This window comes from Pinus tabuliformis, chromosome 1_2 (assembly GCF_031772625.1).
Source record: "Pinus tabuliformis cultivar Carrire ecotype Pingquan chromosome 1_2, CPIR1, whole genome shotgun sequence".
NCBI lineage: Eukaryota > Viridiplantae > Streptophyta > Pinopsida > Pinales > Pinaceae > Pinus > Pinus tabuliformis.
In genome coordinates, this window is record NC_142298.1 from 1,342,260,322 (window position 1) to 1,342,332,410 (window position 72,089).

The 72,089-nt window shown below is 38.7% G+C and overlaps 1 protein-coding gene and 1 pseudogene across 7 annotated transcripts; one reads left to right on the forward strand and one right to left on the reverse strand.

The window, feature by feature from the left end:
* Nucleotides 1–19,496: 19,496 nt before the first annotated feature.
* Nucleotides 19,497–22,531, forward strand: LOC149211181 (putative LRR receptor-like serine/threonine-protein kinase At5g48740). 7 transcript variants are annotated; one of them, XM_089396951.1, is made up of 10 exons: nt 19,497–19,805; nt 19,917–20,038; nt 20,140–20,317; nt 20,548–20,648; nt 20,846–21,024; nt 21,125–21,254; nt 21,345–21,413; nt 21,545–21,731; nt 21,829–21,961; nt 22,050–22,530. In XM_089396951.1, the coding sequence occupies exons 3-10, from the start codon at nt 20,208–20,210 to the stop codon at nt 22,299–22,301; spliced, it is 1,161 nt and encodes a 386-aa protein (XP_089253077.1). In that variant the 5' UTR covers nt 19,497–19,805; nt 19,917–20,038; nt 20,140–20,207; the 3' UTR covers nt 22,302–22,530. The 7 variants fall into 7 exon arrangements, with proteins under 7 accessions (XP_089253077.1, XP_089253078.1, XP_089253079.1 ...); XM_089396952.1 differs by having other exon boundaries at nt 19,917–20,004; XM_089396953.1 differs by lacking the exon at nt 19,917–20,038 and having other exon boundaries at nt 20,185–20,317; nt 22,050–22,531.
* A 16,035-nt stretch (nt 22,532–38,566) lies between these two features.
* On the reverse strand, nt 38,567–46,909 carry LOC149211182 (putative disease resistance protein At1g59780; annotated as a pseudogene).
* Between the last annotated feature and the right edge of the window lie 25,180 nt (nt 46,910–72,089).

Below are 72,089 nucleotides of genomic sequence, written 5' to 3' on the forward strand. Positions count from 1 at the left end.
TGTGTGGTCATGGGAATGAGATTCATCTTCTTCTTTATCTTGCTTAGAGCCTAATGAATCTTCACCCTTATGCTTTCTAAAGTCCCTATACATTTCTTCCACCATGGACTTTATAGCTAAGAAACTTTCTAGGAATTGAGAGTCTAGCCCTACAGAACCTTCTTCTGACATTGTCTTTCAAGAATAGACTCTCCCAATTTCAGGATTAGTTTCCACCAATTCTCCTTCTCCTAATTTGAGCTTTGATCTAGTGAGCATTCACAGCTAAATCAACACAAGCTTGTCTAACCTTACAGCCTAAAGCTCTAATACCACTTGATCTTATAATCACCCTATGAGTGACCTCAGTGAAGATTTATTAAACAAAAGGTATTACAGACCCATGTGCTGGTGTGTGTGTTCTGTGTTATTGAAGCAACGGATCAATCAGATTGCCAATACACAGAAAATAAAGGGAAAGACAGCAGAGAAATACAGTAAGCAACACAAAGACACAAGCACGTTTTAATAAGGAGTTCACCCTATTCTCCAGGGCTACGTCTCTGGTCTAGCTTCAATGGTGACCTTGTTTATTATGTCTTTCAGCAAAGAAATTACAATGAAGGGACTCAATATGAGTTCTCCTGAAGCAGATTTTGCTTGGCAGGGTCGTTCTTGGATTCCCGAAGCCACTTGGAGTACACAGAGTCTTGTTCTTCCTACCAGCTCTGTGACCCTTGGTCTACAGTGGAAGAGCCAACTGTGATGCTCAATCTGAATAGATTCCTCTATGGGAAGGCTTGATTCTTCAAGCTCTCTGGTGCTCGATGCTGCTTATGGTCAGCTCAACCCTCTATCTCCTCTGCCTGGCTTTACTACTCTCTATGCTCAGTCCTCCTCTCAGGGTTCACTGTTCACTGTCTCTCTTGGTCCCTTGGACTCTTCAATCTGAATCTCTCTTCCGATCCCGTTCACTGTCTTTGTTCATGGCTTTAGCCATTCGACCTCCATGCCTGTTCGTTTCCTCTCCCGCCTGCGTTGATTCGCCTGTCGCCTGCGTGTTTGGTATTCCTTGTTCAGTGTTAGCATGAACGCTCGAGAAGTAGCCATGCGTCCCCATCAAAACAGTGCCAGCCTATTTGTCGATTTGTTTCTTCCTCCATCGTGGCGGTCAACGGATCTCAAATCCCCTTAGATCGCGGCTTAATTCCCTGTCAATTCCGCTCTGTCTATCGGACGCAATCTCAGCCGTCTGATTTGGGCTCCTCCAGATCCAACGTCATTCGCACGTCGAGTGCGGTTGACTTGCTCGACTGATAACGCGTGATCGCGGCGGTTTTTCTCTCACCTCTGCTGCCACGCGTCGATCGCTGAGGGTGCTCGCTCCGTTTTCTCCAAAACCGCTTACCATTCAAGGGTGCCCAGGTAAACCCTCCAGTTTCTCGGTTGTGGGTCACCTTCATATGATGGCGCTTTACCTTTTTCCGCCCACGGTCCTCTGGCTCCCAATTTGACCGAGTGCTTAAGCTCTACCATTTCAGCCCTGTTTGCCCAGCGATGCATGTTAGCGCTAAGCGCTAATGCGCATCGAAAATCAGCTCCTTTTCCCATTCCGGGGCTCCCAGGGGCTATTTTGACCTCCTGCGCAGTCTCCATGGGCCTCGGTCAGCACGCTTTGACTGAGGTCCTCGTCGTTCCACACCGGCTGCCATGGCCACTGGTTCAGGGTGTTTTTGATTGCTGTTTTGGATTTCAAGGATTTGTTCATCCCGATTCGGTCATGGTTCTTTAACAGTCGTTTATGGATCCGATTCGGATCACACTTGAATTCACAATATTTTGTAAGCAACTTGAAGAGTGGAGATGCTATTTTAGTGAAGTCTTCTATAAATCTTCTATAGTATCCTGTAAATCCTAGAAAGCTTCTAACATCCCTTTGGCAACTTGGAATTGATAACTTAGAGATGACTTCAACTTTAGATTTGTCAACTTTAATCCCATCTCCTGAAATGTGATGTCCTAAAACAATACCTTCTGTAAACATCATAAAGCATTTTTCATGGCTTAGTGAAAGATTTGTTTCTTTACATCTTTTAAGGACATTTTCCAAATTTTCCAAAGCTTCTTCAAATGTGTTACCATAGACTGTAAAATCATCCATATACACCTCTACACAATCATGTATTAAATCAGAAAAAATTCCTAGTACTTCTCTTTGGAATGTTGCAGGTGCATTACATAACCCAAAAGGAAGTACTCAGTAGGCAAAAGTTTCCCCATGGACAAGAAAATGTGGTTTTATTCTGATCCTCAAGTGCTACCTGAATTTGATTATAACCATTAAAACCATCCAAGAATGAGAAATACTTCTTACCTACTAATGTATCTAATACCTAATCTATACAGGGAAAAGGAAAGTGATCTTTCAAGGTTTCTTTATTCAATTCTCAGTAATCAATGCACACCCTCCATTTACCATTCTTTTTAGGCACAATTACCAAAGGAGAAACCCATTGGCTATCTGAAATTGGGTAAATGAAGTTTACATTGAGTAATTTTTGGAGCTCTTCTTTCACAAATTCCCTAAGATTTGGATTCATTCTTCTCTGAGGTTGTTTGATTGGTCTACTGTTTTCTTCAATATAGATATGATGAATACAAGTCTTAGGATCAATACCTTTCATGTTGGTGTACTCCCATGCAAATGTAGTAGAATGTTTTTGTAATGTTTTGGTTAGCTCTTCTTGTTATAGTTTCTCCAAGTTTTTGTTTATCTTCAATGTCCTACCTGGAAAAATTTTAATTGTAAAGCTACCAAACTCTTCCATAGAATAAAGAGACATCTGCCTAGATGACAAGTATTCAACATTAGATTTTTCTTGGAATTGTGCATGATCATATTTTGAAGATGTTTCAAAATTTTCCAATGTGTTCAAAATTTGACTATCTTCACTAATTTCTGACATAGTAAAGAGAGGTTGAATATCATCTTCATTATCAATCCATTCCTTGTCATGTATTTCTGTGATTGATTTTGCTGAAGGATACAAAGTAAATTTCTTTGTTGAATTACCATCAGAAATATACATGTCACCGGATCTACAACTAATAAAAGCATCAGCTATGGCCAGCCAAGGTCTTCCTAATATGAGTGGGTGTCCTCCTGGATTATTCTTGGGAGTTAAAATCATGAAATCAACAGGATATTCCCAAGAATCTAATGATACTGAAATGTCTTCTAGCAAACCATCTGGTTTGATTACTGATCTATCTGCAAGTTCTAGCAAGGTAGGTGTGTAAAGAAGATTAGGAAGTTTAAGTTGTTCCATAGTTTGTCTACTATAATGCTTACTGCTGCCCCTAATTCAATCAATGTGTTTGGAATTTCAATTCCATTTATATGTGTTTTGACAATTGTACTTCCTTGATCCACATATTTCTGCATGGAAATCTTTCCCATCATGATGTCTACTGTCTTTCCTACCTGGTGAATTCTTTTTGTTTCTCTCTGGTTTCCTTCCTGGTCTTTTAATGCTCAACTCCTTTATTGTCTTGGCTAGAATAGGAATTTCTCTAATGGCTTGTAACAAAGGAATTTTGATACATACATTCTTCAATTCATCTATAAAGTCATAATTGGGCAACAAGATCTATTTCTCTACCCCTCTATCAATTTGTAATCTCTCAGGAAAAGGAGGTGTAGAAGTAAATATTGGTTGCTCAATGATAGGAGTTGTGTTTATTGATTCTTTTTGTTTTTCTTTTTCAATGTTTTGGTTTTGGAGGGATGTTCCGTCAAAACTTTTATTGACTTTTAGAGAGTCTTTCTCAGATATATCTTGTTCTTGAATGAATATAGAAGGTTTTTCCTTTTCTAATATCCTACCAGATCTAAGTTGAACATCATTAAGATCTAGAGGAGTAATCATGTAAGTTGGAAATTGTTGTCCTTCTACCATGTAAGCATTCTGAGGGTTTTTATTATTGGGGTTTGGCAATGGTTGGGCAAGTAGCTAATTTGGTTTTTGTTGAAATGGAAGCAAGAGTTGAATATTTTGACTTTGTTGTGGAGGTTGTTGTGGAAAGGGTAATGAAAGTTGACGGTTCTGATTTTGAAGTTGTGGTTGCTGATTTTGCTGTTGATTTTGTGGGGGAGGATAACTTTGATAGGATGGAGGATATTGATAATATTGAGCAAATCTTCCATAAGGATTTTGTATCCCTTGCACCCATGGTTGAGATTGATACAGAGATTGAGGTTGAGGCCAAGGTTGCTGCCAAGAATTCCAATTTGGTGGGGGTTGAAGATACATTGGATTGTTAAATCCTTGATTTTTTGGCCCCTGCCAAGGTCTTCTTGTAACAAAACAAAGAGGTTCTGCAGAATTTGGGATTGTTTCCTCTTGAAAGATAGCCTTAAGACATGGGATTGAGGGACAACCCTTGGTCTCATGATTTTCTGAACAAATCATACAAGTTTCTACAATTTTTGCATCTAAAGGGCATTCCCTTAGAGCATGTTTCTTTCTACATTTTGGACAAAAGATGGCTAAAGCATCAGGCTCTATTTTCTTCTTGTTTTGAATTTTAAGGGTGTCTAGCTGCTCACTAAGGCTCCCTAAAATGTCAGTTTTGAACTCATCAAGCATATAGCCAATTTCTGCCCTACTTACAGATCCAGTTGCAGATTTGTTTGCTTTAACAAGAGAAGGATCTCTCGGCCCTTTCCCGGTTTTAGATTTCCCTCTTGAGAGATGAACACATAGTTCTACAATGTCGCTCAATGGAAGTTGAGAGATATCTCCCTTCCCCATCATGTTAAGGATATCTATCCACTCATCTCTAATGGCCTTTAACAAAAGAGCTTTCAAATTTTCTTAATCTAAATTGTTCATTTTTGCTCTTTTCAAATTATAGTTGAATCTCTCAAGCAAATCCTCTTTTTTCATCATTTTGAACACCTCATATTTATGATTGGTAGGCATACAATAATCCAAGTATCTATCCAAAAATGCCTTTTTCATGTCATTCCATGTTCTAATGGATTGAGTGACTAACCCCATGAACCATTTCAAAGCAGCCCCTTTTAGTGTTGAAGGGAAGAATTTGAGTTTTTGAGAGTCTTCTAAATAGTCATAAGTTCTGCACAAGACTTCAAACTCAAACAAAAATGTTTCAGGATCCTCACATCTCAACCCATAAAAGTTTGGGAGGACAGATGGTAAGATGTTTTTCATTGTGGTATGTGTTTCCTCATCCACTATAGGGAATCCAAAAGAGTTATCTACTTCCCTATTTCCTCTGCCTCCTCCATTATTACCTCTACCTCCTCCATTATTTCCTCTACCTCTCCCTCTACCCCCTCCTCTAAACAGTGAGAATTCTCCATCGTGTTCTTCTTCTTCCATTGTAGTTTCTTCAGAGTCAATATAGGGCTCAACCTGCAAGGTTATTCTCTCTTCCTCTGGTTCTTCTATTAATGGACTATGAGAGGGAGTTTCTACTTTTTCTTCCTCACTAGGTATTCCTAGTTCTTCAACTACAATAGGCTCTCCTATGGAGGTGAAAAAGGTTATCCCTGCTGTTGGAGTTTCAAAATTTTTCTCTTAGGACTGTTTTGGTAGATGATGTAGGAGAATCTTCTGATTGAGTTTCTGCCCCTTGAATTCCAGGAATCCTATGGCTGGGAGTATGAGTCTGTGATGGAGGTGTGTCCTTTCTAACTCTCGGTGGAGTAGGTGAAGTTGTAGGAATCGAACTTCTGCCCCTAGCTATAAATCTACCCCTAGAATCTCTTTCTCTATGCATGTCATTGTTTTCTTTTGTTGTTTTTGTTTTTTTCTTTTTATGAATGTAAGAGATAAGGCTACCTAGTTACACTTCCGCGACAACGGTACCAAAATGTTTGCTCAATTTAGTGTCCTAAATTGCTCTACATAAATTATCAATCCAGGTATTGCAAACTGATGAAGTGTAGTGCACTATATGTGCTAGATGGCCCTTCTTACTTCAGTGTTTTTGAGTTTTAAGTTGTTTTGGGGTTTTTAATCCTTTAATCCCTAATGATGTACAATGTATTTAACAAAAACCTTAAATCTCCTTCTGCTAAAGAAATGAAATGAGGACTAAGAGTGCTTAAAGTCAGATTAGGAAGTAAAGTTTAGTTAAGAAAGAAAATTTTAAGAACCACCCTAAATTTATATGTATAATAAATAGGCTAATCCCCACGATACATAGGAAAAATGGGAGGGGATTTTATCAATAATATAATATGTATATATATATTTTTTTGGTGAATCTCTCACCAGATTATATTATCTTGTACAGTGATGGAGAATCTTTCACTGAATTATAAAATGTTGTAAGATCTTGGCAAATCTTTTACTGAATAATAAAATATTGTGAAGTCTTGGCGAATGTTTTGTTAAAGTATGAAACCATATATGATAATAAGAAAACATATTCATTAAACTGTAATATACTAACATACATGTTTGGAAAAAAGAAACATAATTTTCTCTTCCTACAAACAATGTTCCAAGTTTCAGTGGCCATGTTTGTCAAGGTTCTTACAATACACTCTTTCATATCCTTCTATTAGTTTTGATAATATTCCACAACAAAGTTCTTGTAGGTGTTGATATTGACAACGAGTTCTGTCAAGGTAGGAGAAATTAATCTTTTCTCTACAACTTTTGTCAAGCTACCACTTTTTTCAAGTTATCAAATTTCTTTCTTATTCCATAGACTCCAACTGCGAGATAAAAAAAACACATCAAGTTTGTTTACCCCAACACGCCAACAAATAGCAAGCCCCAACTATATTATATAAGAAAGTATTAGGTATCCCAAAGGCTTGAAGGGGATCTAATTGAAAGAAGTGACCATTGTGAGAATCCTTCCAATCAATATATGAATATATAAATGTAGATTTATTATTATTTTAATTGGAAATCTTCAATTAAATAATAAAATTTAATTACGTCTCTCCCAATCTAAATTGATTATTAGCATAATTCACTACCCTCATAGGTCTCGCATTTTTTAACAGCGTTGTAACATGTAGATTAATTTCCTTTTTGGTGAACAATCTCCACCTTTTAGGAAAATATGGTGCAGTGGCTCCAAACCCTACAGATCATTAGGACAAACTAAGAATACCACAAAAGATGAAAGGTTATACAAACCAAATTATTTTTCAAACAACTAATCCAACATCAGTACCTAAACTTTTTCATGAAGATATCATATTGAGAATGTTTGAAAAATGGTAAAAAATCTTCTGCGAGGGTGATGCGGAAAGAGTGATAAGGTTTCATTGTTTTGAATTTTTTTTGTTAAATTAGAAAAAGTTAAGAATCAATATTAATGAAGATATTGGTATTTTTTACTAAATTTTGTGAAGTGACTAAATGTAGCTTTAACCATTCACCTTAAGATATTTTTACAATATAATTTCCTAAGTTTATTTAATATCTTCATTATCATAAAAACCAACCTATATCCATCTTAACTCCACATCTACCACTCTAGGGGGATGAAATCTATTTATCCCTCTCAGCACTTGGTAGACCCAGAATTAAGATGGATCTAAGATGATAGAATTTTCCCTTTAAATAGTCTATGCTCACATGAATACCATGGTATTACCATGGGTCAATACCATGGGTTATCATAAACCTGGAGCTTAAAAATTACTATTAGTAATTTATAAAAATTAATAAAATTAATAATTGATTTTTATTTTATTTTCCATTTTAACCAAGTTAAAATGTTTAACATACATTAAATTACAACATCCATTTTTACTCTTGATCCACCAAAGAGGGATCAAATATTTTTTCACTCTATGCTAGTTTGCATATCACGATATTTGATCCCTCTTAGGGCTTAGTAGATCCAGAGTAAAGATGGATCTATGCTGGTTTAATTCCCCCATTTAAATAGGCTACATTCCACGTGAATACCATGGGTCAATACCATGTGCCATTTTTATTTGTATTAATACTAATATTAGGGTTAATAATGTTTTTTTGCGTGGTATTAATAATAATCTAGCCCATGGTATTTGGCCCATATTATTTTGCCCATAGGTTTCCCCTAAATATAATTCATTTTTTGAGTGTTCGTAAATATAAGGTGACTTATGGAGTAAATATAAAAAAATGTTTTATTTGTTTACCATATTTTTATTAATTTACCACACCTCTTACAAATATGGTATTTGGCTCATAGGATTCACTTAAATAAAACCTCTTTTTTGAGCCTTCATAAATAGAAAGAGGGTTATAGATTAAATATAAAAAGAGGTTTTATTTATTTACCATACGTCTAATTTATTTATATTTTTATTTATTTACTATACCTTTTGAGTAGGTATAAAAAGAGGTTTTATTTATTTACCATACATCCACCTTATTTATATTTTTATTTGTTTACACCCTTGCATGTATATAAGGTGACTTATGGAGTAAATATAAAAAATGTTTTATTTATTTACCATACCTCTCATTTATTTATATTTTTATTAATTTACCATACCTCTTTTATAAATATGGTATTTGGCCCATAGGATTCACTTAAATAAAACCTATTCTTGAAAATTAGGGTGAATGGAAGGTTGTAACTCCTAATTTCAAGGGCTAAATTTACCCTTTTTACACTTTCCCTTAAAATAAGGTGGGCTAGTTGAGGCGACTTGTAAAAATGTACTATGATACAAAATATTTGCCCACTAAAAATTTAAAACCCCTTAATTTCGCCAAAGGGCGAAAATTCGCCCCTAAAATTTTCTATGAGGAAAACAGAATTCCTATTTATGCTCTTATTATTGTTTCCAAAACATGAACTAAAGGAACTTAAGAGTGAAGTTGCAACTACTGTCTAATCAGCTTAATGAAATATTAAAAGTGAAATTGCAGCTATCTATGATGAAAACAAAACTAAAATGAAATACTGAAAATGAGATTACAACTACTGTTTAGTCTATTGCAGAATCAAAACTTAATGAAAAACTAAAAATGAAATTGCAACAAAACTAAATGAAAAACTAAGATTGAAAATGAAATTGCAACTACTCTACTATAAAAACTAAATGAAGTGCTTTGTAACTCTGCTACACAATTTTGGGAGAACAACCTCCTTGTGATAACATTTTGAGGAATTCCATACTTCATTGTTCTAAGAGAAAATAAATACAAAAATGCAGAAAAAGACTCATTACATAAGTGAAATATTCCACCACTTAGTTTAAGATGAACCATCAACTAGAAGAGCTTTTAGAAACATTCACCTACAACATGAGTCACTAAACTAATAATAAAATGACATTGATCAGTTTAATTAAAAATCTAAAGACTAATGAACAACAAATTAAATAAATTACTCTACACTACTGAACTCAACTTTAAGCTACTGATAAGAAACTGAAAAGAAATTAAACCAAAAGACTATTCTGTATTGAAATAAGTTGTTCTGCGTTAGTAAGAAAATAGTAAAAATTGTATTATGAACAAGGTTAGCAAATGGCTATAAACATCATGGAAAAATAGAGTGAATTTACAACTCAATTATAAAAGACAAAACAAAATAAATTGTAACCTTAAGCAGCGCAGGGGCCCTCTGCAACTGCTCAGGTTATATGCACTTAGTCAACACTCCAACAAATGCTTTCACGTATCCATGAAACACAAAGTCTGTATATTGAAAACAGAGAATGAGTTCTCAAAACTACAGAGCGGTACTATGAACTTAACACATGAGCAAATTTGAACTGGTTCTGCGTTCTTCACATAGGTATTTATAGACAAATTATACAACTGTTTTATGGAGAAAAATGAGCTATAGCAGAACACGTAGGCAGACAGGCCCACGGAATTCTCTTCCTTGTTGGAGACATAATTCTAAGGTAATGGCTATTGGATTCAGTTTTCACAAGTGGCTGATGAAGTCTGTGGCCTCAAGAAACTACTTCGGATCCCATCACTGAGAAACATGTACAAAATAGAGTCTTGTTTGCCTTAGGTTTCTATGTTTGACTTCCCTTTGACCGAAGTCTTCCTTGTCGACCTGGGCCAGGTGAATAGGACACGATCCATGCCCTGATGTTTTCCAAGCTTCCCATGTAGTCATTTTCCCCTCTTGACACCTGGAACCTGCAAAAGCGTGGAGGTAGCTGCGGAACAGCCGATTAGCTGCAGAATGTGGCTGCGTTTCGTAGCTAAAAGACAAAAACTTATTCAAACAGCAAACATAAAAGTATAACATGTAAATCACTAAAATATTCTCCTTGAGGCAATGTATAATGGTAATTGATGATGAGGATGCATTTTTCAAAGAAGAATGGATGAGAAAAGTTGCTAAGGAAAGGGCAATTTGGAGCTCAACAATGTGTGTCGAAGAGTTGGGAAACTTTTACATCGTGATGAATTACCACTACAACCAATATGTACAATGTAGATCTTTGAAAAGTGGGAATTTGATTTCATTGGGTCGATCTACCCACCAACATGTCATTATCATGCACGATATATCATCACAGCTGCCGAATATCTCATGCGATGGGCAGAGGTGGCACCGATTAAATATTGTACAACAGACACAATGACAAGGTTTATCTTTGAAAATATCATATCCAGGTTTGGATGCCCAAAAATCCTAACAAGTGAACAAGGGACTCATTTTATAAATGAAATAGTTGCATCCCTCCTGCAGAATTTCCTAGTCCAACATCATAAGAGCAACCCATACCACCCTTAGGCTAATGGGATGGTTGAAGCATTCAAAAAGATACTGGAGAAGGGACTAACGAAGATATGTTCGACAAGTCGAGACAATTGGGATGAGCATGTACCAGCTACGTTATGGGTGTAGCGAATGACAATCAAGCGATCACACAAGCAAACACCGTTCCAATTGGTATATGGACGAGAAGCCACGGTACCTGCTGAATTTGCAACACTGAGCATATTCATTGCTTAAGATACAAAGATGAAAGATGATGCATCGCTACAGAAGTGGTTGGAGGAATTGATGGAATTAGATGAAGCCAAATTTCTAGCTGAATTCCACCAGTCTATTGAGAAAACAAGGCTAAAAGCATGGCACGACAGGCACAATAAGAGAAAATTGTTCACAGTTGGAGGAAAATTTTTATTATAAGACATCAAGTTTCAGAAGTTCCCAGGTAAGTTGCAAATGCATTGTCTTGGTCCATTCATAGTCGAGGAAATCAGGGAGTCTGGAGCATTGAAACTTGCGCAATTGGATGGAATATTGATACCAGGATGGGCGAATAGCGCATGCTTGAAGCCTTTCCATTAGTACAACACCCAATATTCTAATTGATAAGATCTCTGAAAAGGGCCTATAGGTAGGTTTAGAGTTAGTAGGAATAAGACAATCAAGCAGTCAGTCCGTTTAAGTTTTATTTTATTTTATTTTCCATATAATAATTCTTGCGTGTTAGCTCAGTTGCGACACCTATGCCACCTCACCACAACTGACAGTCATCATGGAGGTTAGTCACACATTTCACAAGTCTTATCCATCGTATTCAGAGTGTTTTCCGTAATAATTAGGTAATAATACCCTTGTCCGGTAAATTTCCATAGAATCTTTTCCTGTTATGGAAAGAGTTAACCAATAAATTCGCCATTACGGTCACATTATTACCCATCTACTCCACTTTGTACTTTTCCCATCATGCATCATCCAAGTTAGGTACAACTCAGCTAGCGACCAGTTAACATGATCAAGTATGCATAGGTAAAGTTGTCGTAGTAATTAGTTAGCGAGTCTAGTCAAAAATGTAGTGTCGAATTTGGTCTGCTTAATTTGCATGGTTATATAGGAATTTTCAGAAGTTCCAATTTAGGTGACAAAATTCTTCGAGTCTCGGCTCGAAACTCAAAAAAGTTACTCAAGCACTCGCTATCAGCCCCCTGTAACTGTCATATATCAGCAATGCAGAAGTATGATGAAGATAATCTCAGTTCCTGAAGACAAGCTAGATGACAGAATACTGTTATAGAATCATTGTATGGGAAATATAATAAAGCAACATTGGTAGACAAAGATCTTTCAAATTATTTCTAGTTTCTAGTGCTCAAGTGAGAGTTATATACAGAAGAAGTTTCGAAGGGTGATGATACAATGGCAACGAATATCAAAGGAACATCTCAGTCACTTCAGCGTTCGACTTTGATAAATTTGAGGAGTTTGTCGATTTTCGGAATGTCTTTCACTGCAATGAAATGCATTAACATTTTGGTGAGCAAGATGCATTGTGGCTCACTCTGGTTAGACAAATAATGTCCAATTCAAGTGGAGGAAATTCAATGCCTCACTAGGCTCTCACCAACAGGAGATGAAATCTCGACCGCGTTCAAGACCAGGTCGAAGCGAGCCAAGAAGGAGGGGGACAATGATTATTACAGTCAGTATAACACCAAGCGTAGTGGCAAGGGCACTAAAATAGATTTGATCAATAAGGACCACATCAGATTCACTTGCTACATCATTGCAGGGAAAGTAATGAGACATTTCTCTAGAAATGAGTGCACATTGGACACCATATCAGTTGCCGAGCACTGTTGCGAAGGAATTTCGCTCAACCGATCAACATTTCTACTGAATGAGTTATTTGAAGCTTGCGAGGATCCATACAGATGAACCAAAAATTTCATTTTCGGGTATTTGATTATGACTTTGGTGATGTGGAAATGGTGCGTGCCAGCAGGGAGGAACCTAGTGGAAATCATAGATGAGCAACCACTGACGCTCATATACACACCATGGAGGACGTCCAAGGACCTTAGCAGCAAAGAGATCAATGAAGTATGATTTAAGGACTGGTACCAGAAGATTGTTGCCACAATAAGGGTGACGCAAAGAATCCCCAAGGGATTGCTCGATAACTACTCGCACTAAATCTGGTTTGGGGTAACACATGGCCATACTTATATCAAGCCATAATGCGTCCATCCAGAGACTTTTCAAATGAGGCCCTAGTGGTTCACATTGACAGAAGGGGAATTCCACACGGAGGTCGGATCGTGGCCAGGGGTCGTCTGCGGAGGAGGAATTACAGTCGATGGTTTGTCAAATGGAGCAACAGATGAGCTCCATTTAGTAGACAATTTCCATCTTCCACGATTCAACATGTATGACTCCCCAGTCCAGTGCTTTTCAAGGGTTTACTTTGTTCAATCTGATCATAACTACTCCCCTCGCTATGGCTATCCCCCATCATAGCCCTTACTCTCAGACAAAGCCAACCATCCCCAAACCCAGGCAGCCCAAAGGTACTAAGGTACCAGCGGCCAAAAAGCAAAAGACAATGCTTGTTGTGACTATTGTGCACCTCACCGGAGATGGACTCTAGTCAGCATCGACCTCCCCAATTGTTGAAGAAAACCCACAATCTACCTCTACTGTCTCACCTAGGTTGCGGGATCCATCCCCCCATACAACTTCCACCTTCATGACCCTATCTAACATAGTCCCTCCAGGTGAATGCCATACTGTTGTTCAAACATCCCTAGTATCCTTACTGCTAGGAATGGGCCAACTCCCAGGTGAACAACCAATCACATCAAAACCACACTCCATTGTGATCGAACTGATTGAAGCCTCATTTCCTATAAATCTCCCGGTGGTTCCAGAGTGAGTAATTATCCCTCCTGCTTCCGAATTTCTTGAAACCACACAGCTTGCAACTTCCCCACAAGGCCACTCAGAAAAATCCATTGCTAGCGGCCAACCCCTGTAAAGAAACTTCCTGGACCGATCAACAATGAAACCTAAGAACCTTCAGCATTGGTCATCTACATAACTGTTCCGATTTATCCAACGGGAAGCTCAGAGGGATAAACAGAGAAACAATGACATGGTTGCCGAGCATGAACAGGAGAAGAAAAAAATTGTCACTATCACAATTGAGCGAGATCATCTCTGACATAACAATCAACAACACAATCGCAAGTCAAGCAGGTGACATCAAAGCTAAGAGCACTTTGGCCAATTGTGGTTGATTTAATAATTGAAGAACCTGATGATTTTTTAGCGATCATTTTGGCCAACTATTGTGACCATATTCAGACATCATGCACAGAACTTGTGGCCACCAACAAGGAGCTGAAGAAGAGTTTAGATATGGCCAGAGCAGCATTTCCCAATCCAACTACAAGCTACATCATGGAGATCAAGCATAAACTCAACACTTCTACTGCACTAAAAGCTTGCTAACTGATGCCCTGACAGATGGTTATGTGCTATTGGAGCAAGTTAATGATTGGTCAGGCAGCTTGTCCATGAAAAACCAGCCAATCTATCCACTTTGCCAACAACTCCAACAATGCATCGCTGATCGAAAGACCTATAGGGACAAAGGCCAGCTGTAGCAAATCGATGATGAGATTGTCTCTCTCGAGGACAAGGTACAACAAATTAAGATGGAATTGGCCGAAACAAAAGATAAAATTCGTGATCTGAGGTCACTGGTCCGTAAACATGTAAGAGCACCGTGGGAGGTATGTGATGATGTTGAAGAAAAAATGGAGCACCTTGCAAAATGCCCGGCTCGAGCAACCAAAGTACACATCAGTGGCCAAATCTCTCCAATAGACATAAACCCTCACAAGCGTCTGGCATACGACATTGGAAGATTATAACTGCTTCCACCAAGAAACGATTTTTGCAGTAACTGAGTTGGGGCCTTCGTTTGGGAAAGAAGGGCCAAAATGTAGCAGAAGCAGCCCCACACGAAGCAGGACCAACACACCCAAGGGAAGAAGAAACAGTGCCGCAAGAGGAGGAACCAACACAACAACAAATAATAACGACAGACCCTGCCAGGAGCAACAATAGAGCTAACAACATTGAAGATAGATTAGCTTGGGGATGATTCAAAGAACTGTAGTCAGCGCCTGTTAGGGCCTTTGTTTTGGATTTTGGTGGGAAGAAAGGTCAAGAACATGGGGGGGAACAACTTTTTGGGTTGCAGAGCTGACAACCAAAGGAAAGGGATGGGAACTGGGAGTGAACGGGAAGTTGTGACAATGTGGCAGAAGAGTACAGAAGCAGCTGAGCAAGGAAATAGAAGGCAGATGAGGGCAGCTTCAACCGAATGAAATTGGCAGTGGGAATGTAGAACAAAGGATAAAAAGCAAAAGAGATCATGAGGAAGGGGTTGGTGATGAAGTGGGTGAGCAAGGGTAGGATCTTGAGAGTTGGATTGGTTACGGAAGAGCTAGGACTGTCTTCGACTCTACTTATGTCCATTCTTGTCAGTTGTGTTCTATGAAAAGTACTCTTTCAGTATTTGATGAACGGGCCTTGACCCTTTTATATTCTGTCATGTACTCTCTTATATTCCAGTTAATGAAAGAAGCATTTTGGGTTCCATATTGTATTATTGTGTTCTTGATGGGCTATTTAAAATTTTAAATGAATGATCAATAACTAGGTAGTTTATTGCGATGGCGTGAGCAGAATGACAACCTTAGATAGTACAACAAATTGAGTGTGATGAGCTATTGTTGTATGTTATTTACATTTCCTCGATACCCCTCCTGCTCCATCTAACTTCAGTCGTGGCATGCCTCGGCTGAGACTCCTTGCCCTCCGGGTAAGGTGAAAATGTCGGCGTTGTGCTAGACTACAACAGAGCCTTGTTTTCCCCTTGAGCCTGAACCCCAAGGTCTCTTCCCTATTGTCATTTTTGTGCCAACAACCCACTTGTCCACTCCTCATTCAGTTCCCCCTTTTCCCCCATTGATCCTTCTTCTATTTTGGCTTTTTTTGGGATGATCTAAGAGTTTCTTTAAGCATGCGATAGAATCCTAAGATGTTCTTCTCTTCTCTTTGGACATTTGCCTCATTTATATATAAGCAGATGAACAATAGAACATGATTTAAAATGGCTAAAACCTTCTCCAAATTTCCTACAAATTGACATGCTAATGCTTTATCTGGGGATGTCCCTTAAAAATGGTATTTCGAGTTTGAGGTGAATTTTTTTTATATGAAATATGCAATCTAGATTGTGTAGACACGTCGTTGTTGATTTCTTTTGTTAACCAGATTTCAAAGATAATCAATTTAAAGATTTTCCTTGCTTTACCAAGTTGCAGAAAATTTCCTTTCTTATCTTTTTTCAATATAATATTTTAACCAATGGTGTGGACAAAGAGGAACTAGAGAAAGAGATCAACAATGGAAACACACTAAATAGAAACCATTCAATAGTTGTGGCAAGATTTTAACAGCTTGTGCTAATTCTAGTTACTGTTTTTTTGTATTACTAGATTAATTTGTTTGTAATTATTGTTGTGCGGGTCATGCCACATGGGTGTGATGTTGATCTAACTCTATTGAATTATTTTTTATTAAGTTAGAAATAGGGGTTGTGCGATTATAGATTTTATAAATATTATGTCATTATGTATCAAGCATTTTTTTAAAATCAATGCCTATATCATCACATAATTCTTTAAAGGGTGTTAGTTCAATGGCAGAACACTTGCCTTATAAGAAGGAGGTTCGTGGTTCGATTCTACTGTGCCCTAACATGAATTAATCAATGATATTGTAGTTTATTTTTAATTAAACTTTTTTATATTGATTTATTTCAATGGTGTGATATTTTTGTGCATTCATTTTCTTATATTGTCTTTAAAGAAGCAAAAGTGATATTATATTGTCTTCAAATATAATTCTTTATTGTCTCTATAAAGACAATAATTTAAGATGCTCGCTTAAAGATAACATTTAAGACAATATATAAGTTTTTATTTTTGTGTCAAATTAAGACAATTTATCCAAAAATTGTCTCAAATATTGTCGTAAAATACCCTATGTGTTGTAGCAATGTTGGACGACTCATACTCGTATAAGACTCGTCACGTCATTGACTCATAAACTTGTATAAGACTCAGGAATGACCCTTATAAGACTCGTCAAAATACAAAAAAAACGTTAAAATATGGTAAATTTTAAGCACAAAAGGGACTAGATATTACATTCACAGTGATGAAACTAGGTCGAAGGGACTAGAGATTACATTCTTCAAAATAAGCACATACAAGGGGGCCTATAGAAGCAAAAATAAGATGAGGGGCTGCCACCAAAACCACCACAACAGGAAATGAATAAAGTTCATAAACTGTCAAACTTCACCAAGCAGGAGAAAGATAAAGCGGTGATGAAGTTTAGAGAGAAGATGTTGATACTAGATAGGGGACGTTAAACATAGTTCAAAGGAGGAAGGTTAGATTGACACTTTTCTACAAAATTTAGGAGGGACTTTGAGAAAAATGTATGCAAGCTGTACAAAAATTGAAATTTGATTAAAATCCACAAATGACCAAAATAAGTTAACATGCATCAAAAACTATAAAAGGAATGCAGGAATGCATAATGCATCTACCAACAAAGAGCACAATAAAAGAAAACTCTACTCTAAATTTAAATCAAACTCATGTGTAAAAGTTTGCTAGCAAAGAGGACATGTGACCCCAATAATGCAAGCTTAAAGGTCATTCAATTGAGTGACGGGTATGGTCAAAATTGCACCATAATAGAAAAGCATGTACACCCACCTCTGAAACTAATTTGAGTCAAAGGATCATTCTTGATCCGTCACTTTATTTTGGAGCATAACTGACATTTAGCAAGCATGTAACTTTCTTCCAAAGAGGTAATTTCCTTTCTAGGAAGGTGGTGGTGCAAAGAAATAAAGCCCATTGGCTGGTAGATACAAGTGCATTACTATACAAATATTAAAAGAATTATAACAAAAAGAAATTGAAAATCTTTGGTTAGAATTCAGGAGGGTTTCAAGCACTATGGACATGGATGGTACACACAAAGTGAATAACTATATGCTTTTAAGTTTTAGAACAAATGCACAGTAAAGTCATCTAGTCAATAAGCCATGGAGACCTTGATTCACAAGGGTAGAGTTGCAAAGAAGCCATTGGTAGTGGCGGGATGTTTACCTCAAGGAAGTAGGTATTTGAAAGAGCTAGATGGTATAAGTCTAATTGGAATGCCACATATACATCACCTCATTTCCAAAAAAAGAAAAAATAAAAAAACAAAAACAAAAATAAAAGAATTGAACATTTTGTGCCTGTTGAGGCTTGACAGGTTCTATTCAGGTCCTATAGAATAGAATACCCATGGGTCTTATACGAGTAAATGAGTTCTATAAAATACCCGCAAAATTTGAATCTTAAATGCGGGTTCTAAGAGAGTGACCTGGCTCGATATAGAACTCACCAAGACCCGCTAGTACTTGCGGGTTTAACACGGGTCATACTTCATTATGTTCTAGTGCCCATACCTCCTTGGTGACATGTAATAAGTCTACTAAGTCTCTTAATAACATTTAATAAAAGTGAAATACTTAAAGTCTATCGTCGTACAAATCAGCAACAAAATAATTCAATTAAAATAATTGAACAACACTATATTAATCCATATTTCAGGATAAAAGCGAGCTCACGAGCATGCAGTGATCGATTTCATAGGCAAATGCTCAAGTCACATCAAAGTGAACGGTTTCTTCATCGAAATCATAAAGTCCGAGACAAACTTTTGGTTTACAGGAAGAACAAGGAACGATGGCCCCATGTTTGTGGGATTTTTTTTTAATGATCCGTAATATTATATTTCATCGGTTGAATGTTAGTTGGCACGATGGGAAAAGAACAAGGAACGATGGCCCCATATTTGTTGGATTTTTTTTAATGATCCGTTGAATGTTAGTTGGCACAAAGGAATAAAATTTGACGGGAAATAGTCGGTGATTTCATTACTGAATTTTTAATTTTTAATTTTTTCAAATGATTTGTTTTTGTTAATTAATCGTCGGTGATTTGATTATTGATTTTTTAATTTTTATTTTTTCTAAATGATTTGTTTTCGTTAAGTGAGAAAATAAATTATAAATTTAATAAGGTTGTATAGTTAGTGTTTTTTGCGGTCCAGTTTAATTTAGGCAGATATGGCAAAATTTCAACTTTAGCAAAATTTCAACTTTGATGATAGACTGACAGAGTTACACACCATACTGGGCTGTATTGGGCTGTAAAATGAGCCTCTCCGCTCAATTAATTACCCATCTGCAATTCATATATATAATAAATATTTCAAACTTATAAATATAATAAATAATTATAAATAGTAATTGTGAATAACAATTAAATGTGAATTGTGCAATTATTTGAATGCTAATTAACATAAATATGTTGTGCATTTCAAATTTGTAAATATGATTCATAATTGTCCCTCAATATTATAAATATTAAATATAGTAATAAGCTATATTATTTTGAAATTATTATCTATATATATATATATATATATATATATATATATATATATATATAAAAAAGTAGATATTCTAATTTATAAATATAATTATAAATTATAAAAAATATTCCAAATTTATCAATAATTATGAATAACAATTATAAGGAATACTTAAGCATGTGAGGTACAATAATATAATGAATGTAGTTTTTCTCTAAGACATAAAATTAGTCGATTTGCTTCAGCGATTAGTGAATAGTGATACAGGGTTTGCATCGATTAGTGGCAACTAGTCGGTCAGATCGGACCTTTGCCGGATTTCTTCCGGAGATAAGCTCTATCTTTGCAAGTGTTTCTTCTTTAGATAAATTCTGGAGATAAGCGTTTCTTCTGGAGATAAGCTCTCTCTTTGCAAGTGTTTCTTCTTTACATAAATTCTGTCTTGATAGTCATTTTCAAAGAAAACTGCTGCGGATCGGTTCGCTTGTTGTGCTAATTTTCCAGACTGGGTATTGATCTCAGAAACCCTAAAGAGTTCCATGTTTATATCCTATTTATATTCTCTGAAGGGAATTTTAATCACTAAACATAATATTACAATCTCTTTACTATTATCGCAGGTTTATATGGAACAATTGTTTCACCTGTATAATTCGTGCATACGTTTTCGACAAGCTTTCATTGAATTGAGCAATATAACATTTATTCGTATTCACAACAATTTCCATTATCAAATGTTCAAGTTATGCTTTTTATTTAATATTTTTGTTACCAGCAAAGCAAGGAATGCCCGGTACAACAGTAATACCTAAACGGTTGAAAGTTTATGAAATCTTACTGCAGGAGGTTCACGATTACAGTGAAAATCCCTCATTTGGTGTGTTGCAGATACTCTGGAAATCCTTATCTGTATGTATAAGGGCGGGGATTATATTCAAGAAACCAGAAATAATTTAGGGAAGAACAAAGTGGGTGTTATTTTGGGAATTGTTAGAAATTGTAATGACTCCAGCATGTTAAAGTAAGTATAAATATTCCTCGCCAAATTCATGGTTAGAATCAAGTTTTGGTTGATCAAGCTCATATTATTTGTGTGTGTCAATTTTTGTGTTTTCCTTTATGTCTTTTCAACCCATTGGTATCAGAACTATAGGAAAGTAAATAGAAGATCGTGAGCAAAACCTGAGAGGCCTAAGAATTAAAGAATCCACTGTTTGGGTTGTTAAGGGTTTAACTTAAGTAGTTTTTCAGGACTTTAGTGATGATGGCCGGTATTACCGTATATTGGAAGAAATTCAGGGCAAAGCAGCGTACCCGGGAAAAATTCAGCGAAAAGCTGCTTCTCAATAAAGGTTAGAATTTAAATTCAGATGTTCAATGTTCCATGTGGGGAAAAACACGAGGAGAAGAAAATAATAAAAACGGGGAAAAACTATACAATGAAGGTCAAGAACTTATTTTTTTATGAACATTCTAATATGAAATATAGTGGGAATTCCCCATATGAAGCTAAGTAAGACGGTGCTTTCATACTTTGCCAATTTTACAGACGACTCGATGGTTTTTACCCTACACCAGATTGTGGAAGCCACACAAAACTTTAGTCACCAGATTGGGTCTGGTGTCTTTGGAATGCTGTTCCTTGGCAAACTGCCGGACGGAAAAGAGATAGCAATAAAAATGTTTTCACTGAATACAAGAGACAGCTTTCAGGAGTTCTTGACTGAGGTAATTCCAATTTCCGAATCATTTCGCTTCTCTCGCAATTAAGAAGAAAATATATGTGAACATAGTAAAATTGATGTATACAGATTCACTTTGTTAACAGGTGGATCTGCTTTCTAGAGTCCATCATAAGAACTTGGTGTCTCTACTGGGTTACTGTTTTGCTAAACCCGAACAGCCTATGCTTATCTACGAGTACACGTCTCAAGGGCCTTTAAAGGACCGTCTTTATGGTAAATACGTCTTTAAAGGAGGGATATTGTTTGGTTGGTTTGATATTGCAACAAAAACAGTATACATTTAATTATAAATTTGTCTTTCAGGTCAGACCGCAGGACTTTTCAAACTAAATTGGAGAAACAGGCTCAAAATAGCAATCGATGTGGCTGAGGGTAATTTAAATAAATAACGTTTTTCACACTACATTTTTGTAGTGTAAACGCTGTTTAATTTTATGTATTTGAATACAACTAAATAAGAGAAATCGTGATTAACCATATTCCTCGTCTGTTTCTGATTGAAGCACTGCAATACCTGCACGTATGTTGTATTCCAATGATAATTCACAGGGATGTGAAAACTTCAAACATCCTCCTCGACAGCGATTTGAATGGAAAATTAAGCAATTTCAGTTTGTCGATGATGACAATGGATCGGAAGGCTCCTATCGAGGATACAGTGAAAGGAACTTTGGGATACCTGGATCCAGAGTAAATGACACATATATATTATTTTTGATGCTCCAGGAATTCGATTAATTATTAAGAGAAACGGCAATTTCATTTTTATTGTTGGATATTCTTACAGGTATTTTATGACTGAGCACTTCACTCAAAAGAGCGATGTATACAGTTTTGGTGTGGTTTTATTAGAAATTATATGCGGGAGAAATCCCATCGATGTGACTCTACCTGAGGAAGAAAGGGATCTCTTGACATGGGTAAGGAAATTATTTGTAATTAAGCATCCATACATAGGCTTTCATTTTAAGTGCGTGTACGAATAATTATATTTGCACGTCGTCACAGCTGAAAGAGTACGTGGAGATCGATGAAACCCCTGAAAAAATGGTGAAAATCATAGACAAGGAGATGGATGGAAAATATGAAATGAAATCAATCACTATTGTTGCCAAAATAGCGCTAAGATGTGTTGAGCATACATCATCTGGGAGGCCCAGCATGAGTGAGGTAGTAGGAGAGCTGAAGGAGGCTTTCATGTATGAGAAAGTAAAGCTAAAGGAGGTTGTCGTTGCCAAACATGTAAAGATTCAAGAGTAACTTTAAAGCATTGAATTTACAAAGTTTTAACTTATAATTCAGATGACATATGTTTCTTGTTTCCCTTTGTTAACATGACACATTTTTTTTAATAATATCACATGATGTGATCTTGATTTCATGAAAGAGGGAAGTAATTGTAATCTACCCAAGCAAATTTGAATAGTCATTCATGTATTATAACTCAAGTGAGGCCAAATGTGTCAAAGTGGAATGAGTGGCAAATCAAAACCATACATGGAATTTGAATCAAATCGAAGACAAGTATGCAACAAGAAGGTATACCTGCCAAGTGACGCTGCACTACTATATTTTATTTATTTTTGTCTGATGGAACTTCCACTCAACTTCAACAATTAATTGAAGATTTTGTAATTTGGAGTGAAATATTTGGTTTCCAAGAGTAAAATTCCAAGAAAAGTGTATGTTGAATGGGAAATGAAAGGCTTCCAAGATAAAAATCAGATTTGAATTAAAAAGGAGTTATAGCTCACAGTGCACCTGGAGACTGCACTCATACAAAAGAGAACACTCTCTGTACGCTCTACTATTCATCAAATGAATGATTACATTATTAATTACATCACTAGTACATCACTAGAAATCAGGTAGTTGCAAACAAACTCCTAAACTCTAGGAACAAATCCTAAACTAAGGAGATACGTTACAACTTATGTAACCATTTCTCCATTAATACAAAATAATATTAATTATTTTCAACTCCCCCCCTTAATGGAGAAAGGATTATCCTATACTCCTAGCATCCCTCTAAACAATTCAAAATTTACACGCACAAGAGCCTTAGTAAAAATATCAGCCATGTTATCACAAGTTTTACAATATTCAACACATCTCTCTTTTGACTGTTGCTTCTCTCGAACAAAATGAAAATGAGTTTCGATATGCTTGGTATTTTTATGAAAGACTGGATTATATGCAAGTTTGATGGTACTTTGGTTGTGAGTGTTGATACTAGTTGATTCTTTATGTTCTTATCCTGCATCGTTGAGAAGTCTTCTCAACCAGATAGCTTCACATGTGGCTGCACACAATGCTTGGTACTCAACTTCACATGAAGATAGAGCTACAGTGCTCTGCTTTTTGCTCCTCCATGCTATGACCCCAGATCCAATGTTGAATGTGTAACCTGTGATAGATCTTCAATCATCCAAGTTACCTGCCCAATTGGAATCTAAAAAACCTGCTAGAATAACATCAGAAGTGTCGTACAAAATGCCATAATTACTAGTACCACCAAGATACCTCAACACACTTTTTGTTGCAACCCAGTGACTTTCGAGTGGTTTTGACATGAACTGGCTCAACATAATAACAGAATATGCCAAGTCTGGTTTAGTTGTAGTCAGATATATCAAACTGCCAACTAGCTGTCTGTACATGGTAGCATCCACCTGTTTAGTACCATCGTCACTGCTCAACTTTAAGTTTTGCTGTAATGGTGTTGCTGCTAATCTGCACTGCTCCATTCTGAACCTCTCCAACAAGCTTCTAACATACTTCCCTTTAAACTGTCTCCTTTTTGCCATCAGAGCAAGGTCATTGCTCTGTGATTTCAAATTTTGTCGTCGCTCTTCTTCCTGTATCAGAATCCCTGTCAGTTCTTCAAATGAAGGGGCTTTCTCTCTTGTTGATAGCCCTGTGATGAATGTATGATAATCATGAGTCATTCCGTTCAACGTGATCGTGACCAGATCTGAATCGGAAACTTTCTCTCCGATATCTCCCAATCTGTCCTTCAGGTCTTTGACTCTTGCAATGAATCCAACAGCGGATTCATTCTCCTCCATCTTCAATGCAAACAGCTCGCCTTTAAGTGATAGAACAGGATTTGAGTTCTGCGTCTCGTATAGGTTTTTAATGGTCGTCCAAATGTCAGCGCCCGATTTACAGTCTCTAATATGTGGGATAACATTGTCCTTAACGAACATCTTCAATATAACTTTTGCTTTTGTCTCCCTTTATCCCAATCTTGTTCTTGTGTGGCTCATCCTGATATCTGCTCATTTCCTGTCACGATCTACCACGCATTTGCACTTTCAAGTAAAGTCTGCAACTTGAATTTCCAGTTGTTGAAATTTGATCCATTGAGTTTGCCAGACTTGTGGAGATACGATTCTAAACTGTTATTCATATTGAATTATGCCAGATCCAAACCTCTGTTTTGCTGAAAAAAAATTGTACCTTCAATGCGCCACCACTGGACAAGTCCGATCTGCTGCCACCGAACAGATTCAGAACTCTAATGCACCACCACCGGGCAAATCCGATCTGTTGCCACCGAACAGATCTGGAACTCCAATGCGCCACCACCGGGCAAGTCCGATCTGCTGCCACCGAGTAGATTAGGAACTTCAACATGCCACCACTAGGCAAGTCTGATCTGCTACCACCTAGTAGATCAGGAACTCCAATACGCCACCACCGGGCTACTCCGATATGTTGCCACCGAACAGATTCGGAAATTCGAAGTGCCACCACTAGGCAACTCCGATCTGCAAAAATTGCAGATTTTTCAAAGAGAAAGAGGTTGGCACTCTTCAACAGCGAAATACCCGCGCCAGAAATAAAATCGATGCGAGTCACGAAATTGGCGCGATTAATCCTGGATTTTTCATGCCAGTAGGACTTTCTACTGCGCTGGCGTGCTTATCACCCTTAGAACCACGCCAAGTGGTGCGACTGTTCCTTAAAAACCCATGCCAGCTCTTCTTTGCGCGCAAAAATGGCACGACTATTCGTGTCAAAACCGCGCCAACACTTTCTTGCGCTCAAAGATGATTAGTCATCTGAGACCTGTCTTCAGGTGTTACTGCAGTCCACCTGATTCTACAAATGCACCACTACAGTTCTGTAATCAATGATGCATCCTAAAGAAAAAAAAAAATAAGGCTATCCCTACTCTGTGCTCTGATACCAAGATAAAATCATATTTGAATTAAAAAGGAGGAGTTACAGCTCACAGGTGAGTACTGCACCTAGAGACTGCACTCATACAAAAGAGAACTCTCTCCATACACTCTACTATTCATCAAATGAATGATTACATTATTAAGTACATCACTAGAAATCAGGTAGTTGCAAACAAACTCCTAAACTCTAGGAACAAATCCTAAACTAAGGAGATACGTTACAACTTATGTAACCATTTCTCCATTAATACAAAATAATATTAATTATTTTCAACTTTCCGCCCTTATTACATTGTCAAAATAATTAAGATTTTGTAACTTGGAGTCAAATATTTGCTTTCCAAGGGTAAAATTCCAAGAAGAGTGTATGTTGAGTAGAAAGGAAAGGCTCCTGCCCTTGTTACATTGTCAAAATAACTTTGTTTTCTACAGTTGCTGAAGGTTCTGGATCCCAAGGTAAAGTCACGCCTTTTAACATTTCAAAAAGTAAAAGTAGTGACGCCGACTCTGTGTTAGCTTTTGAAAGAGAAATTCCAACATGGAGAAAACCAGGAATGTTTTAGAAAAAAATATTCTAAGCCCTAAGCTAGCGACTAGAAGATAAAAATACAAATGGCAGATGATAGATTCATATAAATAAAAAATCAAAATGATATGTACTCATAATAAATGTTAATAGTTATAGATTGCGATAGTTATATATAAATTATAACTCAATTTGCAGGTTACTGTATCTTTTGAAAGAGAAATTCCATGACTTGATAACATAGAGCAACTGTTGGAGAGAGTCCAGAATGAAAAGAAAACTCCCAGGGTCCTCAGTAGGGACGTAAAAAAAATCATAACAGACAACAAAGCGGAAATATGGAAAAGAGTGGTACAGTGGCACGGAAAAAGCCCAGGCAAGGCAAGTCTAGTTCCAGTGCCTTTCTTACATTCCAACAGCCTGATGTAGGATGGATCCAACACGTATGGTTGAACCATTGTAGATGATTTCATAGTGTATCTGCTTGCCAAGCAGTGGAAAAATATCTTTCGCTTGGACAGTGGAATTTAAGGGGACAAAGTATGAGATAAAATGAACAGGTTTTTCAATTGAGTCAATTTTTACCTAGAGAATGAATGTTTAAGCCCTCAACACATTTCATTCAATCAAAGTTTCGTATATATAAAATCATATATTGTCTAGTGGTTTGAACCACTATCTAAATAATAGGATCTTGCACCTAAATAGAAGAGTTCAATCCTAAAGTACAACAACAAACAACCAAATACATTAATATAGAAAAAATTAGCATTAATCCAACTGAATTTGATAGAAAAGAAAGATGCATTTAATATCTTAATCAGCTACATCCATCAATTTGAAATGAATTCATCAATTTGTAATGAATATTTTTCCCATTTTTAATGATTATTTGCAATATTATAAATTGCTAAACATATTTAAAATCTACGTCAATGTGTTGTTAATAGAATATTTAGAAATGCTATAGGCATGGCTATTAAACATGTTCCTTCTCTTCAATCATTAAGCACAATTATTACTCTTTAGCACTCAAATTTGAATGAAGGTTTGAAATTTTACACCTGAGTAAGGCATCAGTGGCCTCTCCTTGCTATAACCTTTGGCGGGATTCGCAAAATTGCATCCCCTCTAACTTCCGACACCCGGATATGGAGGTAATATCAACAACAACCTTTATGGTCTTTGTTACCCTAACGGAAAATATGCTTAGTAAGATGTTTACGTCGTTATTGTTGGAAATATTAATTCCAACCATTGCCTTAAACACATTGACAAACACCATGTTTTGCCTAGTCAATCACGGCACAGAAGTTAAGGCATTCAATAAATTTTGGTAAATAGACATAGACAAACATTTACTCCTTGACTATTGCTCACACTCCACAACACCTGTAAGTTCACAAAACCAATTACTATGTAAAATCGCCAATGCTACGTATTAATTATTTGCACTGTCATGTATTAATGTCAAATTTGTATGTTGAGATAAATATGGAAGTAAAAGTCATTTGTATTGTTGGGCAAGTTAGAGAGTGAGAGAGTATTTGAGGTAGCGAGGAGAAAATCGTGGAGGAAATATTGGTGGGCACATGAAAACCAGTTTTACAGACATTTTTACTCCGCAACCTAGTGATGCCTAAATCGCACTAAGTTTGTTGTGTTTTTCACTTGGAGCTGCAACCTCCATTTGTCACTTTAATGTATTTCCTTATGTTTTGGCATATAATATAAAGTGTGGCTTTTCACATTATGATATTAATCTTTGACAAATAGATTTACCGCAACCTTTTATGTTTTACTTTGTTTTATTAATTATGTGTTTTATTAAGCCTATGTGTAGTTGCGATTTCCAAAACACAACCTAAGATTAGTTGCGATTTCCTTGCCGCAACCAAATTCTCAGTGAGACTCCTCTCCTTTGCCTCGTAAAAATTTTCTAACAATTACCTTTCAGCTAAATATTCTTTCAACAACAAATCGACCCTGCCTCCAATTTAGCCTCATCACTTGATTACTACCTTTTTCTTAGAGTTGTTTGATTGCATCCTTTCAGGAGCATTTTAACTCAGATTTCCCTGAAGCACCAAAATTTTTATTAAAGAAATCATTATTCATTATACCATTATAGCTAAAATATTTATAAGGGATTGGTTTTTGACCTTCCAATCCACAGGGAGAATGTAGGTGCCTATGTAGGTTCCTAACAAGCATGGAGGTAGTTTTTAACCCAAAGTTTCTCTAGGCTAAACCAAAAAAGAAAAACATTTTTATGCCCTACTTATTTTCTTCTATGTTGTAGATGTACAATTCCTTCCCTTTGGACACATCTGCCATGTCATCATGGGTATCATTCTCTTGAATGGTCCACCCTAGTATTAAATCATAGAGAACAATGGGAATAATTAAGGGTCCTCTAATGAAGAGAAGAAAGATTAATCTTATGTTTAAATAACAATATTATACTTTTTAAGGGAATGGAGTTAGATGAAATCTAGAATTAGAAGTATATGTAAGGTAAAATAACTATTTCCCCTCGACTTTGGTTCCGTGGGAATATTTGCATAACGTCAAACAAATATCCTTCCTCAACTTTGGCTATGTGGGAATATCGTCATTCAATATTTTCAAGTGAGAAATGCTCAATTCTGTATGTGAAGAGAGCATGTTGAAGACCTGGCTGCAAGGCTAAGTTCTATGGTCAATTGAAGAAAGAAATGTGGACAGTTAACATAAATATGATACATGTAACATACTAAGATGTGCTTGTGCTTGTGACTGATTGAAGAAACAAATCTAGAAGAGACATAAACCAAAAATCGTTTTGTATTTGTGCTTATCTGAAGTTATCAGATTGAAGGCAAGAAAATATTTTAAATGTTAAAGTAAATAATTACTTGGAGTTTTGACCTTGACATATCACTTGCTGGTGTTGTAGAAATTCTCACTGTAGATCACCTGATAATGCAATATACTAAAGCAAAATACTTGATCTACTTCTACAAACAAACTTCTGGAAGCTTAATCAATTTTGAGCAAGATCAAATAGAACACATATAACAGAGAATGAGAAATCAATCACACATGAACACAGAAGAATACTCTGAGGAAAGCCATAGCTAAAGACCCCGCTATCTGTATTATCATACAAGTGGAAATATCTCCGGATTACACAAAGCTTTAGCTCACAAGCTATCCAGCTCTCAGTACAATCCCTCAATGTTGCTCATAGATAGAGTAGACACAACATATGCCTTCCTTCAGTCCTCCAAGCCTCCTATTTCCTTGCGCAGTTTCTCCTGGGTCCTCTGGCTGCCACCTGTGTGAATTTACCTCTCACAAAACTCCCAAACTCAGAAATAACTGCACAATCCTCAAGGAATGAATTCCTTCTGCATGAATGAGATATCCTCAATGGAATATTCCTGCAACTAATAGTATATTGTCCCATCCTTTGATCTCAATTGGGTCTCTGACTGAACTGACATGAATGAGTTATTTATGAGAGAATATTCAATTATCTGAAGTACACTGGTTACATGCATGCCTGCATTAACTAACTGAACTCACAATCAGTTCCACAAACTGTTGGAACTAATCTAACTGGACTTAACTCAGTTAACTGAGCTAACTAATTACAACTCAAAGTACAACTCATCCTGATCTCCTTAATTAATGGATAACTTCCTCAATCAAATGGATAACTGTTGCATGTCTTCACGTAGACTTCATGTTTAATTTTCTCCAACTAATTAACTCAAGATGAATTAATTAATTATTTTACAAACAGCTGCTAAGATCAAATTCGAATTTTAATTCTCAATTTTAGTTCAGGGACTAACTAAAATTGGAATGTATCCCGAAATGCTATTTATAGTAATGCTATTTTTAGCACTTCTATATTTAGCATTTCTTGTTGCTATTTTCAACACTCCGTCTCAACAAGAAAGGGATTATCTGCCACCTCAATCCTATCTCTGTGGAACTCGAATTTTCATTTTGACAATGCCTTTGTCAAAATATTTGCATCCTGCTCCTCGTTCGAAACGTACTGCAACAACATGATCCTCTTCATCACACAATCTCGAAGATGATAATACCGAATATCGATGTACTTGGACATATCATGAAATACTGGATTCTCAGAAAGTTTGATACAACTCTGATTATCGCAATAGATCACAGTTGGATCCAACCTCTGATCAAACAATCCAACTAGAATTTTCCACATCCAAATGGCCTTGCATGCTGACTAAATAGAACCCATGTATTCAGCCTCTGCTGAGCTAAGTGCAACTGACCTCTGTTTCTTACTGTACCAAGAAACTATAGTTGAACCAAGGTTGAAAATTCTTCCTGAAGTGTTATTCCAATCTGATGGACTCCCTGCCCAATATGCATCTGTGAAGCCTTGAAGCTTCACTCCCTCTATCCATCTGTACCATAATCCATACTGAGATGTGCCTCTGAGGTATCTCAGCACATGCTTTGCTACCTTCCAAAACAACTTGGTAGGTTGAACCATAGCTTGACTTGGTTCACCGCAAAGCAAAAATCTGGTCGTGTGTTCACTAAATACATCAATGAACCCACAAGCTATTGATAAACAGTAGTAGCTACTACCTCACCTGAAGTAGCATCCTGCTTCCTTCAGTTACCTGCTAGAGAAGTCTGCATGGGCTTGCACTTCTTCATGTGGAATCTCCTGAGTATCTCATTAGCATACTTGCCTTGAGACACAAACACTTCCCCATCCTTCTGCCACACTTCCATGCCTAGAAAGTAGTGCATGAGACACATGTATTTCATCTCGAACTCTCTTGCAAGGTCCTCCTTACAAGACTTGATCAACTGATCATCACCTGTCAATATCAGATCATCAACATAAAGAACAATGATCAATGGCTTACCTTCTACCATGATGTGGTAAAAGTTCACAATCGCTTCACTCTTTGTGAAGCCCAACCCGGTGAAATAGCTATCAATCCTGGTGTACCAAGCACGAGGTGCTTGTTTCAGCCCATACAAAGCTCTCTTGAGTCAGCACACATGCGACTCACGATCGAAGGCCTCAAATCCTTACGGCTGCTCTATGTACACCTCTTCCTTAATCTTGCCATTAAGGAACACAATCTTCACATCCATCTGATGGATCTTCCAACCCATATGTGCTGATAATGCCAACATCGATCTGATAGATGAGTGCCTTGCTATAGGAGTAAAAGTCTCATCATGGTCGATCCCCTCTATCTGTGAGAAATCACAGGCAACAAACCTTGCCTTATGTTTCTCAACACTACCATCAGCTACTTGCTTTACCTTGTAAAGCCATCAAGAACTCACCATTGAATTGTCCTCCAGTCTTGGAACAACATCCCAAACACTGTTACGAACTATGGAGTCATACTCCTCCACCATAGCATCAACCCAGACTAGTTGCTACACTTCTTCCTCAAAGGAAGATGGTTAGTTCTCTATACATTCCCCAACTAGGGCCATGTAACTAGTGTACCGCTCAGGTGACCTCCTCTGTCTGCACTGAGAAAATGGCTATCCCACATTCTCTCTCACATCCATCATCAATCTGTCAGCTTCCCTTGAGCAATTCTACCCATCTCTGGAAAACTCTGCATGAATGGATGTCTCCACTCATGGATTCTCTGCATGTGGCTGCTCTGCATCAGTTTGATGTTCCTCCTCTTAAGGAACCAAAAATTCCTCCTTTGCATGCAACTTGAGCTCCCTCTCAAGGTAAACTCGCATGGCCTTCTGCTCATTGAACTTCAGATCTCTGCATACCACTATCCTCTCACTGGTAGGCAAGAACACCTGATAGTTTTGTGGTGTATCAGTGTACCCCACAAGTATCTCCAACTCAGTTGTTCGCTCTAGCTTCTTCCAGACATCTTTGGTCACTTGGAAAAATACTGATGAGCCAAAAATCCTGAAGTGACTCACGTCTGGTCTCTTCCTGGAAAGAGCCTCCTCTAGTGCCTTCATTCCCAATATACGATGCAGGCTTCTATTCTACAAGTATACTGTTGTATTGCATGCCTCAGCCCATAAATGAAGTGGTAGGCCTTGGTCATGCAGCATCACCCGAGCTGCTCCCACAATTGTTCTGTTCTTCCTTTCGGCCACCCCATTCTGCTGTGGATTATGGGGTGTTGTCAACTCCCGTTTAACTTCGCGACGCCCTTATTTTCTTTCCAGATTCTTTCTCAACCAAGGCTTTGAACTCACAAAACCTTGAGAAGGTTTGATCCTTCTTCTACATGAAGTAGATCCAACATCTACGAGAAAATCATCAACAAAAATAACATAGTACCTTTGTTTAGTGATGGAGGCTATCGAGAATGGTCCACACACATCTGTATGAACTCGCTCCAAGATTGCTCCAACTCGACTGTCTCGATCCTGAAAGGAATATTTTGCATACTTACCCAAGGTACAACCTTTGCATGTATCCACTTGCTCCAGTTTACCCTCGGAAAGTCTAGTAAGAATCTGTTGCATGATCTTCAGGGCCCCATGGTGCAAGTGGCCCAATCTTGTATGCCATAGCTTGCCAACATCTTGGCTTTGCACCAACTCTACTTTGGAACTCAATGCAGCACGGTCATCTACCTCTAGCTTGTAGAGATTCTTTACTCAAATCCCAATCCTCTTGGTCTGTCCTATGCCAATGTGCCTCAAGAATGCCTTTCCTTTACGAAATACTACATAATAGCCTTTGTCTTCCAACATAGCGATGGACACCAGGTTCTTCTTCAGTCCAAGCACATAATTTACATTAGTCAGGGCGAGAGGAGCTCCATGCTCCCTCTGAATCACAACCATACCTTCACTTGAAACATAGTACTTTCCATCATCGCCCATCTCTATGCGCATCTGGAGGTCCTTCTCCTCCAAGTTATTGAATAAACTCTTGTCGTCGGTCATGTGGAATGAGGCTCCACTGTCCAAGTACCGAACACGACCCACCATCAATGAAACCATGCATGTGATGAGGTGAAATCTAATTCGAACTGTGAGTCTAGTGCCTCACCATCTGATCCTTTTGAGGATCCCTTCTTTGATTTCTTCTATGGACAATTCGTCACATAATGTCCCACCTCATGACAATGAAAGCATCACACTTTTGATTTGTCAATATTCTTCCCACCATGGGAAGAACTCAATTTGGAATGGGAAGCCTTCCCCTTCCCTTTCCTCGCCTTACTCGCTAAGGCTAGATTTTCTTCATCATCATGCTTTGATGAAGAACCATCTTTGGTACTTCTCCTTATCTCTTCCTACATCAAATCCAACCACATTCGTTCCCAATTTGGCAGTTTCTCTCTTCCATTTACTGAGTCTTGATAGCTATGCCAGCTCTTAGGAAGACCAAGGAGAGAAAGACTCACCATTTCATCATCATCTGTCGTGATTCCTACACTTCCAAGCTCATCCCTGCAAGTTGTGAGCTTGTTCAGATATGTAGAGATCATGTCGCCCTTTTCACACTTGATTTTCCGAAGCTTGTCTTTCAGCAACAACTTCCTCTGATCGTTGTTGTTCTAATATAGATCCTTCAATGTTTTCCACATTGAAAACGGTGTCTCCTTCCCATGGAAACTCGAGACAATATGGTCTCAAACTCCCTCCAGAAGGATCCTCCTCTCTCTAGCCGCACATTTCTTCCATTCCACCAATTCTTTGGCATTAGCTGCTGTTGGCTTGGGAAATTCTTAATCAATGAAGTCCTTCAAACCATTTTCCTCTAATATTGTTTCCATGCAATCCTTCTAGGCTATATAATTTGAGCTGCCATCCAGGGCATACTCGAGTCACAAACCGTTGAACGCCATTGGTGAAATCTGAAATGTGATAAGAATTTGATTTCTATAATCAGAAACTTCAAACTTCGAACCTCTCCCTTCTTGGTATATTGTTCTATTCTTTGATCACCTTTTCTCTAATACCATGTAGAAATTCTCATTGTAGATCACCTGATAATGCAATATACTAAAGCAAAATACTTGATCTACTTCTACACACAAACTTGCAAAAGCTTAATCGATTTTGAGCAAGATCAAATAGAACACATAACAGAGAATGAGAAATCAATCACATATGAACACAAAAGAATACTTTGGGGAAAGCCACAACTGAAAACCCCGCTATCTGTATTATCATACAAGTGGAAATATCTCTGGATTACACAAAGCTTTAGCTCACAAGCTATCAAGCTCTCAGTAGAATCCCTCAATGCTGCTCATAGACATAATGGACACAACATATGCCTTCCTTCAGTCCTCCAAGCCTCCTATTTCCTTGCGTAGTTTCTCCTGGGTCCTCTAGCTACCCCCTGTGTGAATTTACCTCTCACACAGCTCCCAAACTCAGAAATAACTGTGCAATCCTCAAGGAATGAATTCCTTCTGCATGCAAGAGATATTTTCAATGGAATATTCATGCAACTGATAGTATATTGTCCCATCCTCTGATCTCAACTGGGTCTCTGACTGAACTGAGATGCATGAGTTATTTATGAGAGAATATTCAGTTATTTGAAGTAAACTAGTTACATGCATGCATGCATTAACTAACTAAACTCGCAATCATTTCCACAAACTGTTGGAACTAATCTAACTGGGCTTAACTCAGTTAACTAAGCTAACTAATTACAACTCAAAGTACAACTCATTCTGATCTCCTTAAGTAAAGGATAACTTCCTCAATCAAAGGGATATTTGTTGCATGTCTTCACATAGACTTCATGTTTGATTTTCTCCAACTAATTAACTCAAGATGAATGAATTAATTATTTTACAAACAACTGCTTAGATCAAATTCGAATTTTAATTCTCAATTTTAGTTCAGGGAATAACTAAAATTGGAATGTATCTCGAAATGGTATTTATAGCAATGCTATTTTTAGCACTTCTATATTTAGCATTTCTTGTTGCTATTTTGAACAGTTGCGCTTTGCGGTGTGCTTGGAGAAGCACTTGATTGGCTGCGCTTGAATAGGAGTAGAGGGAGTCCTGTTGAGGAATTACTTGATGCTGTTAATTCCTCTTCGTCCTCATGTCGTATACATGCTTTGACATTGACTGTCTTCTCTAAACTTCCATCCCATGCTTCCTCTTTTATGAACTGCACATCTCTGCGGATTATGACCTTCTTGGTTGATGGATTGTAGAGTTTGTATGCCTTGGATTCATCACTGTATCCAACAAATATACATTTCTCCCCCTTGTTGTCCAACTTCTTCCTTAACTCATCCGGGACATGTGCATATGCCACACATCCAAAAACTCTCATGTGAGTGACATTTTTTTATTTTCCACTCCATGCCTCTTCAGGAACAATGTTCTGGACACTTTTGGTTGGACATCTATTCAAGATATATGCTGCACAAGCGACAACTTCAACCCAATATTCATTTAGAAAATTCTTTTCCTTTAACATACTCCTTGCCATCTCCATAATGGTCATATTCTTCCTTTCTACCACACCATTTTGCTGAGGTGTATACCTTGTTGTAAATTGCTTGTGAATTCCATGCTTCCTACAAAATCTAAGGAAATCATTTGAGATATATTCGCCACATCTGTCAGTCTCGAGGAATTTGATGTAGTATCCATTTTGCTTTTCAACAAGAGCCTTGTATTGACGAAAGTGCTCAAACACTTCACTTTTCTATTTTAGGAGAAAGACCCATGTCTTCCTTGTGTAGTCATCTATTAAGGTCAACACATAGTGACTACCACCAATTGATGGTGTCTGCATTGGTCCACATAAATCTGAGTGGACAATCTCCAAAGGTGCCTTTGCCCTTACTGACTTTCCTATTGGAAATGTCTCTCTATGTTGCTTGCTCAAGATACATCCTTCACATACGCTGTCTGGTTTTTCTATGAGTGGTAAACCATTCACCATGTCTTTCCTATGCAGCAAATTCAAACCTCCAAAATTGAGATGTCCAAATCTCAAGTTCCATAACTAGTTTTCATCTTTTACCTCTGCTTAAAATTTTACTTGTGTGCCAGCTACATCTTTTCTTCCATCTTCTTGTGAGTTCATAAATAGTTGTGCCTGTGCACCTTCTTTCTGCAAATATAATATTATTTTTAGGGGAAACATTCTATTGTTTGTCATCTGAACCTTTGCAATCAGTTGTCTTCTTGGAGGCCTATCCAAAATTGTGAACACATCATTTTTGAATAAGACATTGTAGCCTTTCTGCATGAGCTATCCAACGCTCATGAGATTATGTTTCAAACTGGGGACAAAGTAAACATCTGAGATGTATTTCTTCTCCCCCTTCTTTGTTAGGATATTAACTCTTCCTTTTCCCATGACAAAGACTTTTTTGTCAGTCCCTAATGTCACTTCAAATTTCACACTTTCATCTAGATCATAAAACATTTCTATGTTTCTTGACATGTGGTTGCTATACCTTGAATCTAGATACCATATATCACTCTGTTTTTCTTGTGCTACATTACAAGCTAAAAACATGCTATCATGGTTCTAATTTTCTCTTGTGAAATTTACACTTGGCTTGTTACTAATATCATATTGCTTCTTTCTACATTATTTTGCATAATGACCATACTTCTTACAGTAATGACATTGAACTTGAGATTTATCATACCTCTGACCTTGTGCTTGATTTTGGCTTGGACCTTGACTTGGATTTTGATTGCTGCCTCTTCCATTTGAGCTTGAAGGGTTGCTTCTTCCTCTTCCTCTAGCATATGATCTTCCTCTGCCTCGAACTTGACCAAATGATACTTGTGTCTTGAAGGCATGCTCCATTGAGGAGCTTACTGCTCTATTCAGTCTATGTTCATGAGAAATCAATGATGCATTAAGCTCATCCATTGAGAACTGTGAGAGATCCTTTGTCTCTTCTATGGCCACAACAATGGCCTCAAACCTTGCTGGAAAACTTCTCAAAACTTTCTCAACTATTCTTCTTTCCTCAAGTGTCTCACCATGAGACCTGATTTGAGTAACCAATCCACTTACATGTGTAAAAAACGAGTCTATATTCTCATACTCTTTCATACTAAGTGTTTCAAAATCTCACCTCAACATTTACAGCTTTGTTGTCTTGATTTTTGCCATGCCTTGGTAAGCTCTCTGGAGGGTGTCCCATGATTCCTTGGACTTCATTGCTGCTGCAACCCTTGGGAAAATACTTTCATGAACTACTTGGAAAATATAAAACAGGGATTTTGAATCTTTCTTCATGTTGTCCCTTAATAAATCTCTTTCTTTTTGAGATAAGGCATTGTATGCTGCTGCATCTGCTGGTTCTTGAAAACCATTCTCCACCAAATCCCAAATGTCTTGAGAAGAAAACAGGGTCTTCATTGTAGTAGCCCAATAATCATAATTTTTTCCATTAAACTGAGGTATTTGAGGATTAGTCAAGCTTGTGCTTGATGTTTCCATTTCTGAGTGTAGCCAAGAGGCAGAGAGTTATGACTTTCACGAAGCTACTTTCAGGCAGCTAGCTTTGCGCACCGTGGACCGCAGAGCTATTTTAGAGACTTAATAAATAATATTCACTCACACACCGCAGAGCAGAGACTTAATGAATAATATTCACTCACAGCAAAAATAACAAAGTAGGTTTGGAGAAACACAATAAAAACTTAGTATTAAATTCTAAAACATGAAAATACATTCACATGAGGTTGCGACTCATCATAGACTTAATGAATAACATTCACTCACGGAAAAAATAACAAAGTAGGTTTTGAGCAATGAAATAAAAACTTAGTATTAAATTCTAAAACATAAAAATACATTCACATGAGGTTGCGGCTCATTCATCAAGTAAAAACTAAAATTTCACGCGCAATAACACACAGTAAAATACTGTAATTGTTGTTTTCATGCGCCCACGAAAATTTGCTCCACCATTTTCTCCCCAGAGACTTGCACTCTCTTTTTCTCTAAGCTCCTACTCTCTAACCTATTACAAAATTACTTTTACATTCATATATAACTCAACATACGATTTTACATTTAATTTATGACAGAGCAAAGTAATTAATATGATGTTGTTCTTCAGTGTAATCAAAATTGCGCACATGTTTATGGAGTGTGGGCAATATTCTCTGAATGAATGCTTGCCCATATCTATTTACCAAAGTACATTGATTGCTTTAAATTCCTTGTTGCATTTCAAAATGGTTCATGCCTCGCTTCAGTCCTTCCATCTTCAAACAGAGATGCAACCTGCAAAAATACCTCTGACAAATATGGCTACTGTCAAGCTGTTTATTGCGGTGATTGGAATTATTATTTCCAACACCTCCTTGGTTACGAATCTGATTTTTCCTCCCATCCAACAGTGTAGCGACCTCCATGTACTTAGTGGTGTAAACCTTTAAACTACATCTGGCTCTAATATGAAAATAACATTAAAATATTGAATTTACTAAGTTCTAACTTGTAATTTAAATTTTCTAGTTCCCATTTCAAAAACATTTAAAAAATCAATGCAAAGTGATATGTCACATTTTTTCTCATAATATGACAGGTAGATTTCAATCTTCACTATACTTATACATGATCTTGATTCCCTAAAGGAAGAGAGAACAGTTTCCTTGAAAGATCATGATCTTGATCTTGATTCCCTGAAAGAAGAGATAATTTGCGTAAAAGAAAATTTGAAGAGTCAGTCATGGTCTCGAAACTCAAGTGATTCCAGCTGTGTGAAAGTGGAATGAGTGGCAAATAGAAACTACTAAAGATAAGGCATTGAGTGAAAACGACCATAAGGCATCTCACATAAAAAAGCATTATGGGTAGTACCATGAGGGACAACACCATGACCATGGTTTCGATGGAAAAACCCGTTTGCATATGCTTGAGCAACCCATCCCATCATTATGGCGGTGCTCATCAATCAACTTCCTCAGTATCTCTACGTGCTTTTCTCCTTCCATTGCTCGAACTACAGACCATGCTTCGCCACCTTCTTCTTCAATAGACTCAAGTATTAAGGGACTGCCATACACATGCAGTGCCCTCAGATTCTGTAAATTTTCGAGTCCTGGAGGAATGGCCTTGATGTTGGAGAAAAAGACTAAGCCCAACTTCTTCAAGAGAGGCAGAGCCCCATCCCTTATCAGAGGAAAACTGTCAACCACATCAATTTCCTCCAACTAGAAACTTTCTAGGTGTGGAAAGGCACCTGCCTCTCCAAAGGCATTGGGTAACTCTTTTAAAGACGAGGATTTAACTATATCCAGCCTCCTAAGCCATTCAAGATTCTCCAACCCTGTAGGGATCTCCTCCAGTTGGGCACAATCTCTTAGTATTAGACAATTTAGCAGTTGGAAACCACATACCCACGATGGGATCTTACCCAAAACGTTGGACTCCACAAAGAGACTGCTTAGCTTTACCATACCTCTCATGTACTCTGGTAATTCCTTCATATGTGACATCCTCAGGATGAGAGTCCTCATCTCTGTCATGTCACCCACTACGCCATCTATAATTGGCTCCTTCAAGCACTCTAGCACTAGCCATTTAAGGTGCTTCAGAGGGTGCAGATCCCGGAAGTGAGCACGAGCACAACCTCCCATAGAATCACGCAGAAGTTTTCTCTATGGTGGTGTTGCTTGCGGCCAGGTTTTCCAACATCTTTCCATTTTCAGATACTGTAGCGACGTCAACGCAAAGATCCCACAAGGCATGCACTTCAATTGTTGATAGAAACTCAGATCTAGATATATCAAACTTGTCGTCTTACCTAACTCATAAGGCAACTCACTCAGCTGGTAGCATTCAGACAGATCCAGTATATCAAGCTTCTTCAAACATGTTACTGAATCTGGAAGCTTCACTTTTGTCGATTTTTCTAAACGAAGGAAGACCAGACACTTCAATGCTCCAAAGTTATCAGGAAAACTTTTGATGGATGTCCCTCCCAAATCAATAAGTCTAAGAGAGGTGAGAGTCATGACCACTCTTGACGGAACATATTCCAGAGATATGTTCTCTGAGAGTAACATCTCCTGCAGACCCTGACCTCGGTATCCATTAGGTATTGACCTAAAATTATTGGCCCTCAGAGAAATCCTGGTTTTACGGGTGCAATGTTTCAATGGGAATTCCACCAAACCTTTCCCCACTCTGAAACAACAATTCTCTTCATTTTCGACAATTTGTGGTGCTAGATGATGTAAAACATCATGCACAGAGAAGATCACCACCTGTCCATTAGCATCCTTAATACTATCTTTGATCCGACATCGATCCACTAAAAGGTTAGTGTAAGCCCTTCCAACTTCTAATGGATCTTTACCATCTTCCGTGGGAAGAAGGCCCTCTCCTATTCACAAGTTTATCACATCCTGCACATACATTTCCTCGTCCTCTTTGAAGGTGCTCAAGTAGAGAAAGCAAAGCTACAAAGGTAAATATTGTGAGGTTCACAGCGTGTCATAACTCAATCTCTGTAAATGTGTTAGAAAACCTGCACAGATGAATCTAGCTAGTAAAGGTTGAACACACAGCTTTGCAGCGCAAAAACACTAAAAGAAAATAAAAAAACAAAAGAATGATTCATTAGAAAATAGGTTACAATGCTCATGATATAGCATTACTGGGTGAAGATCCCAAGGTAATGCACCATAGTGGTGATCAATGAGAAGACTCAACACCTACAACAAGTTCCAGAGAGAACTAGCCAGTTGTGGAGTGAAAGATGGAGAAAATCAGGGAGTAAATCATGCAGAGGAATTAACCAGTTGTGGAGTTAAAGAAGGAGCAAATCAGGGAGTAAATCATGCAGAAGAACTAACCAGTTGCGGAGTTGAAGAAGGAGAAAATCAAGGAGTAAATCATGCAGAAGGAATCTTGCATGTAGTCCCATGCTCTAACTAAGAGTCCGCATGTAGGTGTGTAGTAGTTCCAACACCCCCCCCCCCCCCCCAAACACCACTATGGGGAAAAATAGAAAATGGGCCCTGGCAACTAAGGCCAAAGGTCACCCAAAATACAACGCAACTTGTACTAAAATTGAGGAAAGAGGGAAAACCTCATGGGAAAACCCCCCCCTCAAAATACAATGTAATCAAAAGAAAAGAGGAAGAAAAGACAATTACTAAGCAACTATGTCCTTCACTCCAAGACGATCGTGCAGAGAGCGAAACTTCTGCTCAGTGAATGTCTTGGTGAAGATGTCTGCAGTCTATTCTGCTGAAGGATAGAACTACAAATCAATGATCTGATGATGTACTAAGTCTCTGATGTAGTGCATATGGATCTCTATGTGCTTTGTCCACTGCTGTTGTACTAGATCCCTGCAAAATTTGAGAGTGCTTTGGTTGTCACACCAGATGACAATGGGCTGGTGGAACTGGTCGCCCAACTCATTGAGAAAGTGCTATAGCCAAAGAGCCTGAATGGTGATGTTGACTACTCCTCTGTACTCGGCCTCAGTCAAAGAGAGAGCAATAGCAACCTGCTTCTTGCTTGACCAACAGATAGGGCCAGATCCTAGACTGAGTGAATATCCGGAGGTGGACTTGCAATCAATGTTGTCTCCCACCCAATTAGAATCTGTGAAGCCAAGAAGATTCAATGCAATTCCTATTGCATAGTGAATCCCGAAGGTGATGCTGCCATGCACATATTGGAGGAAGTTCTTGGCAGCATTCTAGTGTAGCTCATGCGACTCCTGCATGTATCTGGAAACTGACCCTACTACATATGAGAGATCTGGTATAGAGTGGGTGAGGTAAAATAAGCTCCCCACTAGCTGTCGGTAGCGAGTGCTGTCAACTAATGGAGTGTCACCTCCATCCTCAAGGCGGACCCGAGACAGAAAAGGAGTCGGTGCTGGCTTGCAGTCAGTCATGCGAAATCTCTCGAGGAGATCCCGTGCATACTTAGCCTGAGAGAGTTTGATGCCTGTGGCATCCTGGCTGATCTCAAGACCAAGAAAGAAGTGTAATGGACCCATGTCCATCATCAAGAACCTATCATGCAAGGCCCTCTTGATTGTAGCAATGGCTGAAGCCGAGCTACCGGTGATTAGGAGATCATCTAGATACAAAACTAAGATAAGAAGAGAATCATGTGTCCTAAGCATGTAAACATTCGGATCAGATTTACATCTTTCAAAGTTTTGTGATGAGAGAAAAGAATCCATCTTCGCATACCAAGCTCTCAGGGCCTACTTAAGGCCGTAGAGAGATTTCTTCGGTCTACAGACGAAAGATGAATCCTGAATGAAACCATGTGGCTGGTCCATGTAGATCTCCTCAGATAGGTCTCCATGAAGAAAGGCATTCTTCACATCCATCTGATGTACTTCCCATCCCTGGGTAGCTGCAATGGAAAGTGTAAGGCGTATGGAATCCATCTTTGCTACTGGAGCAAAGGTCTCGTCATAATCAATGCCATGCACTTGTTGGAATCCTTTGGCTATTAGACTTGCTTTCCATCTGGTGATTTTCCCATCTGCAGCACTGTTGGTCCTGTAGACCCATTTTCATTGGAAAAGCTTCCTTCCTAAAGGAAGGGGGACCAGTCCCAGGTCTAGTTCTCGAGGAGGGAGTTATACTCCTCCTCCATGCCGGACTCCCAAGATGGATGCCCAGCAGCCTCAACATAAGATTGTGGATAAGAAGACTGAACCAAATGACAATGCTAGGATGGCGATGGTTCAGTGGCAGTGAGGACAAGAGGAGGCTCAATAAACTCTAAGCTAGTCCTCTGTAGATCATAATTATCCCCCACAAGACCATTTCTAGCAGCTGGGTGGTCTTGTGCATATATCTCACGTATGCTCCTTGTTCTCTGATTTATGACAGGGGAATTTGATTCACTGCTAGAAGCACGATTTGGGCTTGGATGTGGATCATCATATGCATGCATTAGATTTGTATCTGAAGACTCTGTCTCTGCATCTGCATGCTCTACTGCAGCATCTGAATGCTCTGTATCTGCATTTGAGTGTACTGAGTCATCATCTCGGACATGAGGTAGATAAAAGGTGTCTGCATGCGGAAATTGAGGTGCATGCGAGAGACTTTCCTCAAATTTGACACTTCGCTCAATGATGAGCTTGTCCGTAGAGGAAATCAGGAATAGGTATCCCTTCACACCATCAGGGCATCCAACAAAGATGCACTTAATGCTCTATGGATTAAGAGCTTTCCTCTTTTCAGAGGGGATCCTGGCCCATGCTCGGGAGCCGAAAAGACGGAAGTGGGTGACCTCTGGTTTAGTGTTGCTTCAGGACTCAAAGGGGGTCTGATCCTTGACAAACCTATGAGGAGATATGTTCTAGATGTAGTTAGCATAATTAAGTGCTTCAGCCCATAGCTTATGAGGCAGTGACTTAGCATGCAATATGCAGGAAGCCATCTCTTTGAGAGATCGATTCTTTCTCTCAACAACTCCGTTCTGCTGCAGAGTGTATGGAACTGTGTACTGCAACTATATGCCAGACTCAAGGCAAAGGTTCTGAAGTGCTGTGTTAACATATTCCCCCCCATTGTTTGTATGGAGGGCTTTGATTTTTCTCTCTGACTGTGTCTCAACTAGTGCTTTGAAATCTTCAAAGTGCGCAAAAACTTTAGATTTGTTCTTGAGAAGATACACCCAAGTATACCATGAGAAATCATCAATAAATGTAAGCACATACCTTGCTTTGTTGATGGAAGGATGAGGAAAAGACCCCATGAGATCACTATGGATCAGATCTAGAGGAGAGGATGCTCTATGAGTCTTGCCAGTGTCAAACGTTTCTCTAGGATGTTTGCCAAGGACACACCTTTCACAAACTCCTTTGGAGAAACTGATATTTGGCAAGCCTTCCACCATCTCATGCTTGCTTAGCTACTGCATATACCTATAATTTAAGTGACCAAACCTCTCGTGCCAAATCCTACTACTATCATCAGCATGTGTAAGAAATAAGGAGGATTCAGATTTAATAAATTAAGAAAATGTATACAGTCTGGCTCCATTGTTTACCTCACCGGTTGCAATTTTGGAGCTGCTATGTAGGTCATATATGTTCACTACATCTGGAGTGAATTCCACTCTCTTTCTGGTGCCGGAATGAGTGATCTGATAAACTGAAAGCAAGTTTACCGAAATTTTTGGAACATGAAGCACATCTTCAAAGCTTCTGTGTAAAAGCTCCACTCTACCTTTTCCTGTGACCTCAATAGGTGAGTCATCTCCCATGAGGATGGGAGGTCCTTTTCATGCATTCAAAGAGGAATAAACTTCCTTTGCAATAGCCATATGATGTGATGCACCAGAATCGATAATCCATGCATCAGGGGAAGAATTAATTGCAACTAAAGCATGAAAATTGTTACCTTTCCCATCTGGCGGACCCTCAATTTTCTTCTTGGTGCCTTGAGGGATGTGGTCCCCAAGATTGTGCTTCTAAAGGATTTTTGCCATTTGGTCAATTTTTTTCTTCATGCAAGAGGATTCTGGATGGAATCCTCTTTGACAGTAGGTGCATCTGTTTCCTTTCTTCCCTTTCTCATTTCTCGAGCCGGAGGAGTCATTGAAGGGCTTGGTGTACCCTTCCTTCTTTGGATGGGAATGCACTTTTCCCTTGTCTTTTTGCTGCTGAATTTTCAGATTTGAATCAAATCTGTGATTTTTATTATGGCTGCCATCATGCACAACAAGTGCATGCGATTTTGGAGGTTTGATTTTCCCCATGCCAATGAGTTTATCTTGCTCAAATGAAGGGACTCCATGAACTCTTTGAGAGAAGGCATAGTGTAGGATTTACCTGTTGTGAGCTTTACTGAATGAAATGTAGACACAAAGACAGAGTATTCTGGTTCGAGCTTTGACATAATAGAGAGAACTTGGCGACTCTCCTCCTTGGATTTGTCAATTCCACAACCCTTGAGTTGCAGCAATAGATCATTATATTTGGTGAAGAAGTCTTGAATTCTGTCATAGTTCCGTGGATCCAATGACAGCAGCTCCACTTCGAGCAGATGTCCTTTCATCTCATCCTATTTTCCGTAGAGTTCTTCAACCTTTTTCCAAATCTCATTGGGAGTATTGCAGGCAGATAGATGAAACTGCAACTCTAGAGAGATGCACATGCATATGGATCCGTGGGCCTCATCCATACGGTTGAGGTACTTGGATTTCTCTATGGCTGAATTTGGTTCCACTTCTGTAGCCATGGTAATCCTGTACAACCCTTTTTGATGAATGTATCGAGCCATTTGGTCCTTCCATTCGCGATAGTTGTACGGTGTTAGGATCGATGCTTTGGTAAACTCCAATTTTCTGTCGATCTTCGATCTCCAAGATGTAATACCTGCAAAATAAAGTATTGATGCACCTTTTATTTAGCAACCTGTGGGCTCTGATACCATGTAAATGTGTTAGAAAACCTGCACAGATGAATCTAGCTAGTAAAGGTTGAACACACAGCTTTGCAGAGCAAAAACACTAAAAGAAAATCGAAAGAACAAAAGAATGATTCATTAGAAAATAGGTTACAATGCTCATGATATAGCATTACTGGGTGAATATCCCAAGGTAATGCACCATAGTGGTGATCAATGAAAAGACTCAACACCTACAACAAGTTCTGAAGAGAGAACTAGCCAGTTGCGGAGTGAAAGAAGGAGCAAATCAGGGAGTAAATCATGTAGAGGAACTAACCAATTGTGGAGTTAAAGAAGGAGCAAATCAGGGAGTAAATCATGCAGAAGAACTAATCAGTTGCAAAGTTGAAGAAGGAGCAAATCAATGAGTAAATCATGCAGAAGGAATCTTGCATGTAGTCCCATGCTCTAACTAAGAGTCTGCATGTAAGTGTGTAGTAGTTCCAACAATCTCAACCGATTGTAGAGTTTCTTCTCTACGTGAGGGTCCACTTTATCTGCATTTTGCAACTTCTCCAGAGTCAACCTCCAATCTGATGGCGCAACGATGCCTGCCATGGCTGCTCCTATTACTTTGAGAGCAAGCGGCAGCCGATCACACTCCCCACAGACATCCCAGGCAATCTTTTCGATTCCAACATGTGGAGTGTGCTAAATACCTACAAACGCATGAAAGCAGAAGAGGCTCCAACTCTCATCTGCAAACAGACTATCCATGGAAATTTGGGTACCCACTCTCATTTTTGAAAGGAATCTTCAATCTCTTGTCGATACAATGATCTTGGAGCTATCATTCATCTGATCATCCGGTACGCCCAACATCTCCAACAGATTTTCACTATCGTCCCAAATATCATCTAAAAATAGCAAGAACCTCCTGCTGCTAGTTTTTTGATAAATCCATCTCTTGACATCTTCTTGGCTTCATCTCACGTCAAAGCCCTCACTTAAATGGAGGTCTATTTGTCTCCCAAGGTTATTGCAGAGATTTATGATTGACAAATTTTGGGAAACTGTCAACCACAAAATCAAATCTTTCTCAAAGTGTTGTTGCACTTGCTTGTCATTCAAGGCTCTCTTGAGGAGCAGAGTTTTTCCAGATCCACCCATGCCAACAACGCCTATTCTGGATGTCGCAGAGGCTGCGATTTCGTTATCATCTGTTAGCAGAATTTTAAGGGTTTTGAATACCTCATCTTGTCCCACGATGCACGCCTCTTGAATTGGCTACTGCCTGTAACTTGCAAGGCTTGGTTACCTTGTTGGAGCAATTGAAGATTAGCTCTGAGCAGCTTCATGGCTCTGTAACTATATGTTTTGCAGTTCAAAAAGGAGTTGTTGAGTGAATCCAATCAAAGGCAGTCTTTCCAGATGACTCTGCAGACTATCAATACTCTTCCTGATCTTCTCACTCAACAAGAATCGAGATACCATATTATATGCTGGAACTTGACATTTATGCACTATTTTGATTGTAACTTCCATAATTCTGTTCAATGTTTGAAGCCAGTTGTTAACTATAACAAGTTCAATCTTGTTAACTAAATCACTCTGAGACTGTCGAATAACTATTCCATATTGTTGAATTTCCATGTTTATAGGCGGAATCTCCTTCACTAAATTTTCCAAAATCCCCAACTCTTTTCTGCAACAAAGAGCAATCTTGATGTGCCCCTCTATTACTTGAACTGCCCTATCAATAAGAATGGCTATTGATCCAGATACAAATCGAGGATCTCCCATATTTTCTAATTTCTCTCGATGATTTTGATGTCGTGATCTTGCCTAAAGCTAGACATTAATATAGTCTAATTAACCACGAAAATGTGTGGGGCAAATATGAATCAGCTGGGAAATAGTTACACCATCACTGAAATAACTGGTAGCTATGAACGATACCAGTCTGAATAGTAGGTATGAATTTTAGGTGCAGTCATAGTTTCTTAATCGAAAACATATGAGATGAGAATGATATGTAATTTTCTAATGGTATGTGTTTTTCTAATAGTTAAATTATAAAATTTAAATGTGTATTAGGTGGTTTAAATTTTAATCAAAGAGTTGAGAATTTCATGAAATAAAAATTGTTCTAAAGATATTCAGCTAAATCTAAAATTGTATAAATAAAAATTGTTTTAAAAGTTCTTTAGCTAAATCGAAAGTTGCATAATAAAGATATTTGGCTAAATCTAAAGTTGCATAAATAAAAATTGTTTTAAAAGATCTTTACCTAAATCGAAAGTTGCATAATATTAATGAGAACATAAATAGATGATTAATTCTTCTATTCAACATTACAACTAACCTCAACCAAAATTCAATATAGTGAAAAAAACAACATGTAATTTACTTTACATGCTTAGTGATATAAAAAGGCCATTTAACCTTTACTTTTGTTAACTCGATTTACAATCTTTGATTGTTCACTGGCTTTCCAGTTAATCAACGTAATCACCTCGTCTATTATTTTTACTTACTTAGCATCTAGGTTTACATAGGACTCTCCTTTGGATCTCTTACATTTCTAACTCACTATTTAATCTTTACTTGTTCTCTAGCTTTTGATATTAACAACGTAATCATCTGGTCTATTATTTTGAGATACTTCACATCTAGGTTTACATAGCAGTCTCCTTTGCGTCTCTAACATGGGTTATTCGATGAGCTACATTTATTACTTTGGATTTTCTTTATTCTTGGCTGCCTCTTTCATTAGTTTTTGACAACTATTTCAACTTCCTTGTTCAAGCGTGGCTCACAATTCATACAAAAACATCAACCAAATATTATTATTAAATTAAATATTATTATTAAAGATAGTTAATATATATTTATATGGGAAGCCAAGAGGTTTTCTAAAATGACTTTTAGTTTTAACCAAATATTTCACCTCTGGTTCAAGCTAGGATGATACAAGAATGCTCAATAAGGAGGAGATCATATTGTTTTGTGTCTTGAATAGTGCTAAGAAGAAAATGAACATTGTTAAAATACAAACTAATTTGTGCCAGCTTCAAAGTGAAACTGGCCATTGGTCAAGTCCCAAAAATCCTTGTAACTAAAGAGTCATATTTGGGATACTAACAGGGTTGAAGATGAAAAAAACTTTCTATTCAATTTTCTAGATATTAGTCACATCCATTCTAATTTTCAAAATCCTTGCCACACTACCGACCTTCTTGACTTGTTAAGCTAGCAAAACTAGGATGATCTAGGAACAATTCTCTCCACTCTTTTCAAGCATGTAAATAATATGTTAAAAAATCTCAATTAATCTGAGGGCAATGTGTAATTATATTTTTCCAATAAAACAATAAAAACATAAATGTCTTCCCTAGACAAAATGAAAATAACCATATAGATAAGAAAAACTATAATACAATTATCTCATTCCTTTAATAGTTCTTTTATCATATACTTTGAATTCAAATGGATCAGAAATTTACCTTCGAAATAAATTTTTTTACTACATTAAAATTCCAAATTAGGTAAAATTTTAAACATCTTTACTCTTTACTAAAGGCAATACCATTTATTAAACCAAAGTAAAAAAGTTAATTCAACACAAAGAAATCGTGCTCCAAAATTTTTCTTTTAATTAAATATTTGTAAAATGAATCTTTAAAAGGAAAACCATATCTTATGGATACATTAAATCTTTAGAGACATAATATTTCCACGTCAAAGTTGTAATATTTGAAAATATTAATTTGATATAGTTTTATTATAAAATTTGTCATAATGCCATGTAAAACACATCATTAAATCTAATATTAATATTATAATATTAATATTATGAAATTTAATAACTTTGAATTAATACAATATTAAATTTGTTATCTTATAATATATATTAATATATCATGATATATATTAACTCTATATATATATAGGAGGGAAGAACAAATACATAGAGTGGTAAAAGTGGAGAGATAGAGAAAGGAAGAGAGAGTAAGGACGAGAGAGGGGGATTGAGAGAGAGGAGGAGAGAGCGAAGGAGGGAGAGGAGTTGGAAGGGGAGAGAGGGAAGGAAGAAGAAAGAAATTGAGAGAGAAAAGTGGAGAGAGACATAGAGGAAGTGACAAGGGATAGATGGAGAGAGAGTGTGTATGTTTGGGGGAGAGATAGAGAGACAAACAAGGAGAGATGGAGAGAAGGGGGGAAAGAAGGAGAGAGGGAGGGAGATAGTGACAAAGTTGGAGGGTGGAAAGAGAGAGAGAGAGAGAGGGAGGTGGGAGAAAAAGGGAGAGAGAGGAAGGAAGAGAGCGATGACGTGAGAGAGAGAAAGAGGGGGGAGGGAGAGAACGAGGGAGGAAAGGAGAAAGACACAAAGAGAGAAAGGTGGAGAGAAAGGGAGTGATAAGGGAGATGGAGAGAGAGGGGGATAGGAGAGTAGGATGGAAGAGAGATAGAAGGAGGGGGAGAGGGAGAGAAGGGGAAGAGAGAGAGAGAAGGAGAGGAGGAAGGAGGGAGAGATAAATAGGCATTGAGAGAGAGTGTATATGTTTTGGGGTGAGAATTAGAGACAAAAGAGAGACAAAGGGAGAATATAGATAGAAGGTGAAGAGAGGGAAGAGGAAAGAGATAGAGATAGGGAGAGATAAATAGATATGGAGAGAGAGAGTGTGTGTGTTTTGGTGGGTGAGATAGGGAGACAAGGAAGGAGAGATGGAGGGAGAATAGATATAGATTGTGGGGGGGGAGAGGGAAGAAGATATCTTGCATTAGATGTATTGATTTTAGCGTAGATGGTGATTTCTAATCCTATTTGATTACTTTCACTAAAGGAGATAAATTGAAGGAGAGGGGAGAGGAGGAATAAAGAGAGAGAGAGAAAGAAAGGAGTGAGAGAGGGAGAGAAGGGCAAGAGAGAGAGGGGGAACACAAAGATGGAGGCGGGAGAGGTGGAGAGAGGGAGGGAGATAGTGAAATGGTTATAGGAAAAAGAGAGAGAGAGAGAGAGAGAGATGGGGGGAGAGAAAGGGAGAGATAGGAAGGATGAGAGAGGACTTGAGAGAGAGGAGGAGAGATGGAGGGATAGATAGGAGGAGAGATGGAGGGTCAAAGAGATGGAGTTGGAAGGGGAGATATGGAATGAAGAAGAAATATATAGAGAGAGAAAAGTGGAGAGAGAGAGAGGGAGTGACAAGGGAGAGCTAGAGAGAGTGTGTGCATGTCGGGGTGAGATAGAGAGACAAAGGGAGATATAGATATATATGGAAGGGGGGGAGAAGGAAGAATATTTCTTGCACTAGATGCATTTATTTCAATGTAGATGGTGATTTTTAATCCTATTTGATTGCTTTCATTAGATGCATGCATTTAAGTGTGGATGTTGATTTCTAATTATATTTTATTGCTTGCACTAGATGCATTGATTTCAATGTAGATGTTGATTTCTAATCCTATTTGATTTCTTGCACTAGATGCATTGATTTTAGTGTATAAGCTTTCTAAGTCTATTTGATTGCTTTCAATAGATACATTGATTTCAGTGTAGATGTTGATTTCTAATTATATTTGATTTCTTGGACTATAAGATTTTATTTTAGTGTAGATGGTGATTTTTAATCATATTTGATTGCTTGCCCTGAAGGATATAAACTGAAGGAGAGGGGAGAGGAGGAATGAAGAGAGAGAGAGAGAGAGAGAGAGAGAGAGAGATGAAGGATGAGAGAGAAGGAGGGAGAGAGAAGAGGAGAGAGGGAGGGAAAAAGAGATGGAGTTGAAAGGGGAGAGAGGGAGGGAAGAAGAAGTACATGGAAAGAGAAAAGTGGAGAGAGAGAGGGAGTGAAAAGGGAGAGATGCAGAGAGAGTGTGTATGTTTGAGGGTGAGATAGAGGGACACAGAAGGAGATATGGAGGGAGATATAGATATATGGGGAAGAGAAAGAGAGAGAGAATAATATTTCCTACACTAGATGCATTGATTTCAATGTAGATGGTGATTTCTAATCCTATTTTATTGCTTGCACTAGATGCATTGATTTTAGTTTAGATGTTGATTTCTAATAATATTTGATTGATTGAACTAGATGCATTAATTTCAATGTAGTGATTTCTAATCCTATTTGATTGCTTGCACTAAATGCATTGATTTTAGTGTAGATGTTTTCTAATTCTATTTAATTGCTTGGACTAGATGCATTGATTTCAGTGTAGAAGTTGATTTCTAATTATATTTGATTGCTTGCACTAGATGCATTGATTTTAGTGTTGATGTTGATTTCTAATCCTATTTTATTGCTTGCATTATATGCATTTATTTTAGTGTAGATGTTCTTTTCTAATCCTTTTTTATTTCTTGCAATGTATGCATTTATTTCAGTGTAGATGTTCATTTCTAATCCTATTTTATGGCTTGTGTTATATGCATTGATTTCAGTGTAGACGTTGATTTAGTATTTGATCTAACTAGATGTATGATGGTACATTAATTTTAAAGTGACTGGATTAACAATGTGTATTGATTTTAGTGTAAGCACAAAAAAAGTATTGATAATAAGTATTGATTTTTTTGTTTTAGTAATTCAACCTATTAATATTGGACAGTAAGAGAGAGAATGTATGATGTTTACTACAATAACTCGAGTTAAAGATTTGAATGATTTATGATTTCAACTCTTCTTTTCATATAATCGATATGAAAATATGGTAAAACTAACAGGGGTGACAATAAGAATAGTAGAAGAAAATAGTTTGAGATTAATCACAATTAAGACTATTAGTATTTGACTACATTCTTATTATTCACATTTTATGTCATTCAACATTATTACACTTTCATTTTGTATTCAAATTTTTTATTTCATTATTAAAATTATTAACAATATCTATCATCTCAACAAATTGAGGTAATTGAGAAAATTTAAAATTAAACTACTCTTCAAGATATATTTAGTAATACCTGGAGGGCCACTATTAAGAATTAATTAGTTTTCGAAAGTTGTGATACCTAAAATTAAATGAAATAGATGTGCAGTATCAATCTTCCTGCAAACTATTGACAAAATTGTCTCCTTCCTTCATCACCAACTAATTACCAATACAAAATTACATACACATATAGAAATATAACACAATACATCCACAAACATTATACCATCCAAATCAAAACGCATAAACACACAAAACACTCAAAGCATCCAAACACAAACCATTCAAGGCACACAATATAGACTAAATTAAAGAAGAGAATGATATGGTCATGTCAAGCAAAGAAAACATAGTGGAAATTTCAAAGTATGAAGTTTATCTCAAACATATACATAATAATGGTAATCTAAAAATGTGACAATGTTTCCCTCAACTAGAAGCAACCTACATCAATCTAACTCTAGATCTATCATGCACCAAGAGGGATCAAATTCCTTTAGGTACAAACTTTTCATCAAATTCTACATTCCAAAAAGAAGGTTTGCACCTCGAGGGATTTAATCCTTCTTAACGCATGATAGATATGGAGTTCGATGTATCTAGGATGGTACTTTATTAAGGTACGATAGACCATATTGATCTTAGTGAATCATCACTATCATCATCATCAATAAAATATTTCAATCATAAAAAATAATCACTTGAAAAATACATTTATTTAATAAATAATTATAATAACTTTATTATGAATTAATATTACTATATTATGAATTAGTTGGACAATAGTTACATCATCACTTAGCTTTCTCCACCCAAAACGCAAATGCTCACGTCAAAACAAGGTCAATGCTCGACGAGATTGATGTATTCAAATTTCCACGTGTCTTCGGGAATCAAGGAATCAAGCCTTACATAAGTGACTTATCAGAAAAATCAACCATCACTGAAATGATTGGTACCTATGAATGATACCAGTCTACAAACACTAAAATGACTGGTAACTATTAGCCCCTAAGGTGTAGTGCTAATATTTTTAGCAGAAATGTCCCCTGTTTTAGCTCCGATGCCCACGTCTCCTCTTGCTCTGCTTTGGCCATAAGCCGAACTTCAAAATATTACTCTCGCATCTATAATTGCATCGGGTCCTGATCTAAATGGATCCAAATATGCTCTCTAAGTCTTCAAAAGCTAGTAAAATCATGCCAAAGATCAAAACAATCGCATGAGAAGAGCCCTTAGAATGACGAAGAAACACTATCGGGAGGCCCAAAACACATAAAAACAGTGAAAAACAAAGTATTGGAGGCATAAACAAGTGAAGGCCTAGTAGACATCAGATCTAGCCAATCAAGAGTCCAGATCTAATCGGAAAATCGCAATCGGCAACCACAACAGAATGCTTACAATGGCCCGGCGCTATCGCGATATGCGATTGTGACTAATTGCATCGCGATATCAAAATCGTAGAAACATTATGGAGCGGGGCCTATACTCATACATGTATGCAATGCGATTAGCTGGACCCGATAGCTATATAAACATTATTGCATAGATTTTGAGATCCGCTGAAAGGCATTTTTTAATGTATTTTCACATATTTCATTATTTAATGAAATACAAAGGAGCAAGGCTGAAGTGACTTGCGATAATGATGAGGACGGACCTGATATAGGAATAGACCGTATTTAAGGACTTTTGAAGTCTGAAATGAACATAGTTTTGGCAGAGTTTCACAGTGTTGCAGCGTTTCTCTATGTAAAACAAAAAACAGTCGTTTTCGGTATTTGAAAGGATTTCAAAGGCCCGAAGGCCCATTCTGTTACAGTATAGAGGTCGGGAGACAGAGACTAGGAGACAGATGGCCGAAAGGGGAAAAATACACAGCAAGATGCAGTCGAACCAACAGAAGTGATCATGGAGCATCGCTGGCACAAGCGAGCTACCTGATAGCGTGGAAAAATTACCAGAATTTGGTTATTGGGTTGTTAGAAAGAGACCTCTAGCTCTGTCTGTCTAATTATGGAATCAAGCAATTAGAAGCCAGAGGGGATAGATTAAAACACCTCGAGCCTCACAGAGCTCGAGAGCATTGTAAAAAGACTATAAATGGCTAAAAGTTAGAAGTATCAGGGGTTGAACTTTTAGAGACTGTGGAGACTCTGCTCCTCTCAGCATCTCATCTTCATTCCAGTAATACAAGCTTCTTTTGTTGTTATATGTTCAATCACCATCATTCCCTCTATTCTAAGCTTGCACTTGAATGGGTTATTCATGTTTTCTTCTCTGTCGAATGCCATATAACTATCATCTTATCTCTACGTTGACAAATTAGATTTGTAACCTTCATTTACTTTCTATAGCTAGCCATTCATATGTGTTTATGTATGTATCTACTGGTACAGTTAGGATTCTCCATCTATTCATTGAATCTATAAACTATTGAGCATTTGTGTTTGAAAGCCTTGTCAAGCTGAGGGTGTTTATGCATGTTTTGAGTGAAAATAAAGTTGAAACAGTCATCTGACTTGATCCAAACCTCAATCCATTCCAATAGTTTAGAGAATGATATTGAAGATTTATATGTTTCCAAGCATCTTCGAGCTACAACCTAAGAGAGCTTCCTGGAGTGCTAATAGTACCTATGAATGATACCAGTCTGACTGGTAGTTATGAACGATACCAGTCTGATTGGTAAGTATGAATTTTAGGTGAGCCATAGTTTCTTAATAAAAAAACATATGAGATGAAACTGATATGTAATTTTCTAATGCTATATGTTTTTATAATAGTTAAATTATAAAATTTAAATGTGTATTAAGTTGTTTAAATTCTAACAAAGAGTTGAGGATTTCACAAAATAAAATATATTTGGCTAAATCGAGAGTTGCATAATATTAGTGAGAACATTAAATAAATGATTTATTTTCTATTCAACATTGCAAGTAATTATCTCAATCAAAATTCAATATAGTGAAAAAAACAACTTGTGATTTACTTTACAAGCTTATTGCAAGTCAAATTCTTCAAATTCTACATTCCAAAAAAAGGTTTGCACCTCAAGGGTTTAATTCCTCTCTGTGCATGATAGATCGAGAATCTAGACTAGTACTTTCTTAAAGTCCGATAAACCATATCAGTCTTAGTGAATCATCTTCTTCATCGATAAAATATTTTAATCATATATATTAATCACCTAAATAATACATTTATTTAATAAATAATTATAATAATTTTATTATGAATTAATATAATTATATTATTAAAAATAGTATTAATTAAAATTGAATAAAATCACCCAATCATTAAGATCAACCATTTTTATTTGATTAAAAAATATTAATCCAAAAAACTTCTAAATATATATTTAAGTACATGCTTCAAAGGATTTCTAATATATCCAAAGGGACCTTTTGTAACCTTTTCTTTCTGTACTGGTGGAAACGAGCTAACTCTTGTGGGTCCAATCTCAAAGTAGACAAATGTTTCACTTGTGAAAGCATCTCAGCTGACTCAAACAAGTCATCGAAATCAACATCCTCATGGTTGAATTGTCTTATATTACTGAAACAGTGAAGTTCTATGCAACCTTATTGGGGTCAAACTCTTTGCGATGAATGGTGGTAAGCTTTAAATATGTAATGTGATCGATTTCAAGAGTATCATGTTTGAAATTGTGTAATGCATAAACACCACATTGGATGGGAAAGGAAGGCCAAAGTGACTTTTTAGATTCTTTTAGGGTCTTGGTTATCTCATCTCCTACAGTTTGGTAAGCAATTTCTCTGGCAAGCAGTTTATCTGGTACATACCATGGGAGAACATGGGGAGGTGCTATACTTCCAAAGACTTGGACATAAGTAAACAGTTCTTCCCCAAACCACCTATCTATTGGTAAAATATCAATCTTGGCCTCATCAGATAACCTTGGGGCCCTCTTGTCAAAAACAACTTGGTGGATGGGTAGCATAATTCCTTGGTCAATTTTGTAGAAATGGGTTTGAAATTTGGACTCCCATAGGATTTTGTGATATATATGAATGGGGGTAGGATCTTGAATAGTCCATTTCCACCCCATAGTTTGGAAACTGGTAGTGAAACCGACTGCATCCATACTGTAGGCACTCATAAAAAATGGTGGGAATTTTCTAGAGGTACATATTGGTGTTGTCTATATTCCCAAATTTGTAAGGCAAGGTTGTTAGACAAGATAGTGCCCCAATCCATTATAAAATAGTTTACAACTACATCAATTAGTGGAACCCACTCAACATAGAATTCAGTGGTATCGACATATTCAAACAATCCACACATCATAGCTGCAATATAAGAGTAGGGAGCATCAAGAGATGATATAGAATACACACCCGATTTATCGTATTTGTGCTTGTTTGAATTGGACCTCCATTGCTTAATTGGGTCTGATGGTTCCTCATTATCGGCTACGAAATGCTCGATGAAGGCTTTATCATACACCTTCTTTGGGTCTAGTACATGATACATGTTTTTCAAGTCTTCTGCTATGAGGGATCCAATAATCATTTTCCTTGAGGTATGGAATGCTCGATCGACAATGTTAACATTGTCTATTATCCATTTTACCATATCGGTGTATTGTAAAATCTTAGGTCTAGCAACAATTCTGTGAAGGAAAGAACTTATAGCTTCAAAGTGGGAGGCTTTAGAAGAGGTAGTAGCATCTGTTGTTGCTTTACTTTGAATTATCCTTGGACCCTTGCTCTCCAGCAACTCGTACATGGTTTTCCATGAGGAAGTACCACTGTCGATAGTGCATGCCGTGTCTGAGAATAATGGGGGAATTTTTGTTACATCAGAAGTAGAGTATTGTGTAGCTTCGTTGGGTTTCTTTCCTTTCTTCGACTTAGTCATCTTGTTACACAATTATTTCTTGGGAAAAACCAACAAATTGAGAATACAAAGGAATGAAGAGCAATAGGAGTTAAACGCGAAAGCATAAAAACACACAAGGCTTTGAAATGAAGGAAAGGGAATTTTAAATGCGAATCAATCTGAACATGCCATCAAATCTCCTTGGGATTTGAAATCATAAATACTGTTAGAATCCTTTAATAACTAAAATCATGGCTTCGCGTGGTTATTTACTATTCATTAATATAGAGCATCGTAAAACCTTTTCAAATGGTAAATAAAACTTATCTTTGAGTAACCCACAGATATGCAATAACAATATCACTGTATCAGTTTATTAAGTATGAGAGATGTGCAATTATGATAATCTCATTATCGCAATATCGTAATCGAGGCTTATGACGTGCATGTCACAATTCTAGGAAAAGGTGACACTTTGCAGAGGTTTCTAAAATGGCTTTTGCATGTAATCCCCAGCTTCTAAAAATAGATCCCTAAAATCTAGGGATGATTTTTCTCTTTTGCTTTTTTCATTTTCAGTAAAAAGTTGCCCATGCATGCAAGGAAATATTGCACAGTCATGGAGGGAACCGGTCAACCTGTGAGCACATGTAACAGAAAACAAGCCTTGGGATGACTTCTGCGTAGTTTTTGGGCTGAGTGGCTCTTTTTGCCCCTCAAGCTCTGTCTAATTTCTGGATAGAAGCCAAGGTTTCTAGTCAGAACATGCGCAAATTCTGAGAGAAAGCCCAGTGATGGGTTTCTCTATGCAATCTTCTTGGGGAAGGCATCCTGCATACTCTGCGCAATTTTGGAGAGCAGTTCTGCCTGTCAGTATGCACTGTGCAATTCTAGAGAGAAAGGTTGACTACCCTCAAGTTCTGCACAATTCTCCAGGTCAGCACAAGAACTAGTTGAAGATTAAGTCACGGGAGGCCAACTTGCAGGTGAAAGGTAAACAAGTTAGCAAACACAAGCTGATAAGCCGAAGAAAATCAATTGAAAGCATAAGTACATGGTCAGTGAAAGACATGCTGCCAAGGATGGTTGGTAGGGAGGCTTCAAAATGAAGTAGAGGAAAATTTTGGGAGGATGGTTGTAGCCGCTGCAACAGGTTCTCAGGGTACCATCAGGTCCGAATAGAAGAGGAGGATAAGAAGAAAACAATGTTCACCACATATTGGGGCTTGTACACATACCACATCATGCCTTGTGGCCTAAAGAATGTGCTTGTTGTGTTCTCCTGAATTTTCATTGCCGCATTCAGAGACCACATCACTAGTTCTTGGAGGTATACATGGATGATTGGACAGTTTACAACCTATCGAAGAAGCATGCCAACTTACTTAGAGTAATTTTTGACAGGTGTACATAGCTAGAAATATCGCTAAACCTAAGGAAGTGTATCTCTATAATTCCATTTGGTACGTCGCTGGGCCACATCGATTGCAAACACGGTGTTTGTGTGGACCCTCCAAAGGTTGCGACAATTTTAAATATGGAACCATCGGCTAATATGAAGTAGTTGCGATCGACGCTAGGCCATAGAGGATATTATCATTGATTCATCCAAAATTATGCATCCATAACTACCCTCATGGAGAAGCTACTCAAGAATATGGAAACATTCAATTGGATGAAGACTTATCAAGCGGCATTGAACATCCTAAAGGAAAACTTGGTAAGTTCTCTCATCTTAGTATACCTAGACTGGAACAAAAAATTCCACCCACATATCAATACATCAGGAATTGTGCTAGGGTAGTGTTGGTGCAACCAGGGGAAGGGAACTTGGATCATTCAATATTCTTTGCATGTAGGAAGTTGTCAACTATAGAAAAGAACTATACCACAACCAAGAGAGAAGAACTAGCCATCGTATACTCCTTGCAAAAGTTTTAGCACTATTTACTTGGAGCCCCGTTCAAATTCTTTACAGATCGCTCGACATTAAAATACTTGGTCAACAAGCCAGTCATAGAGGGAAGAATCTACAAGTGGCTACTGTTGTTCCAGGAGTTTACATTCGAGGTTATCATTAAACCAGGCCAGTTGAATGTGGGACTAGATCACCTCTCCAGAATAGAATCAAGGGAAATTGGGGGCTTCCTAGATGATCAACTATCAGACGCTGATTTATTCCACATAGAAGCAATACCTAACTACTTGGAGGAAATTGCAACTTTTCTATCCACAAGGCAATGTCCGGAGGGACATATAGCAACGCAAACGTGACACATGGTGGTGTGAGAAGTTGACTATCAGCTAATCAAAAGACATATTTATACGTTGGGCCTTGATCAAGTCTTGTGACGATCTCTACTCCAACATGAAAGGAAAGATGTACTATGGGAGTGCCACTCTGGAGTTGCGGGACGGCATGTCGGGGGAAAAGTAATGGCAAGGAAGGTCTTGCAAGCAGGGTTATGGTGGCCTACACTCTACAAGGACACCAAATAATATGTGAAAGGCTATGATGTGTGTCGGAGAGTTGGAAAACTTTCACATCGTGATGAATTACCACTACAACCAATATGTACAGTGTAGATCTTTGAAAAGTGGGAAGTTGATTTCATTGTGCCGATCAACCCACTAGCATGTCATTATCATGCACGATATATCATCACAGCTGCCAAATATCTCATGCGATCGGCAGAGGCAGCATCAGTTAAATATTGTACAATAGACACAATGACAAGGTTTATTTTTGAAAATATCATATCCAGGTTTGGATGCCCAAAAGTCCTTACAAGTGACCAAGGGACTCATTTTATAAATGAAATAGTTGCATTCCTCCTGCAGAATTTCCTAGTCCAACATCATAAGAGCAATCCATACCACCCTTAGGCTAACGGGATGATTGAAGCATTCAAAAAGATACCGGAGAAGGGACTAATGAAGATATGTTCAGCAAGTCGAGACAATTGGGATGAGCATGTACCAGCCACGTTATGGGTGTAGCAAATGACAATCAAGCGATCACACAAGAAAACACCATTCTAGTTGGTACATGGACAAGAAGCCATGGTGCCTACTGAATTTGCAACACTGAGCATATTCATTTCTGAAGAAACAAATATGAAAGATGATACATTGCTACAGAAGCGGTTGGAGGAATTGATGGAATTAGATGAAGCCAGATTTATAGTTGAATTCAACTAGTCTATTGAGAAAACAAGGCAGAAAGCATGGCACAACAAGCACATTAAGAGAAAATTGTTCACAGTTGGAGGAAAATTTTTATTATAAGATGTCAAGTTTTAGAAGTTCCCAGGTAAGATGTAGATGCATTTTCTTAGTCCATTCATAGTCACGCAACTGGAGAGAATCTTGATACCAGGATGGGCAAATGGTGCATGCTTGAATCATTTCCATCAGTACAACACCCAATATTCTAATTGATGAGGCCTCTGAAAAGGGCCTATAGGTAGGTTTAGAGTTAGTAGTAATAAGACAATCAAGAAATCAGTCCGTTTAAGTTTTATTTTATTTTATTTTCCGTATAATAATTCTCGTGTGTTAGCTCAGTTGCAGTACCTATGCCACCTCACCGAAACTGACAGTCATCGTGGAGGTCAGTCGCATGTTTCACAAGTCTTATCCATCGTATTTAGAGTGTTTTTCGTAATAATTAGGTAATAATACCCCTGTCAGGTAAATTTCCATAGAATCTTTTCCTATTATGGAAAGATTACCAATAAATTCGCCATTACGGTCATTATTACCCATCTGCTCCACTTTGTACTTTTCCCGTCATGCGACATCAAAGTTAGGTACAGCTCAGCCAATGACTAGTTAACATGATCAAGTATGCATAGGTGAAGTTGTCGTAGTAATTAGTTAGCGAGTCTAGTCTGAAACATCGTGTCAAATTTGGTCTACTTAATTTGCATACTTATGCAGGAATTTTCAGAACTTCCAATTTAGGTGACAAAATTCTTCGAGTCTCGGCTTGAAACTCAACAACGTTACTCAAGCACTTGCTATCAGTTCCCTGTAATTGTCATATATCAGCAATGCAAATGTATGACGAAGATAATCTCAGTTCCTGAAGACAAACTAGATGACAGAATATTGTTATAGAATCATTGTATGGGAAATGTGACAAGGCCACACTAGTAGACAACGATCTTTCGAATTGTTTCTACTTTCTAGCGCTCAAGTGAGAGTTATATATAGAAGAAGTTCTGAAGGGTGATGATACAATGGCAACGAATATAAAAGGAGCATCTCAGTCACTTCAGCATTCGACTTTCATAAATTTGAGGAGTTTGTCGATTTTCGGAACGTCTTTCATTGCAATGAAATGCACTAACATTCTGGGGAGCAAGATGTCGATTTTCGGAACGTCTTTCATTGCAATGAAATGCACTAACATTCTGGGGAGCAAGATGCATGGTGGCTCACTCTGGTTAGACAAATAATTTCCGCTCTCACCAACACGAGATGAAATCTCGATCATGTTCAAGACCAAGTCGAAGCAAGCCAAGAAGGAGGGGGACAATGATTATTACAGTGAGTATAACACCAAGCGTGGTGGCAAGGGCACAAAAATAGATTTGATCAACAAGGACCACATTAGATTCACTTTCTACATCATTGCAGGGAAAGTAATGATACATTTCTCTAGAAATGAGTGCACATTGCGAGGATCTATACAGATGAACCAAAAATTTCATTTTCAGGTATTTGATTATGACTTTGGTGATGTGGAAATGGTGTGTGCTAGCAGGGAGGAACCTAGTGGAAATCACAGATGAGCAACCACTGACGCTCAGATACACACCATGGAGGACGTCCAGGGACCTTAGCAGCAAAGAGATAAATGAGGTATGATTTAAGGACTGGTACCAAAAGATTGTTGCCACCATAAGGATGATGAAAAGAATCCCCAAGGGATTGCTTGATAACTACTCACACTAAATATGGTTTGGGGTAACACATGGCAATACTTATATCAGGCCATAATCCATCCATTGAGAGACTTTTCAAATGAGGCCACAGTGGTTCACATTGACATAAGGGGCATTCCACACGGAGGTCAGATCATGGCTAGGGGTCGTCTACGAGATTACAAGTGGCTAGTTCAAATATTTGTTCGGGGGCATGCAACCATAATGGTTGACAAGAGACATGGTTGGGAGCAATAGGAAGAGGGGGTTGGAGGAGGAATTACAGTCGATGGTCTTTCAAATGGAGCAACAGATGAGCTCCATTCAGCAGAAAATTTCCATCTTCCATGGTTCAACATGTACGACTCCCCAGTCCAGTGCTTTTCAAGGGTTTACTTTGTTGAATCCAATCATAACTACTCCCCTTGCTGTGGCTATCCCCCATCATAGCCCTCACTCTCGAATAAAGCCAACCATACCCAAACCTAGGCAGCCCAAAGGTACTAAGGTACGAGCAACCAAGAAGCAAAAAGACAATGCTTGCCGTGACTATTGTTGACCTCACTGGAGATGGACTCCAGTCAACATCAGCCTCCCTAATTGTTGAAGAAAACCCATAATATACCTCTACTATCTCACCCAAGTTGTGGGATTCATCCCCCCATACAACTTCCACCTTCATGACCCTATCTAACATAGTCCCTCCAGGTACTTGAATAACCACAAAAGAAATGGAAGTCAATTTGGCTATCCAATCCAACAAGTCACTAAACGAGGGTGAAGGCCATACTGTTGTTCAAACATCCCTAGTATCCTTATTGCTAGGAATGGGCCAACTCCCAGGCGAAGAACCAATCACATCAAAACCACACTCCACTATGATCGAACTGTTTGAAGTCTCATTTCCTATAAATTTCTCAGTGGTTCCAGAGTGAGTAACTATCCCTCCTACTCCCCAATTTCTTGAAACCACATAGCCTGCAACTTCCCCCCAAGGCCACTTAGAAAAATCCATTGCTAGCAGCCAGCCCCTGTAAAGAAACTTCCTGGACCCATCAACAATGAAACCTAAGAACCTTCAGCATTGGTCATCTACACAACTATTCAGATTTATCCAACAAGAAGCTCAGAGGGATAAATAGAGAAACAATGACATGGTCGCTAAGCATGAACGCGAGAAGAAACAAATTGTCACTATCATGATTGAGCGATATCGGCTCTGACATAACAATCAACAACTACAATCGCAGGTCGAGCATGTGACATCAAAGCTAAGAGCACTTTGGCCAATTGTGTTCGATTTAGTAATTGAAGCGCCTGATGATTTTTTGGCCATCGTTTTGGCCGACAGCTGTGACCATAATCAGACATCATGGACAGAACTTGTGGCCACCAACAAGGAGCTGAAGAAGAGTTTAGATATGGCTAGAGAATCATTTCCCGATCCAACTACAAGCTACATCATGGAGATTGAGCATAAACTCAACACTTCTGCTGCACTAAAAGCTTGCTAACTGATGCCCTGACAGATGGTTATGTGCAACTGGACCAAGTGAATGATTGGTCAGGCAGCTTGTCCATGAAAAACCAGCCAATCTATCCACTTTGCCAACAACTCCAGCAACGCATCATTGATAGAAAGACCTGTAGGGACAAAGGCCAGCTAAAGCAAATCAATGACGAGATTGCCTCTCTTGAGGATAGGGTACAACAAATTGAGGAGGAATTGGTGAAAACAAAAGATAAAATTCATGATCTGAGGTCACCAGTCCGTAAACGTGTAAGAGCACTGAGGGAGGTATGTGACGATGTTGAAGAAAAGTGGAGCACCTTGCAAAATGCATGGCCTGAGCAACCAAACTACACATCAGCGGCCAAATTTCTCCAATATACATAAACCCTCACAAGCGTCTAGCATACGACATTGGAAGATTATAACTGCTTCCACCTGGAAACAATTGTTGCACTAATTGAGTTGGGGCCTTAGTTTGGGAAAGAAGGGCCAAAATGTAGCAGAAGCAGCCGCACAAGAAGCAGGACCAACACACCCAAGGAAGGAAGCAACAACTGCAAAAGGAGGAACCAACACAACAACAAACAATAACGACAGACCCTGTTAAGAGCAAAAACAAATCCGACAACACTTAAGATAGATTAACTTGGGGATGAGTCAAAGTACTGTAGTCAGCACCTATTCGGGCCTTCATTTTGGATTTTGGTGGGAAGAAAGGTCAAGAATATGGGGCAAGGACAATGGTTTGGGTTGCGAAGCTGACAGCCAAAGGAAAGGGACGAGAACTGGGAGTGAACGGGAAGTTGCGGCAATGTGGCGGAAGAGTACAGAAGTAGCTGAGCAAGGGAAATAGAAGGTAGGTGAGGGTAGCTTCAATGGAACGAAACTGGTAGTGGGAATGGAGAACAAAGGATAAAAAGAAAAAAAGATCATGAGGAAGGGGTTGGTGATGAAGTGGGTGAGTAAGGGCAGGATCCTGAGAGTCGGATTGGTTACGGAAGAGCCAGGACTATCTTCGACTCTGCTTATGTCCATTCTTGTTATTTGTGTTCTATGAAAAGTATTGTTTCGGTATTTGATGAAAGGGCCTCGAGCGTTTTATATTCTATCATGTACTCTCTTATATTCCAGTTAATGAAAGAAGCATTTTGGGTTCCTTATTGTATCATTGTGTTCTTGATGGGCTATTTAAAATTTTAAATGAATGATCAATAACTAGGTAGTTTCTTGCGATGGCGTGAGCTGAATGACAACTTTAGATAGTACAACGAATTGAGTGTGATGATCTATTGTTGTATGTTATTTACATTTCCTTGATACCCCTCCTACTCCATCTAACTTTAGTTGTGGCAATTCTCCGCTGAGACTCCTTGCCCTCTAGGTAAGGTGAAAAGGTCAGCATTGTGCAAGACTACAACAGAGCCTTGTTGGCCCCTTGAGCCTGAACCATAAGGTCTCTTCCCTATTGTCATTTTCGTGCCAACAACCCACCTGTCCACTCCTCATTGGGTTCCCCTTTTTCCCCCATTGATCCTTCTTCTGTTTTGGTTTTTTTTGGGCTGATCTAAGACTTTCTTTAAGCATGCGATAGACTCCTAATATGTTCTTCTCTTCTCTTTGGACATTTGCCTCATTTATATATAAGCAGATGAACAATAAAACATGATTTAAAATGGCTAAAATCTTCTCCAAATTTCCTACAAATTGACATGCTAATGCTTCATCAGGGGATGTCCCTTAAAAATGGTATTTCGTGTTAGAGGTGAATTTATTTTATATGAAATATGAAATCTAGATTGTGTAGACACATCGTTGTTGATTTCTTTTGTTAACCAGATTTCAAAGATGATCATTTTAAAGATTTTCCTTGCTTTACCAAGTTTCAGAAAATTTCCTTTCTTATCTTTTTTCAATATAATATTTTAACCAATGGTGTGGACAAACAGGAACTAGAGAAAGAGATCAACAGTGGAAAAACACTAAATAGAAACCATTCAATAGTTGTAGCAAGATTTTAACAGCTTGTGCTAATTCTAGTTACTATTTTTTTGTATTACTAGATGAATTTGTTTGTAATTATTTTTGTGCGGGTCATGCCACATGGGTGTGATGTTGATCTAACTCTATTGAATTATTTTTTATTAAGTTAAAAATAGGGGTTGTGAAATTATAAATTTTATAAATATTTTTTTTCTCGGCAAAGCTAGCTAATCTATTATATTATATACAGGTAAACATTACATTCAAAAAGACAGGCAGCCCAGGCCGACTGTGGCACCTTGGGTAGTTGTACTTGACTCAAAATTTGCCCTCGCAGGGGCAGCACTTCCAGTTTATACCAAAACACATGACATAGAGATGTTCCCAAGTAGTAACAAAACGGCCCGCGCAGGGGCATCCAACAAAAAGACGCATAACAGACTTTGCCAGGCCTACTTCCCATACTATAGTAAACGTGAACATGAACAAGAACTGAAAGGATACAAACATAGATATTTAGCATAATCCAGATACCAACCGAGACCCCGAACCTATACCAGACCTGAGAGAGAGAAATGTATGCTAGAGAGTGCCTCTGGGAATTAATCTTCAGGTTTTTCCTCAATAATTCTGCACCAGCCTTGGCCTTCTGGGATGCCTGCCCACATTGCCATAGGATCCTGCGCGGGGGCCGACAGCTCTTGCTCTTGAGGTCGGGTAGGGGCTTGCTGAAGCTCCTTCTCTAAATTACCCTCTGCATTTGATGGCTGCACCACTGGGCGTTTCTCCCTATTGCCCTCTGGAAGTACCTCAGCGGAGACCGGTTGCATTCCTTCTTCATTCTCCTCAGGAACCTTTGTAAAAAGAACTGAGATGTGTGCGTTAATGCCAGCATTATCCCGCGAGCTGCGCAGGGTAAAAATGACTGAGCCGAACGCTGAAAGCATGGGCACTCCATCATTGGAGCTGCCGGCCTCCAAAAACTAACTGGCTGGAATTGGTGTGGCTCCCGCCCTTCTGTAGCAATACCAGCAGCAGCAGTGATGGTGGACATTCGCTGCAGGGGGACGAGAAGACTCACCACGCCCAGGACCTCTTCTACACGGCATTCCTTCACGCAGTCGCACCATGGTTTCAACGACGCCCTCAGCTTGTTCCAGAGCAGTGCTTGAGGGCCTGTTGTTACTGCGTTCACTCCCAATTGAGTGCTGTCCCCAAATTGACTCGAGGCAGAGCTCAACTGTACATAAACAAAGCCCAGGATAAACAAGCAGGGAGCAAACCTCGTCCAAATGAATGTCTTCGCTCTCAGCATCAATGGCGCAACACTTTCCCTCAGAGATCTGAGTTGCTTGCTCGGCACTCTGAGCCCAGAACCACAACATTCCATCCCTCTTAAGCCAGCTGACATTCCCTTGGATTTTGCCCGCATTGAATGCTCTCTGCAGGCTCACCATCGTTCCCAGCATCCTCATTAAGGATTCCACTATGCTTCTCCCGTCTTAATGTCTCGGCGGCGAGGGGCATTAAAATCCTTTGTCCATCACGTGGCGGCACATGCTGGGCATGTGGCTCCCCATATCCTGGCTCGATGACACCCGCATCTGGGGAGACAGCCTCTCCTTGGATCAGGCTTTCACATTCCTGGAGTTGTTGCCTGTTAGGAATGATATTCGTGCTTCCGAATAGAAGGGGGAGATCAGTCTCGACCACAATGTTGGCTAGGAGGTCTGCAATTTTGTTGCCTTCTCTTTTAGTGTGTGTAAAGGAGATAGCTCTAGTGTTGCTTAGCTTTTGTGCTATGTCATTTAGCCTTGCTTCTAGTCTCCAACTGGGTGCTACTTTCCTCGCTTGCGAGCCATTCTGTATACGGGTGGCCATGTTGATAAGAATCTGGGAGTCGCCTTCTACAATCAGGGGTTGAAGATTGAGATTCCAAGCTTGCAGAAGGCCCTGCCAAAGCCCTTCCAACTCTGCTGAGTTATTGGTATCCCACCCCATGTTCCCAAAATATATTTGCATAGGAGTGCCTTCATGGTCCCTCAGTATGCCACCAAATCCAGCTGCTCCTGGATTGCCTTTGGAAGCCCCATCGAAATTCAGCTTATATGAGTTTTTAGGGGGGGCTTTCCAATGGCAGATGTCCTTGAAGTTGCTATTAGGTGTGCTATTCTTGAGCATTTCTTGAGGTAACTGCAGCTGCCAATTGTCTAGAATGTTATGTTCATTATCTGTGGATGGGAGATCTTCCTTAGTCCATACTTGAAGCGCCATCGTCTCTTGTATGTTCCTGTGTATCCTGCTCCAGGTTTCTTCAGTAGGAGATCGTTTGTTTTTGAATATGCGTTGATTTCTTTCCTTCCAGACATTCCATAGGACGATCCCCGGGATGATACTCCATAAATGGTTGAGGATCTTGCTTTTGTAGGGATGCTTTGGCCATTGTCTTATGGAGTTGATGATGTCGTTTTCCCCTCTGCATCTTTTTTGGCATCTGAAACTGACCTTATCCCAAAGTTGATTGGCTAGAGGACAGGTATCCAAGAGGTGTTGGAGAGTTTCTTCACTTTGAAAGCAGTTATGACAAATCGAGGGGCCATGAAAGTTGCGCTTTCTAAGCTTATCCCATGTGAGTATTTTTTTATGTCCTACCAGCCAAAGAAAGTAGGAGATTTTTGGCCAGGGTCCGAGCTCCCATATTTTGCTCCACAAAGGGTCTGGAGGTGTGGGGAAGTTGCATATCACCTTGTAGGCTTCTGAGGTAGTGTAGGATCCCTTGGGTTGGTATCCCCATCTGAGGATATCCCCACCATTATCCTGCCTTATACTTCTTTTCCTTAGCTCGATCCTCAGCTCTTCTTCCTTCCGCGCATCTGTGCTGTTGAGAATTTGGTTGCTCTGTTTCCATTTTCTAAAACCATACTCCATCTCCGGCGACCAGAATTGGTGAACTTTTTCCTGCTGCTGCTCCTGCCTATCAGGTATCAAAGAAGGGTGAAGAACATTTTTGAGTTTGGGCATTTGGTTCCAGGCATCAGTCCAAAATCTTGCAGTGCGTCCATTCCTGATTTCCCAGAAGCTGTGCTTTTGAATTAACTGATAGTGCTGTTTGGCGGCATTCCATATTAGAGATCCCTTTTCGGTAGGAATGAATCTGATGAGTTCTTCTTGAGGTCTATTTCCGGCATATTTGGCTATCCAGATTTTGACCCACGGCTTATCTGGGTTAGTGATCCATTGCCACCAGATCTTGGCATTCATAATAGAATTGCTGTACTCAGGGTCCCTTAGCCCAATGCCCCCCTTGTCTTTGGGCATGCATACATTGGTCCATTTAACCAGGGCCCATTTGCGATTGGTGGCTGAGCTGCTCCATAGAAAATTACGCTGAAGGTTTCTTATGCTTTTTAGAACCCACTTTGGCGCGGCTAGAATAGAGAACAAGTACAGAGGCATTGCCTGCAGGACCGATTTGATGAGAACAACTCGACTGGCTAAGTTAAGAGATCTATATGTCCAGAGGTTGAGACGGTTATCAAGTTTCTCAAGAAGGGAGCGCCATGCGGGTTGCTTAATGGCTGATGCCGTGAGGGGTGCGCCCAGGTATTTGGAGGGAAGGGAAGCAGAGGGGAAGCCCAAGATGCGAGTTACAGCAGATTTGACCGAAGGTGGAGTATGAAAGAAGAAAACCTGCGATTTAGAGCAGTTGATCTGCGTGCCAGAGGCTTCCGAAAAATCCTGGAGGAGGGATTTAAGACGGAGGGCTTCTTGAACAGAGGGATAACCAAAAAGCATAGTGTCATCAACGAACTGCTGATGAGAGGTGGCTGAAGAGTTGTGCACGGAGATGCCTTTGATTTGATGAGAATGGAGGGCCTGTTTAATGTGACGACCTAATCCTTCAGCCATAAGAACAAAGAGAAAGGGGGATAGGGGATCCCCTTGCCGGATACCCCTGGAGGGTTTGAAGGGGCGGGAGGGAATGCCATTCACAAGGATTGAAAAATGAGTGGAAGTTATTAGGCTCATGATCCATCGGACCCAAGAGGAGCAGAAACCAAAAGCTTTTAGCATATGATGTATATAGTTCCAACTTAGTTTGTCAAAGGCCTTGGAAAGATCTAATTTAAGAAGCATACCTGCTTGCTTTGAGTGCTTGAGGGAGTGAATGATCTCGTGAGTGAGTAGAATACCATCCATTATTTGTCGTCCTTCCACATACCCTGACTGTTCCGGAGAGATGAGCCCGGGAAGGAGGGGTTTGAGTCGATTTGCTATGACTTTTGATATGACTTTGTAAATGACGTTGCATAAGGCAATTGGCCTGAATTTATCAGGGGTGATGGAGTCCTCCTCTTTGGGGATGAGAGTGATGAATGTGGAGTTGAGAGAGGGAAGAAGCCAGCGCGTAGCCCTGGATTCTTCAACTATCTGCCAGACTTCCTCCTTTATCATATCCCAGAAAGAGTGAAAGAATGTGGTAGTAAATCCATCTGGGCCTGGGGCTTTACCTTCTTTGAGCTGTGTCATTGCCTCATCCACTTCCTGGGGAAGAATAGGGTGCATTATGAGTTCATTGTGTTCCTCCGTAATGAGCTTCGGAACATTGCTAGTAATTTTGCTAATGGCCTGTCGCCGGTCTTCTCTTTGCTCTTGATGGATCTATTGAAAGTGATTGAGGAGCACCTCTTCAATTCCCTCATGTGTCTCTACTTTTGCCCCCATTTGGTTTTGGATGAAGGGTATATTGTTATGCATTCTTCGCTGAACTGTAGTTCTGTGGAAGAATTTGGTATTACGTTCCCCCTCCTTCAGCCATCTGACTCTTGACTTTTGCCTCCAGTAGATTTCTTCCTGCTTTCTCCTATCCTCCAGCTGGCTATGGATGAGTCGCTCCTGCTCCAGAGTGGCTTCCGTGTGCCCTTCCGAGATAATCTTTTGGTGGAGAACCTCCAGATCCTGAGTTAACTCTTGCTGCGCCTCGAAGATATTTCCAAAGGTTTCCCTGTTCCATCTTTTTAGGTGACTTTTGAGAAATCTTAATTTCTGCTGGAATTGATACATTTTTGCTCCTTCTGGGGGAATGAACGAGGCCCAGGTGGTCTTGACAAAGTCCTTGAAAGTGGGATGCGTAAGCCAGAATCCTTCAAAGTGGAAGGGTCTTTTGATTAAGTTACCTGGTCTTTGCCATTGTAGAGCTATTGGCCAGTGATCCGATCCTGTGTGAGCAAGAATGGCTGCTGAGATGTCTCCTCCTAAGTGGACCGCGTTGTCTGAGAGGAGGAAGCGATCCAGTTTGGAGGTGATTTGATGTTTGCCAGCCCTGTGATTACTCCAAGTAAAGATGCCATTACAAAACGGCATATCTAAGAGAGATGTCGATTGGATGAATTCCTTGAAGCGATTGACTTCAGGTTCCATTCTACTCCTCCCTCCTAGCTTCTCTTCAGTTTTAGTAATCATGTTGAAGTCCCCAGCAACGATCCAAAGTGGGTGTCTTCTACTGTTACTTAGAGCTTCAATCGTGTCAAGGAGCGCTACCTTACTTCCGGTGTCTTGTGGGAAGTAAACATTTGATAGGTTGCCGTGAATATTGGTGCCCAAAATGTGAAAGGTCGCCTGTATAAGGTAGTGTGCTGCATGAAAATCTGAGAGGGATACCGCTTGGGTATTCCATGCTATTTCCAGCCCTCCTGAAGCTCCAGAGGCGTCTACTGCAACCGAACGACATCCTGGCCAGGCTTTTGAAAGAATGCTGCCTAGCGTAGTACTGTTACACTTAGTTTCCTGGAGAAAGCACATTTGTGGCTTTTCCTTTTTTATCATGTTTTTTAACATCCTGAGTTTTCCAGGGCTGTTTAGCCCTCTTATATTCCAAGACACCAGCTTCATGATTAACCATTGACAGAGGGCTTGTAGTACTTTGTCAACTTAGCATATCTGCCTGAGTCTACCAGGATTTTCCCAATCTCTATTGTTCTTTGCAGATCTGTCTTTCTTCCTCTTTTTTTTGTGTCCTTTGGGCGCAGATTTCCATCCCATTGGCTTCCTGGTTGTATCCCGAGTTGGTGCTGATGATAGGCTCGTGAGATGATCACTTCGAGCTTATTAAGTTGGTGCTCTGGAATTGAATCGTATGCTTTCTTTTTGCAAGCAAGTTCTAATTCCAAGATGTCTAAGCCATTCAGATCTATGCTTTCTGGCTCTTCTTCCATTATTTGCACTTGATTGTTGTCTTCAATGCTGGTCTCTAGATTCTGGGGGAGGTCTACTTTTCCGTCCACTTCCATTTCCTTGAGGATCTCTGCAGTATCTTTCTGATCTCTTTTAAGAATGGTAGGGATGATGATGGGGGACGGAGATTTGGGAGGGGATTTAGATGGAGGGGGAGGTGAAGAGGAAGATGGGTGATCAGGGTTGGCATCAGCATTGGTAGGGAGCTCATCTGAGGATTGTCCAAGAATATCAAAGCTGTTCTTGGTTACTGGGCCATGGGATTTGTTGGGCTGGGGTTTATACCCATTTTGGGGTTTTTTGTGAGAGCGCTTCCTGCTAGAGACTTTAGTAAAGCCGTCCTGGGTAGGGGTATCAGAAGAGTCAGGGATGCTGATTTGGACATTTTGAGGGCAATCCCTAAAGAGATGTCCTAGGGCATGACATTTTCTACACCGAAATGGAACATGTTCATAGTCGAGAGGCTGGATCCATTCTTCATCTCGATGGGCGAGAGTTACCGACTCTGGAAGAGCTTCATTGAGGTGAATGAAAACACATA

What these genes read in the sequence shown, in the direction of transcription:
- LOC149211181 (XM_089396953.1), top strand. Translation starts at nt 20,208, where the DNA reads ATGTATAAGGGCGGGGATTATATTCAAGAAACCAGAAATAATTTAGGG. An exon ending in TTCAGGAGTTCTTGACTGAG is followed by an intron (nt 21,025 to 21,124) that starts GTAATTCCAATT and finishes CTTTGTTAACAG; the next exon opens with GTGGATCTGCTTTCTAGAGT. An exon ending in TTGGGATACCTGGATCCAGA is followed by an intron (nt 21,732 to 21,828) that starts GTAAATGACACA and finishes ATATTCTTACAG; the next exon opens with GTATTTTATGACTGAGCACT.